Below are 62388 nucleotides of genomic sequence, written 5' to 3' on the forward strand. Positions count from 1 at the left end.
GGTATGTAGAACTGAACCGAACCGTGGAACCGAACCGTGGAACCGAACCTGGAACCGTGATTTTACAATATATTTTAGTTGTATATTTGACTCATGATTTATGGTTTATAATGCACCATTTGCTTGTTTTCATAAATGTATTTTTTCACACTATATACAATATCTAAACCATTCATCAAGTGGATCACAACACGAATGAACATGGGCTAAATTATAAAATAGAACGTGCAATTGGGCCGGATTATAAAAAGTCCAGAACCGTGGAATCGATCCGGAACTGAACTGGTTTTCACAGTCTGGTTCTGGTTCGGTTATAGGGTGCTAACGGTCAAGTTCCGGTTCTGAAAATCCTGAAACTGTAAGGAACGGTTCGGTTTTGGTTTCACCCCAGAATCGAACCGAACTGAACCGTGTGCACCCCTGGAATATATCTTATTGGTGAGAGAGGAGTCATCGGGTTGGTGGTGATTCCCTGGGCTGATGACCCTGGACTACTATCCAGTCAACGATTCTACTTAACTAGTTTTGCAGATTTGAGACTGAGTCGCATAGCAACTCTATCCAAGAGTTCAGTCTACCGAATTTATGGAGTCTTTGCATGAGTAGCTAGAGTCAAGGAAACTGATGTAGGACGTACATGGTTTCTTTCAGTGATTCATCTTATCTCCATTCTCCTAATGTGATCCCTCTCATAGACTTGAGCCTCCTTGATGGCCCTTCAAAACCTGCTACCGTTGCAAAAATGCGTAGGCCTGTTAGGACTATGGTTTCTTCCAGGTAAAACACGTGAGACATTTTTAACACGTGGATGGTCCGATGTAGGAAATTCCTTGGGCATGGTCCATCTATGTTAAAGCCCATCAGATCAATGGTCTAGATAGCTAAACCATGAGCCCCACTTTTGCAGATTCAAGGCTCAGGTTGTAACCACCCTAAATTTTTGTACCCTTAGAATTGAGGTTAGTACAGAAATAAGTCAATAGCTGAATAATAAGTTGTTTGTGGACCATCAATGGTGTTAAATCTAATCTGAACCATTTATACCTTAGATTCTACGATGGTGATTGGACAAATCAGAAATGATCCCAACCATTTATGCTTAATCCGGGATAGATTTAACTTTTTATCCGGGGAGTATGGATGGATCTGACCATTTGATGGCCATAAAGATGAAATTATAGAATCATACATATCATACTTGAATTACAGTTTGGAAGTATAGATGGACCAGATCTAAGTGATCTATTGACTCATTCATAAATTGGGGACTTTGTGTTGTCTATAGATGACTCAGATCTGTCCCATATGATCAATGGATCATTTAAAACAAGATGAATTAAGAAAAATAAGAAATTAAAAAGTTATAAATTTCAGATCATGTAGAAAATTCCAATAGGGTCGGTTCGATCGGTCGAGCGATCATTTTGACTGGTAAAAAACAATCCAATTAGTCTAGCAAGTAAATTCCACAAATTAGAATGTGTATAATAGGTCGATATGGCAATTTGACCGATCGAAGGGTATTTCGACCGATTGAAGTAGTTTCAACCGATTGAAAGGGACAAAAAGTGTGTTGTGATTTTTTATTTTTGGATTTAATTTAGCTAATCAAAGTAGGTTTCGATCAAACCTCGACTGATTGAAGGTAGTGTCGACTGATCGGTTTGACTGGTCGACAATACACTAGAATATTATGTTTGTTTAGAACTTTGACATTTTGTCATGCGATGTAAATTAGAAATGATCATTGATCATTTAGAGATTATGGGATGGTCAGAGCGCTTTGGTAAGTCAAGTGGACCCCACATGGAAAGATGACTAATATGTCGGTTGAATTCTCTGTGTGGGCAGCCCTTAGCTAATGAATATATTAACCAGAAGTGAACTAATCAAATAGGTTTAGGTAGATGCAAATAGTGAGCTAATTGAGCAATGTAATTAGGTAATTGCTAACCGATTGATCTCGAGGTAACATATTGGAATACATATTATCAGATTTTAGGTGAGTGATCACAACATGTTTCCTCTTCGTTGTGATTAATATAGTTGTTTGATTGACTGCTTTGTTAATTGTGTTTCTTTGTATTGAGTGATTTGTTGAATTTGCTTAGAATTAAAATGCTATATACTGCTATATATCTGACAATTGTTAATATGATGCATTAGTCATTCTCATGCATTCATGTCATGCATTGCATAACTGCATTGAATACCTGTGAGCACTCCCAGGATGATCTATAGGTACTAACAGTGCCGGGTGACCTACGGGGCCATCCTTAGATGCCCACAATATGTGAAAGCCTACCAAGATGGTGGAAGCCTACCCTAGAAGGGGAGATCGGGTTGATGGAATCCAATTCAAGCAAGTGGACCAATCAACCCACTTGATGCATCTATACATATCATGACATTCATGCATTCCTATTTTAATTATAATGTGTAGGAACCATGATGGGTTCACTCATTGGCCTGACCAGCTGACATTATATTGATAGAAAAACCATACAGATTTGGTAAACGATTAAACGGTTGGTCAATTTTAGGGCAATAAGGTGAACTAGTGGATGATTCATATGTGAAATGACCCCATCTTGATGAAGACAAGTTGAATGTGTTAAACATATCTAGTGAATTGTTCTTAATTATGTTTTTGAGCCAATTTTAGTTGAAAAGTTGAGAAGTTTTAAATATTTTACGATATTCTTAGTCAATGGTTTAATAAAACCCCCAATGGGTAGGATTTACAAGTTGCAGGAAAATAGTTTCTAGGATACGACGAGCCTGTGTATGGTTCTTTGTTCAGCAAGCATGAAGGAACCACTGATTGAATTATGTGAACACAATTTCTCTAGCAGATAAAAAGATAAAATCTAAATGGAAAGAGAGTAGAAGATTGGGTTTGCTGGATCAGATCACTAACATTGTAGTGCCAAACCAACAAATTTGCGACGGACTAAAACCTTCAAGAAATGCAATCAGAGACGGACTTGGTCCGTCGCAGTTTGTTGTAGCAAAACTTAAGCCAACGGATCTAATTCGTCGCTAATTTGCGACAAATCGTCCTTCCAAAAAACCGCGGATAAATTTACTCCAAAAAATATCTAAAATTATGCGACAGATATGGTCCGTCGCTATGCGAAGGAGAAGCGACCAACTTTACAATGTGAAATTTGGACTTATATGGAAATAAGCGACGGATTTGGTCCGTCGCTAAAATTTCAGAAAAAAAAAAAAAAACCCAAACACCGAGTTATAGTTGTCCTTTTTTAAATATTTTGCACCTGATAATTTTATCCAAATAAACAAAAAAATCACATGATTCTTTAATAAGAACCCCATTCACAAAATTCATAGGGTAAGCCTAAATATCAAATTTAACTAAATATGATATTCTACCAAGAATTGAACCCTGGATCACTCACACACCCGTTTCAACAAAACTGTTTCTTTTTAAGAGTTGAGTTTTTCTTGAATGCAATGATGATGAACTCATGGGAACAAAATAAGTGACATATAAATACTTTAATCAGAGGCACAATTCGAATCAAGGATGAGCTAGTTTTGAGTGCTCAAGCATGAACCAGTTCAAGTTTAATTTACTATTTATTTTTTGATAATGTGGTTAATTGGTTCTATTTTATAAATGCATCGGGAAGACAACATGGACCGTGAAATCAACTTTATAAGGTTTATTAGTTTCAGAAAAAAGAAGAAGAATGTGTACATTGCCACAGCGAAGGAAAAACTTGGATATGATCTTGATGGAATGTGATGGTATGCAGATAATATATAAGAAAATGCACGTGGCATATAGGTTAAACCATCTAAATCATGGGTCCCAATCTAGATGGCTCGTGCAGTGAAAATCACACTAATTTAATTTCCTAATTTGCTGATTGGTGGACATTTAATGGGTGGTCAAAATAAAAAGAGTCATTAATGGTCCACATTCAACAAAAGACAAATACCCATTAATCAAAGTTTCAAATCGCTCCATGGATTTAGAGAACTATCGGTTCATGAACTCGATCTTGACCTTTTGATAATAGCAGATTGCAGTGAGGCCCACAATTTGGATGGTTGAATTTGAGTTTTACGTATGCCACATGTAGGCTGTAAGTGCCTGCATATGAACCATCACTCTGTAAACGCACATGAGGTATACAGGCACTTTGAACCGTAAATCCGCCCTTGATCCCTTTAGAGTGGCCCATGCATAAATGGTCCCGACCACTGATGACATGGACCTTACCATGGATGGCATCATTATCGTCATCGTTATGGACTAGTTATTTGGGGTCGGCCCTAACGATCCATGTTTTTCCAATGGATGGTGCATGCACTAAGAAGCACCTAAGTTGAAAGATCCGAATGTATAAATTGTAGCCTTTCTCTTTGCTAAATGTGAACAGTTGTTGTATCTTTCTCTAAGAGCATCCATTGATGTGTTTGAAGGGTTAGGATTCCTCCAATTTAGATATAGGTTGTGTATACCATGCATCCATTTTGAACGCATGAAATATCAATGGTTTAAATCACTGCAAGGCCTATAATGATTGGTGCGTTGTTGAATTAAAAACGCATATAATCAGTGCAAGGAAAACAAGATCACAAAAAGCATGGGGATTTATAGCTGTCTGCTCTTATGGGCAATAACATGGATTTTTCTTCGTCACTAAAACAAAAGAACTAAGAATATAGTGTAATGTTTATCTCTCTTCAAATTTTCCATTGTACTAGGAACCTCACATTAAACTGATGTAGAATGGGTCGTGGACTCGTTCATGGCTAAGATGGACCGAAGAAAAGAAGCCAAGAAGGATCAAACACACTCAACATAGTTTGACCGGTCGAGGATTTGGTGGATAGGTCGGAATTTTGCTTGAAATTCTAGGTTGCCTGCTGGCTAATTTCTCCTAGTTTAGACAGGTCGACAAATCTTGTCGATAGGTTGAAATCTAGTTCGAAAGGTTGACAGATTGTGTCAATAGGTCAAAAATTATAGAATTTTGGGTCTAAATCTCTGTACACTTTTTAACTATTTCAACCTATTAACTCGATTGGTCGATGACAGGTCGATAGATGCGGGAAATTTGTGCGATTTTCTGAATTTATTTCCTAGTTTGATTAGAACTCTCTGATTATGTTTTTAGGGTTTGTTTAAGGTTATTTAAAGGTGTTAAACTCAATTTTATAATCATCTATTAATTAAAACTACTTAGAAAATCTATTTCATTTCTTGGATTCTAGATTTTTTCTTATGGATTCAAGGTATTTATTGATTGAGGAAGACCATGATCGACCTCATTATGTCCTTCCATGCATAAGTTGTATTAGAATGAGGCTTTCTCCTCAGATCTATTGCTTGTAACGATTGATGGGTTAGGCAACATTCCCATGGGTGGTGCTTCAAAGAATTTTCCTTTAACGGCAGTGGCTTTCAAAGCAGCGTAGTGAGAGAATCGACAAGTCATGCAACGGCTGCAAGCTACCATCGATTGCATAATGGATGCCCTAGGGAAACTCTGTGTTCATGGTGGTGATGGGCTCCCGGTAGCCTCTAAAATTTGTAATTGAGCCGATTGTATGGCAATGTTAGTAGTGAACTGCATGATCATGCCTAAGAAGGTGGGATCCAACGATGAGGAGATCGATGAAATGATCCTCAGTATCATGGGCGAGGTAGCAATCAGGTAGAACGGGTGGATCGAGAATTCAGGATTAAATTTGATCATCCTAACTTCAATGACCATGTTCACATAGATGATTTTCTCGATTAACTTTTTAAGTTGAGTGATTCTTTGACTACATAAAAATTCTTGAAGAAAAGAAGGTTAAAATTGTGGCTTACAATTTGAAGGGTGGAGCTTCAGCTTGGTGAGAGCGACTTTAACTCACATGGACAAAAAAGATGAAGGCACCGATCTGTACATGACAGCGGATGAAGTAGTTGTTGGGTGCATGATTTCTCCCCAACGACTACGATCATGTATTGTTCCAAAAATACCAAAATTGTCGGCAGGGTAATCGATTGGTGAGAGATTACACGGAAGAGTTTTACCTCTTGGCGACATGTAATGATTTGGTCGAAATTGAATTGCAGCAAGTCACCCAATTCAACAGTGGGTTGCGTGTTGCAATCTAGAATCGGGTTAAGATGTTGTCCGTATGGACGATGAATGAAGTAATCAAGTTGACTACCCAAGCGGAAGCACAGCTTGAGCATCACAATGCATAAACTTATCCTACCACTAAGGTCACCACGATGGGTTCATCCTAAGAAGCCTCATAGGCCAAAGGGAAAGAACTTGTAGGGGGTGCACTCAACCTCCTACACCCGCGAACTGAGATTAAGAAAGTGGGTAAGTTAAACTCTAAATGGGTGTGACCATTGCTGCCGATCTAACTTGGATGTCGAACTCTTATGGTTGAACAAGGCCTGAGCATTGCTATCATTATGGCTAACCGGGTCACCTATCAAACACTTGCCCCAAACAACAAGTGGCTACCCTCGTTATCAATGATGGTAGTGTTGAAAACGCTGATGGAGACCTAGATGTTGATGAATTGGAGCATGCTATAGAGGATGAAGCGGATGAGGCAAATTGGGTTCTGTAGGATCATGGTGAGTCGCTCATTGTGAGGCGACTATTGTATACACCGAAGGAGGTATACCCTACAACATCTTCCGAACTACATGTACAGTAAATCAAAACATTTGTTATGTGATTATCGACAATGGGAGCAGCGTAAACATCGTTTCCAAGGTCATGAGGGGAAATTATAACTGAAAACGGAGTGTCATCCCTCCCCATGCACAATCGACTAGATTAAGAAGGTTAGTGAGATGACAGTAACTGAATAATGCATGATATCCTTTTCAATTGGCAAACATTATAAAGACCAAGTTGTATGCGACGTTGTTGACATGGCGGCTTGACACATTCTACTTGTTCAATCGTGGCAATTCGATCGTGATGCCATTCATAGAGGACAAGCTAATGTGTACATTTTCATCGAGGACAATTGGAAAACCATACTAACCCCTATGGACCCATATGATCTACTTGAAACTTCTAAGGTGGAGGAGAGTTCTCTCCTAACCATGCAGGACTTTGTGGAGGAATCGAAAGAGACAGGACAAACATATACATTAATTGTAAAGGGAAAAGAACTGGAGGGCACCATCATTTCTGAGGAATTCAAACCCTTATTACATGAATTTAAAAAAATTTGGCCTGATGACCTTCCTAATGGATTGCTCCCCATACGAGATATGCATCACCATATAGACCTTGTCACGGGGTCTAATTTAATCAATCGTCCTCACTATCGGATGAGTTCAAAGGAAGGTGATATTCTACAAGGATAAGTGGAGGAGTTGATCCGTAAGGGTCTAATATGAGAAAACATGAGCCCAGGCGCCATTCTGGCCCATTAACTCATAAGAAAGATAAGAGTTTGTGCATGTGTGTTGATAGCCAGGCGATCAAAAAGATTACCACAATAAATGATATGTTGGACATGCTTGAGACAAAAAAATTAAGTTCTAGATTAGATTTAAGGAGTGGCTACCATCATATCTGAATATGACCGGGTGATGAATGGAAGATCACATTTAAGATTAAGGAGGGATTGTATGAATAGTTGATCATGCCCTTCGATCTTTTAAATGCACCTAGTACATTCATGAAGTTGATGAACCAAGTTATGAAACCATTCATTTGGCGGTTCGTAGTAGTCTACTTTGATGACGTTTTAATATATAATTGATACGAAGCAAGCCATATGGAACACCTCAAACATGTCCTTCAAGTGTTAAACAAGCATTTTTTTTTTTTTACTGATAGCCTACTATTTTTTTGGCTTTGTCTTGACATCCATGAGCATCTGGGTAGATGAAAAAAAATGTGAGAGTCATCGGGGAATGGCTGGCTCTGACAAACATCTATGAATTACGGAAAATTTTCAAGTTGACGACATTCTATCGTCGGTTCGTAAATAATTTCAACACCATTATGTCACTGAATACAGATTGTATGAAGAAGGGACCATTTCTGTAAACTGACGAAGCTCATAGCAACTTTGCTAAAATTAAGCATAAATTGTCCACCCCCAAATGTGATGCTTCATATGTTGGAATTTGGGGAGTTTTGTCACAAGAAGGTATGCTGATAGCATTCTATAATGAAAAGCTTAGTGATGCACATAAAAACTGATCGACGTATGAGCTCGAATTCTACGGACTGGTCCAGGCACAGCGACATTGGCAACATTACTTAATTCAGAGGGAATTCATTCATGAATCATGTGCTAGGTAGATTTTATTCTTGCAGGAATTCATATTTGTGTTAAAGAATAAGTTTGGGCAACAAAACAAAGTGGGTGATGTACTTAGCCAACGTGCAACTTTTTTAGTCACCATGAGCAATGAGGTTCTCGGGTTCGAATGCCTTAAAGACCTATATACTAACGACGACGACTTAAAAGATGAGTGGATTAGATGCTAGGAAGGTCATCCTAGCGACCTCCACATTTAAGATGAATTTCTCTTCAAAGAAAATCAGTTGTGCATTCCCCGAAGTTCGTTGTGAGACCATATCATCCAAGAGCTACATGTAAGTGGCCTCAACGGTCATCTAGGGCGAGACATGACAATAAATCTCCATGAAAAATGTTATTATTGGCCACAACTAAAATGTGATGTGGGAAGATCAGTGCAACGGTGTCACATGTATCAGGCATCCAATGGCCGATCACAAAACATTGGACTATGCACTCCACTGCCTGTCCTCAATCATTGGGAGGATTTATTTATAGACATGTTCCTAGGTCTCCCACGGACCCAACGTGGATTGGATTATGTCTTTATCATAGTCAACAAAATTTTTAAGATGGCCCATTTTATGCAATGCAAGAAAACACTTTACACACGTTGCAAATTTATTTTTTCAAGAAGATGTTCGGCTACATGGGGTTCCAAAATCCTTCACCTCAGATCTTGATACTAAGTTCCTTAGTCATTTTTGGAGTACATTGTGGCGATGATTTAAAACCCAGTTATAGTTCAATAGTGCGTATCATCCGCAAATTGATGGGCATACCAAGGTAGTGAATCGACACTTGGAAACCTCATACAATACATTTCGGGTGATAAGCTCAAACAATGAGATTTGGCCTTGGCTCAAGCAAAATTCGTGTTCAATAACATGCCGAACCATTCCACTGATAAGTCCCCATTTGAAATTGTGTCCAGGCAAGTACGTCGACACACTCTTGATTTGGTTCCTTCGCCCAAACTCGCGGGCATGAGCGTCGCTGCGGAACATATGAAGGACCGAATCATAAGAGTACACATTGATGTTCAGGCCCCATTAAAGGCATCTAATGACAAGTACATGGAGAGGGCTGACATGTATCAGCCTTTGAAAGTATTCAATGTGGGCGACAATATGATGGTTCATCTCCACAAAGAGAGATTTTCGACCGGGACATATGATAAGCTAAAGAACAAAAAGATTGGACCGGTACCCTGCATCCTCCGTATGATCAATAACAATGCTTATGTTGTTGATCTTCCCGAAGATATGGATATCTCACACATGTTCAACGTGGCAGACCTATACGAGTATCATGAATCGAATTTGACAAATAACTCGGGGATGAATTCTTTTGAAGTGGAGGAGACTGATGTAGAATAGGTTGAGTACTCGTTCATGACTAAGATGGACCAAACAAAAGAAGCCAGGAAGGATTGAGCATGCTCGACATAGTTCGACATATCTGGTCAACAGGTGAAAATTTTGTGTGAAATTTTAGGTTGCTTGCTGGCTGATTTTTACTAGTTTAGAGAGGTCGATATATCTTGTTGACAGGTTGAAATCCAATTTGACAAGTCAATAGATCGGGTCAACAAGTCAAAAATGGTAGAATTTTTGGTTTAAATCTTTGAACACATTTTTGTTGTTTCGACTTGTTAACAGGTAGACGAACGTGGAGAATTTGCACGATTTTCTGAATTTATTTTTTAGTTTGATTAAAACTCTTTGATTACTTTTTAATGATTTTTTTAGGATTATTTAAAGGTGTTAAATTTGTTTTATAATCATCTATCAATTAAAACTTCTTAGAAATTCTATTTCTTCTCATGGATTCAATATTCTCTTGTAGATTCAAGAGCACCTTATAGATTGAAGGTATTTATCGATCGAGGAAAAAGGTGATTGACGTCATCACGTCCTTCCCTATGTCATAAACTTAGAGAAAGATCATCATCTTCATACGTATGTTCCCTTTATATAGACAAAATCTACCAGTACCTAAATCCTAAGAAACTAGGTTTCAAACATACATACATATGTAAGAGGGGAACCTACGTTTCTAGTATTAAAAAGCATTCATGCATACAATTTCCCGCATACGTGTTCACTCCCCAAGTATAGGGTTGTGATGTAGTAATAAACTTGGTAAGACCGAGGTCGAATCCACAGGGACTGATACCTGTACGTTATCTGAAACCAAGTAGAACTAGATCTAGACTAAGATGCGATCTAAATCAAATAGAATTTAGGGAATAATTTGTGGAATAATTATCTAAAACTTAAGTAATTCAGAGGAAGGAAACTAGGGTTTCAGAGGATCCACTTGTTGAGATCAGGGGGATCTTATGCCTGCATCAAGAATTATGGAATTTAAACTAAACTTACTTGATCTGGTTTTCAAGAGATGAAAGGTATATGAATTAGAATGGATTCCATCACAAAACCATGCCCATGAGACAAAGCAAACAACAAAATCAAATCAATTCACAGCCAATCTGAGTGATGTATGAATGTCAGGAAAAGTTCCATCATCCAACCATGTCCAAGGGGCAATGGTGGACAACAGAGTTTCCCAACTGCATAGTCACAATAAGGGAATGGACATACTCAAAGCCATTGCAAATATATTGTAATTTAAGTCACAATAAATCATAAAAAAAACTTGAAAGCATTCCATTCAATCACACCAGAATCAACGTCAGTTCATCACATGCATCCAGGCCGTAGGATCACCCCATCACGCCACAAGCTTCACCCCTTATCCCTAGCTAAGGGGTTTAGCCACACATGAATAGGCTAAAATAAACAAATAAACAAAGGAGAAAGAAGAAAGGAAACATAGCAAGAAGTTTAAGTGAATAAGAAGAAACAAACTTCTCTTCCCTTTCTCTCTCTCTCTCTCTCTCTCTCTCTCCCGTTCAGCCTCCAGATCTTCCCTTTTTCTCCCTGCCGAACTGCTCCAGCACTCTCTTCGCTGCTAAACTTTTGCTCTGTTCATCTGTAGCCACGCCAAGCCAAACTCCACGTCCCTTTGCTTTCACGTCCAGCCGTAGCTGCTCCTCTACACGCTCCAGCCGTGGATACCCCCTCAATCCTTTCTCTTTTTCCTCATATAGAGCAGGAGGTCCGTGCAGAAGGCTGGAGTCCGCGGACGAGTTAGCTGCGGAAGCGTTCTTTACGCATAGCAGCCAAACTCGGAGCCTTCCCCTCTTCTTCTTCTTTACTTTCCTTCCAAAAGGACAACGTCCTTTGGGAGATTTTTGGCAGACCTACATGATGAACGGCTCGGATCAGCCGTCCGATCGCCCCCACGAGCGCGCAACTCGCCGTAAAAACCGGACGGCGTCGGTTGCGAAACAGAGTGCGTTACGCACTTACACTGGCTGATGGTGGGGCCCACATGGCTTTCGTTTTGGGAAATCCACACCGTCCACTGGTTTTCCCTCGAAATTTCAGTAAGGAAGGGTTGGTTCTTGTCGAGTTTTGGTGTGGTCCACCGATGTTTCTCTTCCACCGTCTATCGTCCGTTTTAATGATAAAAAATGGATCTCCAGAGTCTTTTTAATTTTTATCCACCTAGGCCTGAGTAAGATCGGCGGTGTGCATCTCATGAACGGCTCGGATCCTTCGAAGAACTGCTGTGTGGGGCCCACTAACGAAAAACGGACGGACTGCGTAAAGACGCTGTCTGTTTTTTCCGCAGAAGAGAGAGGGAGACGGGTCGCATTCGGTTTGACCAGACCAGCTGGTCCGGTGCAGCGCACGTGCTGGTACACTCTACGCACTTTCAACTCATTTGGGGCCCATGATGATGGATCCCGGAAATTCGCTCCGTTCATCCGTTTTGTCTCTTCAGATAATGGGTTGAGACCAAATTTTAGGCATATCCAGATCTCAGGTGGGCCCAAAATCAATGGTTTATGGGCTGATCTGAGCGTTGGGCCACTTGCAGAGGGATCCAATGGCTAAAATTTGACGTGTACGGTTATTTTTTGGTCCTCAGGCCACGTATGGAGTTTCGAACTGATCAGATGGTGGGAACCCTATGATCTTGCATTCTGGCTGACTTTCAGGCCGTTTGAGCTTCGGTTTCTCGATTTTTCTGGGTCCCTGATGTGTAATTCTGTCGATCTTGAGTCTCTGGAGTCCGTCCCATACTTTGGTGTCATTAGAGCGTTAAGTCCATGCTTTAAGCACCATTTTCGGTCCAGGCTCGTACATACACTCTACATTACAAACACGATTAATCAGGCCATTAAGCGGCATCATGTGTGTAAATCTATGCAACAACTGGGTCTGATATGCAATATTTGACCCTCAACAATACGCTCATCATGTATAACAAGAGATATGGTCATCATTTGTGGTAGGATAAAACTGATATTTAGATGTGGGCATGTTGGACCCGATTCGGTGGATTCGACCCAATCTTACCCGACTCGGTACCGTTCCGAACAGAACCGACGGCCTGGATCGGCCCTGATTGAGTTTGCCAATCCAAATCCGATTGTTTTTCGGGTCGGGTTCGGATAGAGGTGTATCCGGACAACCGATCCAAAAACTCGAACCGAAATGGTCCGAACCGACCCGACCCGACCTGACCCAGATGTAAATAAATCTCTAAACAAAAGTTTCATCGCATAGGCTTTTCGTTTGGCACCAAAAAGCCCCGCCCAACTCTATCTCTCTATATCTGTCTACCTCTTGCTATATCTGCCTCTCTATTTCTATTGAAGAAGAAGGTAAGAAGAAGGCTAGGTAGATGTCCTTTGATAGATCAAATCCTTCTTTTTTTGCGGTTAGGTTTTGTAGCTTCATGGCATTTCTCTGTTGTAAAGAAATATATACCGACAAATGGTATATAGTTTTATTCGAAAGAGAGAGAGAGTTGTACTTGTAACAGGTGCATACAGCTATTTACAGGCTATGTCTTGACGGTCACACTTGAAGTTGACAGAAGCAGATTGGCCGGATCGGCTGGTGTAACGGGTCTAATCACGAGGTATGTGTTATATCCAAACCATCCATCCATTTGGCCAGCTCATTTTAAGGCTTAAGACAAAAAATAAGACAGATCTAACCATCAACTGGACCACACTTCAAAAACTAGTGGGAGATTGAACGTATGCCATTGAAACCCTTTTTAAGGTCACATAAATTTTGGATCAATATCAAATTTGTTTTTCCTCTTCAGTCAGGTAGTCATGACCTTATGAAATTTATTTTTCCTATTTATTCAGTTACTTGTGACCTTATAAACAAATTGGATGTAAAATAAACATTATAGTGGGCCCTACAATTTTTTAACAGTGAAAATCATTATCTCTATTGCTATTTATGGTGTGGTTCGGATGATCTTTGGATATGATTCATTTTTTTGGATAATGCTCTAAAATCATCTCTAAAAATAGATGAACGGTGTAGATATAATAAATACATCACTGTGGGCCCACATAAGACGTAACTTTGATCTCCTTTGAATCATTCTCACGGCTCAGAGATCAAGGAGCGTCAATGCTGTCTTCGCACAACACGTACCGAGAGTAGCTATCGGCTAGGGAAGCGGATTGCGTACTGAGTAGCTCAGTATGGTAAGCGTACTGAGTAAACTCCGTGGGCCACTGTGTCATTCATGCATTGTATCCACTCCGTCTATTTCTTTTAACACATAATTTTAGGTCTCTATGCCAAAAATGGATTATATCCAAACCTCAAATGGACCACACCATCGGAAACTGTGTGAATTGAACATCTACCATTGAAAAAATTCTTGGGGACAACAGAGGTTTTAGATTAAGCTGATATTTGTGTTTTCCAATCATCCATTCCTTCTCATCTTATGAATAGGTTGGATGATAAATAAACATCACTGGGGGCCTTATAAAATTTTCAACGTTGAAATCAATAGTTCCACTTTTTCTAGTGGTATGGCCCACTTGAGCTTTGTATATGCATCAATTTTGGGTTGAACCCATAAAATGATCTAAAAAAATGAATGGATGGCGTGGATAAACTACGTGCATTCGCGGTGGGCCCAACTGAGTTTACTCACGATAAGAGCATACATGAATAACTTGGTACACAATCCGATTTCATAGGCTAGCTGGTGCTAGCTACAACAGTAATTATAAAGCCTCTCCAAGAAGCTATATCTCTGGTGTAAAGCTTCTTCAAGAAGCTACATAACTGTAGTTTTTATTCTACTGAGTAAATTATGTGGGGCCATCGTGAATTTTTTTGGTTTATCTACATTGTTCATCAGTTTTTTTAGATCATTTAAGGGGTTGATATTAAATTTTAAGTGAATTCAATAATCAAGTAGATTGCACCATATGAAACGCTGATTATAATGATTTCTACACCGTTGGAAAAAACGAACGATTCAAGCCTTGCCCAATTCGATCCGACTCGATTTTCCTAACTGAGTCGGACTCGGATCGATTCAGGCCAGCAGAAGTTCAAATCTGTTCGAGTTAGATAACCCAGACTCGGTCCCGGATCGGAACGAGTTTGGGTCAGGCTTTACAAATTTCAAACCTAGTTGAGTTGGACTGAATCCGATCCGACTCAGTCCGATGCCCACTTCTATTGATATTGGTGTTTATGAATAATTAGGATGGAAAATAAACATCTTGGTGGCCCTAGGAAGGTTTCAACAGGGGATGTCATTGTCCCCACTGTTTCCAATGTTGTAATGCAGTTGAGGTTTAGATCTGCTTCATTTATAAGCTCATGCCCTAAAATGAGCTGGCAAAATGGATGGATAGCGTTGATAAAATGAGCTTTGTATCCCTTCTAACCTTGAAGCAATACGCGTCCAATTTTAATGGCCCCAACTGTTCCATGGCATATATAATCCACCAGCATTCCAGATTGGCCTAATTTTTAGGCCTTCAACCAAACATAGAGTAGCACATGTGATGGACGGACAGGATCTAACATATCTAAAGTCATTCCTTCCATGATAGCGTAGGCCACGCTCCCGTAAGCCTAGGACAAATTAGGATAGTGTACTTTAAAGAACTGATTATCCATTTCTCATGAATTTCTCCCCACCGCGTGGCATTTGAAAGGATAATCCGTTTCCCATAATTTCTAAAGAACCCTTTTGTAGGGAAACCATCCCTTCCTTTGGCATGGGAAAAGGATGGCTATTGAAAATAATGCTGAATCAACGATGATTGAAGCAGCTGAGAAGTGTGATTTTTTGCATTGTAGCCTATGACATCTGTTCTGAACTTGAAGGACAGTTCGGATATATGGTTTGGACTGTCCAAGTCAACCAATGCAACTAAGAGCACTATAACTTCTAAGTGCTCTGCCAACACTTGGGCGCATTTCTCTTTTAATTAAGAGGAAAACATGTCCCTTTCTTGCTTTTGATGCTACATTAATTTTGTGTTTAGCCGGTCACGTCCTTCTCCAAGAAACTAACGAAATTAATGTGCAGCCGGCCATGACCATTTCGTGAGAAAAAGATTTAACAAAGTTACAGTTGAAAGATTCAACTGTGAAGAGGGTGTGGTCCATATACTGATGAATGGCTGTTGGCTGCCTTCCCACAAACGTCCACGCCACTAGAGGGTGACAATGGGTGGGGCCGGCTGTGGGTCAACTGTCCTGATCACTTCTAGGCATAATTAACAACTCCAAAACTTGACTCACTTGATATCTAGTTGGGCTGGATTGACAAGTATGCTTCCTAATTAATGCTGCCTCTAAACTCCCTCTATATATATATATATATATATATATATATATATAGATATATATATATATATATATATATATATATATAGGGAGATGCTCACACGCATCTAGTTGTATGCGTGTGCGACCAAATGGTCGTGAATGTATGCCATCCCACCCTAACACCATTGTACCCAACTATCAGGTTAATCAAATCATTAGATGGGACCAATATAAACATAGAGGTTTTTGTTAGATTGTTCATTATTTGCTATGGTATGGTCCACTTGATTGCTGGATCAACCTATTTTTTAGGGCATCCTCATTTTTCATGGTGGGACTATCTTGGCAGATGGATGTTTTATAAATACCATGGTGCAATTCACACACAATTAATTAGTTCGAGGTACTACTAGTTTTGCTTGAGTGTCTCTTTTATAAACATTTTAAAATGATTATACATGTATACAATCTAAAAGTGTTGGAAATGATAAGCAAAAGAAGGTGCTTGAGTTGTTGGTTAAGAGTGTTGCTATGGCCACTTGAAGTTGTTTTTTTTCTTAAACTTATTTGATGTAGGGTAGGTCACGGACAATTTCATGGCCAAGATGGACCAGAAAAGGCCTAATCGGAGGTAGAAGTGATCCAGACCATTAGAACCTTAAAACAGGCATATCTTGCAAACCGGAATGAGTTATTCCACATACCATATATGATTTTGGGGTACGAGAAGCTACTTTTAGCCAACCAACCCCACTATACTAGGTTGCCCATGCCAAGTTTGTGAGATTCAATCAGATCGACGGTCGAAAATCCATTTTATTTCCGTTTTTTACAATTTGAAATAAGTTTTAGTTCGTTCATAACTTTTGATCCATTGAGTTTTAGGAGTCATGCCCAACATGAAAAAGGGCTTAGAAAAATTAGGGGAATAATGTGGTTGGGCAAAATTGGACACTTACTATTTTTGGCCGAAAACCACGAAGTCTAGTAGAAATCATGACCGTCTATAAATGGTAAGTTTATTATTTATGGTAAGTCACGATTTTAGGGAGTTTGAGTTGGATTTTGATTTTGAAACTTCTTTCTAGGTTTGATATCACTCTTTAAAGGATTGTAAACTCGTTTTTATTATCAACCAATTTATTTTCAGAATTATTAGAAATTATTTTATATTTTCTTCCCTCGTAGATTCGAGGAATCTTTGTGAGGAGTCTAGAGAGACTCCGTGGATCCGAAGTAGTTATTCTTGAGGAAAACGGTGCTTGACCTCATCACGTCCATCCCTACATCATTATCTCTTACTCTTATTTATGTTAATAATGCTTCGCAAGTGAGTGAAATGCTTTGAGTCCAGTAGACCAAGTTAGTGGGTTGACCTGACGAGTCATGACATGTTGAGGCTGAATCAAGCTTACAACTGAGTTTCACAATGAATCGGCTCAAAATCTTGCAGAGTCAAGTTGGCCATGTTACTGACTTTGAGATCTATGCTTTGCGAGTAGGTTTGGGCCAAGCTAAATCATGAGTAGTGGGTCTGGCTTAGGTAAAAAATACAACTCATTTAGGTAAACGGGTCAAGCTAGATAGGGTTTCACACTAAGGAATTGGACCTCGGAAACAAATTCACATGCAATCAATACAGATACACACATTGTGTGTATATTTTTAATTATTCACTAATTTGGCAGAGCTAGATTTAGTCCCATATTTCATTCTTAAAACCAAGTAAAGTCATGTTGGTGTGGCCGTTGAACCCATCCCACTTAAATGGGTTGGGTTGGGCTTGGACTGAGAAATCTTGGTCCATTTGGTTTGGACTCATGTTGGCCTCAGCCATGAACTGATATAATGCCATCCCTACACAAGAGCATGAATAATTAATTGAAGGTACCTGAGTATCTGATTGTAACGTTCGTTGTTTGTAATTGTTTTCTAAAATAAGTAGCAATGTTCTCTAGACAATTGTTTAAGTAGCCCTGAGTGTGCAATGCTACTGGTGCACCCCAAGACGACAAGAACGTGGATAATCTAACCATGGATCTGGTTTGCCAATTATTCATGGGCCACCATCAAAAGCTTATGGAGATTGGATGCTGCTAACTTTCCAAACACCGGGGTCTTTTTCGTATAATGGGATGGTTATGATCAATTGATCACAATGGCTAGTGTCCAAAACCAAAATTCGAAGGTCAGAATGATGAATGAAGAGTGATTATATGACCGGGTCAGGATGATCAATGAAGAATGAGTATATAACTATCACTTATATATGTGGTAGTTAGGGCTGTACACAAACCGAGTTAGCTCAGTTATCTCGATTGACTCAGAAAAATTTCAAGCCGAGTACGAGCTACACCGAGCTCGACTCAACTCAGCTCGGATCGGATTCACTTAATATAAATATTTTGTAAATAATTATATATTTAAATAAATTATGTTATATATATACAGGAAAAGGTTCTATGCGGTCGAGCTCATGGGAACTTCCCATGACACTACAAGAAATATCATCATCTGCGGCGGATTCTTACTGGCGGCCCCAACGAAACGCCTGTGTAGATACAAAATATGCGGCGTTTTTACGTGGCCGCCCGTGTACGGATAAGCCACCGCCGCTGGAATTAAAACAGAAAAAAAAAGAGGGTCTTTTTGCCTCCCGAATTTCACCCCCAAATCGCGCGCGCCTTCTTCTCTCCAAAACCTGTTTTCCCTCCTCTCCCAAATCGCCGCATCTCCAAATCGCGCGCGCCAATGTTTCTCTCCCAAAAACCCTTCTTCCCTCTTCTCTCCCAAAAACCCTTCTTCCCTCTTCTCTCCCAAATCGCCCCATCCCCAAATCCCTCGCCCCATCCCCAAATCCCGAAAGTCTCTCTCTCTCCAACGTCCCTCCACTCCGGCCTCTCTTGAAAGAAGAGATAATTGAAGGTACTCTCTCTCGATCTCTCTCCCTTCATCTCTCTCTCTCTCTCTCTCTCTGTCTCTCTCTCTCTCACTTCCCCTTTCGATTATCAAGCAGCGGCAGCCATAGCCGCGGTTGTCCATGGCCGTTGACATCTGCTGGTTAGTTGTTTGAAGAAATGCTTCAACTAATAACATGTACCACTGTTGTACATTTAATCTCCCTGTTTCTTTCATACTTTTTTGGCCCATCCATGAGTGGACTAACCTGATATATGGGAGGGGAACAATCAACATAGATCCACCTCATTAGGAAGGGCTTTTGCAAACTCATCATCTCTTTCCTTGAGGTGGGAATTGAGTGGTTGTGAGAAGCTGGCATATTGGAAAGAGAGTGACAGTTCGGAAAGGTCTGAGTCCTCTTGGGAGTGGTTTTTGGTTTTGCAAAATGCAACAGGACTGGTAACAACAAATTAATCCTTTTGATGTCCATCTTTAATCATTTAATTTTTGATATGATTTTTCTTTGTTTTAATGAATGCAGTAGTTGGCTTCATTTGTAGTATTGTTACAAAGGTTTAGCCTCACGAGGATATTTACTGTGTTTAGGAACCTATAATGATGTTGTTGCCCTGTTCTCAAATTGTTTCACCTGGACCTGTGTAAAGCATTTCTCTAACCTGTAGGGAAAAACACCTGCTATTTCTCAACTACTGTTTGAAACTGATTTTTGGTGTAGCTGATTGGAAATTCAAAAGATTTTATTTTTGGGATTTTTTTTTTTTTAATTTTAAAGTTTGAGTACTGTTTCTGTGATGGGTTTGGCTGAATTCGTATGTTGTTGGATTTTTAGTAACAAAGTCTGATTTTTATTTTTATTTTTTTTTAAATTTTCCTGCATCATTTGATTTCCAACCTCCCCAGGGAGTAGATAGATCAGATAGAACGGGCTACTTCTTTTGCACTTCCGTTCTATTCCAAGAATTAAATCCAGGACACTCCTCTATTGTTGGTCTTTTAGATTCACTTGCCTGTGTGTCCTTTTTATTACTATTCCAGGATATGCTCCAAACCTCACATCCAGTAAATACCATGCAATATTCATTGATGAACGCTGTTTTCTTTACATGCGCACATCATGCATCCATGTATCTCTCTCTCTCTCTCATAACATAACATAACATGCATGTACAACTAGACAATATTCTATACTTTATATTAATTTGGTAATAGTTCCCATTAATATTTATGCACATGCGTACTTAGTATGTATATATTTTATGTATGGAAATTGGAAGTTGGAAGTTTCTATGGGCCAAATGAAACTAGGGTATGTTGAAGTGGACATAAGAAAATCAGCAGCAACCAATACCACCAATCTAACCAATTATTACATGCTTATGCTTGTGTCATTGTCCTCACCTTCTTAGCTGAATATGGTCCCTCCCACTTTTTATTTGGTTTCTTTTGCATTTCACATTGAGTACTTATTTATAAATATCACATGTATCATCACCAAAATAACAAAACGACACCTCCCCACATATCCATATTTGTATGAAGTAGCGGTGGTGGATGCCACTCTCAACAACCGCGTGACGATGCTCCCACATTATTATTATTATTATTATTTAAAAGCTTTTTTTAATTGCATAAATACTTGACCTATCCCCTGTTATGACTCCTCTCACTTCAGTTAAGGAGGTGCTTGTGATTGCCCTCGAGCATGGTATTTCCATATGGCCCATCTTCAAGAACTAACTGTATTTGCAACCCACGTGCCAATGTAGCATCTGTGTATCATCCATCATGCATATTCTAGATGACCCTTATAGTGAATGATCCTCAACTTAAATTTTTTATTTTTTATTTTTAATGGATGATTCAATTTTTAGGTGGGATACGTGCGTACCTAGATATGGACAGCTGGAAAGTTATATCCAATGGTTGATATTAAATATGCATTTGTTGCTCAGTTGATGAGTGGACTGGTCTGATTTTCATGATAGAAAGATATGCATTGAGAGGAAACCACCCTATGAATGTCTGGATCTTAAGCATTTTCAACCTTAGCACGTGTGTTGCATTCTTATTTGGTGATTGAAGAAGACATGGTATGTGTAACAAGCACTCCCCACTATCTAATATATGCATGTAGGTATCATTTTTGATTGAAGAAGACATGGTGTGTGTAAGTAGCACTCTCCACTATCTAATATATGCATGTACGTATCATTTTTAAAGAGGCAGACTAGTTTCTTTAAGGAGGGAAGCAATTTTGCTATATAACATTGATTTCTTTGTGACGTTCATGAGGAAGTAGGACTTATTTACATGAACAGATCAACTGAGTTGTTGAACATCTAATTATAATTTATAGTTGTTAATTGATCTTGCTTAATAATATTTTTATTGCTTTATTTATAGTTGGTTGGATGATGAATATACTTGCGATTGAGAATAGAAATAAACAATATATATATATATATATATATATATATATCTAGAGGATTTATTTTTTAGGGGGACATGTTATTATTGTAACTTGGCTTCCTTTGGTAAATGAACGGATGATAATGGGGCTTGTTTAAATTATATTAGGAAGCTTTGTCAGGCCCAAAATATATTTTCACTACCTCGTCTGAGTGGCTAAGGAAGATACTTATGGATAAGAGTTAGATTCATCTGCCAAGGTATCCATTTAGAAACTTCTCATTTTAGTTCTTGTGGCTTAGTGGTCAAGATGCGTTCTTTTGACATATCCTCTAATTTCATTGTTTGATTTAGGGTCAGCGACGCATACTTAAATGGAGCTGCGAAATTTATAGATTTTGCATTTGCAAATGCAAGTAATAGAGAGAGGATCCGATGTCCATGTAAGAACTGTAACAATAACTTCTGGATGTCTCGAGAAGTAGTATATGAACATATCGTGTGTGACGGATTTAATACAAGTTACACCTACTGGCGTTTCCATGGGGAGGTTACGTCTTCTTCCATGCCTACTACCACAAATGTCGTAGGCGATAATCCAGATCCACATGATGATATGCATGGATTGTTACATGATGTGTTTGGTATTTCAAATCTAAATGGTGAAGAGAGTGATGCGGGCCACACGTCATACGGACCTACACAGGGGCAGAATACTGAAGCACAACAATTTTTCAAATTGGTAGAAGATGCTGATCAGGAATTGTACCCAGGTTGTAAGAAATTCACTAAGCTTTCTTTCGTTGTGAAACTATATCACATAAAGTGCCTTGGTGGATGGAGTGATAAATCATTCACCATGTTACTTGAATTGTTGAAGGAGGCTCTTCCCGAGGGTGAAATGTTGCTAAAGTCTTTCTATGAAACCAAGAAGATTATTGGGGAGTTAGGCCTCAAATATAATAAAATTGATGCATGTCCTAATGATTGTATGTTGTACTAGAAGGAGGCCATCAATGAGCAATCATGTGCTATACGTGGTACTTCCAGATGAAAAGTGGCTGAACATCAGTCAGATGATGAGGGATCTTCTTCATCTGCAAAGGATCGAAAAATTCTAGCTAAGATATTGCGTCATTTTCCCTTGAAACCAAGGCTTCAAAGGTTGTTTATGTCATCAAAAACAGCTTCCTCTATGAAATGGCATGAAGTAGGACGCACCGACGATGGAATATTAAGGCATCCTGCTGATTCCCCGGCGTGGAAAACTTTTGACCACAACCACCCAAGCTTTTCTTCAGACGGTCGTAATGTTAGACTTGGGTTAGCAGCTGACGGTTTCAATCCATTCAGGACAATGAGTATCGCTCACAGCACATGGCCTGTTATTCTGATACCATATAACTTACCACCATGGATGTGTATGAAGCAACCTAATCTCATGTTGTCCTTATTCCTGGTCCTTATGGACCTGGTAATGACATTAACGTGTATATGCAACCTTTGATAGATGAATTAAAGGAATTGTGGGAGGTTGGCGCAGACACTTATGATGCCTCAAGCAATGAGACGTTTCGATTACGTGCGGCATTATTGTGGACTATCAATGACTTCCCTGCATATGCAAACTTGTCTGGATGGAGCACTAAAGGACGTCTCGCTTGTCCTTGTTGTAATAAGGACACTTCGTCTAAATGGTTAAAACATAGTCGAAAGTTTTGTTATATGGGTCATCGTCGATTTTTAGAACATGATCATAAGTTTAGAACCGATGGTAGATCCTTTGATGGCACGGAAGAATTTGGCGAGGCGCCAACTCCACTATTTGGTTCTGATGTGTTGGCCCAGTTGCAGGGAATGAATGTCACCTTTGGGAAGACTGTAGGCAGTCATGGGCATAAGAGAAGACGAGAAGACAATGAGAAAGAAAGATATAATTGGAAAAAGAAGAGCATTTTCTTTGATTTGCCGTATTGGGAGCATAATCTATTGCGTCATAATTTGGACGTGATGCATATTGAAAAGAACGTATGTGACAATGTGCTTGCGACGCTATTGAATATTGCAGGGAAAACAAAGGATAGTGTAAAGGCACGTCTTGACCTACAAGATATGGGTATAAGACAAACATTACACCCAAAACAACTTTCAGTTAACAAGACATATTTGCCACCCGCATGCTTTACTATGTCACCAAGTGAGAAGGATGATTTTTGTAAAATCTTAAAGCGGGTGAAAGTTCCAGATGGTTATGCAGCCAATATTTCACGTTGTGTGCATCTCAAAGAGCGCAAAATTTCAGGACTCAAGAGCCACGACTGTCATATTATGATGCAGCAACTACTTCCAATTGCGATACGAACAACATTACCTAAGAACGTAACCTCAGTCTTACTTGAATTGAGCGGATTCTTCAGAGAATTATGTTCCAAGGTTGGTCGAGTAAGAGAGTTAGACCGATTGGAATCTCGAATTGTGTTAACACTTTGCCATTTAGAAAAGATCTTTCCACTAGCTTTTTTTGATATTATGGTGCATTTGACCATTCATTTAGCGGGTGAGGCAAAAATAGCTGGACCGGTACAATATCGATGGATGTACCCCATTGAAAGGTGCGTGCTAATGTTTAGAAATTAAAATTATTTGTCATGCTATGCTAGTCATGCTAATCGACCATATATTTTTAAACTTTTTATTATTGGTGATTACAGATATCTACTCACATTAAAGTCGTATGTGCGTAATAGAAGTCGGCCCGAGGGATCAATTGCGGAAGGGTACTTAGCAGAAGAATGCTTAACATTCTGCTCGAGGTACCTGCATGGTACAGAGACAAGGTTCAATCGGCCAATACGGAATGATGACTATAGTAACACTGTTATAGAAGAACAATCCTCTATTTTCCCACTAGTAGGTCGTGCATTAGGGAAGTCTGAGGATTGTGTACTGGATAACGTTACATCTGCACAGGCACATCGATATGTCCTGTTTAACTGCCATGAACTCAGCCCGTTTCTTGAGTAAGCCAACTATAGGACTTAATTTATACATAGATAAATTTACTTCTCTTTTTTTTTTTTGCTAAAACTAATGACTTTTACAGAGAACATATGAATGTTGTTAAGCGGATGAATCGTCGCGCACGGCCAAGGGACATAGAACGCATTCATAATGATACATTTTATAAATAGTTTAGTGATCGTGTAAGTAGTCGATTTGATAAGTTTAAGGACATGTGCATGTTTTTTTTTTAAATTTTTTATTATTCAAACATGTGCTTTTGAATGAATATTTTTGGTATCTGAATAGGTTGAACAGTTGCGCCATAAAAGGAATGAGCAGGTTTCAGAAGACCTTAGATGGCTAGCTCGGGGTCCTAGTATGGCAAGAAGATATAAAGGTTTTATTGTAAAAGGCTTCAGATTTCACACCAAAGATCGTGAGAAAAAAAGAAAAACTCAACATAGTGGAGTTGTTGTGACTGCAAAGACATCAAGCTTTGCAAGTGCCAATGACAGAAATCCCATTGCAGGAGATGTAACATACTATGGTGTATTGACGGACATCATAGAACTGGAATATTGTGGTACTCGGAAGGTTGTATTATTTAGGTGTGATTGGGTTGATGTTTGATCTCAAGGCAGGGGTGTTAAGAAGGATGGGTTGGGGTTCACGCTTGTGAATTTGAAACGATTATGCCATACAGGTCAACATTTATCTGATGAACCATTTGTGTTCGCATCTCAAGCTGAGCAGGTGTTTTACGTACAAGACCTCATCGAGAAGGATTGGCATGTTGTAGTGAGGACAAAACCTAGAGACTTATTTGAGATGCATGGGCAAGAGTCTACAGATGATGTTGATACATTCTTAGGCATGTCGCCCTGCGATGATCAATGTTTGGAGGACCCGAGTGATGACGCTGTTAGCTGGGAAAGGACAGATGTTGATGGTACAACAGTTGTCACATATTTACCACCCACCCAGCCGATGGTAGAAGAACAAGTAGATGATACTGAGTTATCTGATCCCATTGGAGATGACATTTTGTACAATAATTGATTTCTTAAGTGCCATGTTTTCCTAATGTATGAAATAGAAATTAAAATGTCTTTTTTCATATGGTTCTGTTATTTATTTATTCAAAATTGAATCATCTTATCAACATGCATCTGTTCACTAATGTGACTCAGGTTCTTCTTAAGACATGAAACGTGCTCGTTCTAAACGCATGACTAGGCTACCGATAAGCCTTATGACTGGTGGCATCAATCAGCCTCAGCTACCCAAGACTAATGTGGGTCCCTCTCAACCTCAGTTGCCCCAGCCTATAGCGGGTCCCTCCCAGCATCAGCCTTCCCCAGCTACATCAAGTCCAGTCCAGCCTTTGTTGCTCGAGTCTACAGCAGGTCCTTCTCATCCCCAGCTTTCTTTGCCTACGGTGGGTCTCTCCCAGAGTTTGCCTTAGGATCCACACCAGACAATTGATTCATTAGAGGATACTTCTAATGGTATGTTATGCATTGGTTCTAATATCCTTAAAAATTTAATGTATTTTTTGCTAATGAACTATATAAGTCTGCATATTATTTATGTGCATTTTTTTCAATAGATTTGTTGTTCACGAAGAGAAGGAGTCGAGGCCCCACACGATGCCATCAAGTTTGGAACATGCGTGAAGGGCAACGCATTTTTATTACCACCAACAATCTAGGGCAGCCCGTTAATGAAAATGTTAGCAAGCTGACAAACTTTTTGGGGACAATAGCACGTAATGGGGATTACGCACCCCTTACATATTCTAATTGGAGGGTAGTACCAAACGAGAAGAAGGATGATATGTACGAACTTGTCATGGTAATGGTGATTTGTTTTATGTATTTTATTATTTTATTATTTATTCTTTGTTCAATATGTGATTGTCTACTTTGTTCATGTGATGCAGTCCAAGTTTCAGTTTGACAAAGAGATTAAATCTTGGGTGTTGATGTTGATTGGAAAAAAATGGAGGGACTGGAAGTGCGAACTGAAGAAATTCCACTACTCACCTCATGATAATGATGAGGCACGGCTAGCAGACCTCAATGAGCGTGTCCATATAGATCAGTGGAAGGCCCTCATTGAGTTTTGGAACTCTGAAGAGGGAAAGGTATGTGATGAGTAGCTACTAAAACCTTTACGTTATGAAATTACACAACTGTCTTAAGCTGAAATTTTATAAATTACTCTGTTGATGTGTCACATTTTAGGCCCGTAATAAGATAAATACGGAAAATCGGAGAAAACAACGCATTGGCCACGCTGCAGGCACGAAGAGCTTTGCGCGAATACGTGAAGAAGAGGTAATTTTTTTTATTAATCACCTAATAATTTGATGTCAATCTATTTCTCATATATAACTAATTTAAATAATGATAGAGAAATAAGAGGGCTAATGGGGAGGATTTGACCTGAGTAGATATGTTCTTATTGACTCATAGACGTAAGAATGGGATGCCTGTGGATGAGGCCTCAGCAAGAGCAATGGTATGTATATGTATCTTCTTATTTTGTTTAATCTTTTAGCAATATCAAATCTAAATTGGTGATTTTTAATTGTAGGAACAATTAAATGAACGAACTTTGTAGCAGCCAGAGGCTTCACATAACAGCACTGCGAGGAAAGATATATTCTCGGAAGTCATGGGTGACGAACGACATGGCCGTGTCCGCACTTACGGGTTAGGTCCCTCTCCTTCTGATATATGGGGCACAACATCCCACAGTGTCCAGTCCCAAGGGATGACCTCCAATGCTCAGAAGATAGATGAACAATATGAGGAATTGCATGCTGAAATATCTTCCCTAAGAGAAACTATGGCTGATAGAGATGCTCAAATATCTTCACTAAGAGAAACTATGGCTGATAGAGATGTTCAAATATCTTCACTAAGAGAAACTATGACAACATTGATGGCTGCCATAACGAATCCAAGCATTAATCTAGCTACATTATTAGGTGTTTCAGCTAATCCCAACTTGAACCAACCCTCCTCATCATCAAGCCACTTGGTTCCAACCCCTCAGGTAATTATAATATATACATGTATATTTTTATGTGTAATATGTTTTCAATTATACATAGTTCGAGCTATATACAAGAATTGACATTGATTTATCATTTGTAGAGAGACTTGGCGAATAAGGGGAATTCTACAAGCTGCACTAATGTGACTCAAGTTCTTCTTAAGAGTATTGTAAGGCATGGGGATACTGTAGCTAAAGGAACCATTTTGAGCACGGATCCATTGACAAAAGTAGGGGGGCAAAAACTTGGAGTTGGTTTCTGGGAAGTATCTGTTCAAGTGGCAATGGTACGTGATGAGGATTTGATAAGGCCCCATGGACGATATAAAACAATTGGGGATGCAATTGGAACGAGTATTGCTTGGCCCACTACTTTATGTATGGTAAGTTTTTATTTTTTATTTTTTATTTTATTATTATTATTTTTTAAGCAATAGAACTTATTGTATGAGATTGTGAATAGTAATTGATTTATTTTTGTTATTTTTTATAGGTTGCAAACAGAAATGGATGATGACTACATGAGAGAAGTTTTTATTAAGTATTTGGAACTGTAAACATCTTTTGTAAGTGGGGGTAGTAGGGATCTGTGGTTTCAAACTTTTGGATTGAGTTAGACACATCTAAACAGTTTATTTTTATCTTACTTTAATTATAGAGGGCACATCTAAACTTATCTAATCTCTTTAATTTAATCTTAATTTTATAACATTATGATTTGTGATTTGAATTTTGCATTTGCATGTCTTTAATTTAATCTCTTCTGTTTCTTTTCTTTTTCTTTTTCTTTTTCTTTTTTTTTTTTTTTTACATGTGGTCACTTAGTCATCATATTTGTAGGGTAAGAGTTCCTATCATACCTTTTAGTAAATTTGCATATAAGTCTTAGGCTCCATTTGGTCATCACATCAATCTTTATGAATATAATTTTTTCTCAAACCAAATGGAGCTTAAGCCCTTTTTTAACTCCGCCAATGCAACTTCTTGCATTGCCGGTCCCAAGCCCGGGTAAAGGAGGAGGGAAAAGGGCATCAAGGTGAGTTGTGTCATTTTCTTCCATTTGATGTCTTTTGTGATAGTATTCAATTAAGTTTAAGTTTAATACACTCATAAAATGTTTCTTCATGGCAGCCTTACGTTGACTTGGCGAATAGCTATGGCACTGGGAAAATGTCAGAATTAGAGAGTTTTCTTGAGACAAACATAGAGAAGTTCAAAACTGTGAGTTCTCTATGTTGAATTACTTTTCCTTACTTTTTGCCAAAGCTTGGTAATCAACATGTTGCTGAGCTTCTCTTTGTATAACCTGCCATAGTCATGTAAGATTTAGAGGGTTGCTTTCCGTTGCCAACATGTTAAGGCTTGTTTTCCTAAAGTTAATGTTTGCCACTTGCCTAGGGCATTGTGCACTCTTAGTATTGATGGAAAAATATCAATGCAAGCAGTGCCCCTTGGGGCCTGTTTGGTTGCCAGGGAATTCATTCCCTGGTTTTTATGTTTCCTGGGAATGGTAGAATTGGTATTTCTCTCCATTATTGTACACATTTAAGTTGTAAAATGAGGTCCTTGACATCTGATTTTATAATCCCCTTCAGTTTGCAGTATCCACTCTTTAGTTTGCCTTTACCTAGAAAACATGCCTATATGATCACTGCAAGGAGCTTATTTTAAGGCATAAGCCTAAAAATGAAGCAGATCCAAACCTGAAGTGGGCCACACCACAGGAAACAGTAGGGATTGAATGCATCCAAAACTCTAATGGGCCACAAAACAGTGGGGATGGAAAAACTCATCATTGACACTTCCTTGGGCCCACCATGATATTTATATGACATCCAAACTGTTCATACAGTTTCAATTATACCCGTAGGGATGAACAGAAAACACAAATATTTGTGCAGAATGCAACATTCCTATACATGCAACAAATTCCTGTCTAACAGGGCTCATAGTTGTGGCAGAATGCAATAAATTCCAGGTTAGTTTGAACATTATTGCTGGCCATTAAAATGGGCCTGTCATTTTTTATTTTCCCATTTATCAGTTGGTAAGTTGGCACAGAAAATGCTTCATTTAATTGTTCATTTGTCGTTGGTTTGATATTTGTGCAGTTGATGATAGCAGATATGAATTGATGGTAGCAGATATTTGTGTAGTTGATGATATCATATGATGAATTGATGGTTGTTTAGTACATTATAGCTGGTTCTGCGACCTGATAGTCATGTGATTTTAGAGCTTCAAATCTAGTACAAATGCCATAGTTGTTGTTGTTGTCTTTCTTGGCAAGCATAAAATTCCATCCAGTCATTTCTCAGTTTTTCCTCAGTGCTGTTTGATATGAATGTTCCTGCTGTTTGTAGAAGAACTGCAGGCATGGCAGCTGAGACCACTTCTCATCACATTATTGCTGAAGTGTGCAACATTCGCAGGAAGACAAATAAATCTTCTTAAAAAAAGGTGAAAGAGCGTGCTTCTTTCTCCCAAAGCAATTTATAACCTCTTGACAAGAGTGCAGGATCTCATCCATGCTCTGCTCGAGTACTTTCAAGCGCATCTTATCAAGGTGAATGTGGCCAACAAGGCCTGTATCCGCTTCTGAACTTTCAGGTATTTGTCGATGCCTTCGGTATTCAATGGAGAAGTCAAAAGCAACATCTTTTAAAGTGACTTTTTTCAAACGATTCTGAACTAAATATGTTGCATTCTCCTTGCAATGCATTTTCCCATAGAAGCACTCATTCAAATATAGAATAACTTTCCGATCAATAATATCATTCTTGAAGTTAACTTTGCACAAAAGTATTTCCTTCATCGATTCCCATGAAGAGTTATTGCTCTGAGAAGAATCAAGAACTGCTTTATATGCAGGATTTGATACTGCAGTAGCAGCTAATACACCAACCGGTTCACCAGCAAGAGACCTGCCAGGACTATTTTTGTCCACCTGTCCATACTCAAATTGAATTATAGAATTGCTGCAGAGGTTTCTCACTGTCCCATCATAACAGATAACGACATCTCTAAGTGTGGCCATTAGATTTTTAAACAAAGTTCCTGGAAGAACGTCTCCGGAAGAACGGATCAACACTTCCCTGGATGATATGGAATGGACCAACTCTTCATAGGGGGTCAGACCTTGAAAAAAGGAGCTCTTAACTAACCCAAATGCCTTAGAAGGAGAGTCAACACCATTAACAAAATACTTATTTTGGAAGTAGAAACTCGTATCCTTAACCAAACGCACCAGCTTTCATATTGGATTCTTCTTCTTCAAAAAAAAAAAAAAAAAAAACTCCAACTGCAGTTGCATTTCTTTTAGGCAATCTTGAAAATAATGTAGTTGCCATTTAGAGTCCAGACCCTCAATATCAAACAACCAAAACAATTGCACAAGAAGAAAATGTTTGGATTATTCTTTTTGTGCACCTAATAGCAAATTTTTCTCAGTCAGTGTTAGCTTGAAAACATTTCCATTATTGGAGTTTACATCCAAAAAGCATCCCTAGTAAATAATAATGTGGGCATCCATTTGTTTTTGCTGTGGTTTTATTCATGAACATGTATTGGAGAAAGCTGCACTTTCAGATGAGTATTTTCTGAAGAGGAAGCTTTTTATCTAAACTTGATTTTCTACTATGGCTTAATCTATCGGTATATTCAGGAATTTTTTTCTTTACTCTCCTACTTTTGTGGGTATTGCCACTGGTTTGTCTTAACGAGAGCAATGGGATTCCCTACAAAGTTCTTCCCTGTTTTGTTTGCAATCCCTCGCATGGCTAGCTACCTATCATGCTGGATCTGCAGTGTAGAGCATATGAGGAATTAAATGCACCTTTTTGTTGTAGCACCATGCATCTAAGCCTGAGCTAGGGTTGAACCTGATATGAGGAATTAAATTCAGCTTGTATTTCTAGCACACAAACACCCCCTCAGTATTTCTACTCATTTTAAAAATTTAACTCTTTACTTCTCTATTGTGCACCTCATTGATCAATTGTACGATTTCACAATGTATGTATTGTGGGGAGTTCTAGCATACTTCTTATTGATTGCATGACATTACGGTTTGATATCAAGGATAACCGAAGTGAGCTGATATGAGTGCCGAATACCCAGCATATGCTAAAAAGCTCCCTGAAATATACTGTAACTGTTGGCCTGGCTTCTTTCAATACAAGATTTATTGTTTAAGTACCTAGAATTCTCTCGCCTATTATTTTCTAAGAAAGATTCAGTGATGTTTCAGCAATAGGTACACCTGACATGGCATCCATTATTTTTTTAAAAATTATTTTATCTGCCTCACATTTGGGTTCTGTCCTATTTTTGAACTTCTAATGGATGGAGTGGATATCCTAGGGACATCAAGGTAGTTCTCTTCTATTTGTTTTCTTTTCTGATTTCTTTCCTTGAAAGTTTTTTCTTTGTCCAACTTCATACATAGTTTCATCTACAGACGGTTGGATTCACTTCTTTCAAAGACGAGAAACTTCTTTGAAAGTGGGGATTATGTTCTTCTACCAAACATGTATGCAAGTGCTGGCCAATGGAACAAAGTGACAAGAGTGAGAGAGGCAACGAGAAACAGAGGAGTTCAGAAACCAGAGCCAGGTAACAGCCTCATCGAGCTACATCCAACAATTTAGCTTGAATCAGAACCAACCAGAAAATGGAATGAAGCAGTTGGTACTACAAAAACATGAGTTATGCATGCATTTACTTCTTGAGTAAATTCAGAAAAAAAGTACTGCCATTTCTTTTGAGATCCAGAATCCTATAAATAACATCAGCTATGAGTAATTATCCAGTCCTGTCACCTGCAATAGTATAGTACCACGGGGCAAGGTACAGGGATCCAAATCACTATTTTGATGGGGCTCACCATGGATGGTGGAATACCTCATAAAGCTCCTAGATTTGAATTTCCCAACCCCTTTATTTACTGTCCTATTGATTTTTTGTACTTGGAAAATCTAGATAGCAATTGGAGTTCATGAACCTAAGTTAATACCCCCTTCAAACCCATATGTCAGGTGAATGCATTGCTCCGTCTGGTGACTCTTAACAGCTTACCTATGGGCAGTGGCAGTAACGTCATTTGCATTTCTTAGATATGATTAATATGTACATAGAGATTGTGTACTAGGCCAGGGTTTGGCCTAATAAGTTTTAAAGTAGGTTTGGACATAGAAAATCTGATCCATGTTAGCCCAGTGCAGGCCTTGTAATATGCATTGGGGAGTCTTCCGACTCAAGGCGCTTGCCTACCATAGGTGAGCTGACCTGGGCCCCACAGGATATTCATGGGTTAACGAGTTCCTAGAATGATGAAAACTTTGATAATCTGGCAGAGTGAGATGGATGACATACAGGCACTTGGCAATTACATAGGATTGTGTACAGGCCATTGATGAGTTTGAAAAACCATCATTTTTTTCCGTATATAATGTGGCCCACCTGATGACAGGCCTGACCTGATTTTTGCTAGAGTTAGACATATCTAAACAATTTATTTTTTATCTTAGTTTAATTATAGAGGGCACATCTAAACTCGTCTAATCTCTTTAATTTAATCTTAGTTTTATAAGATTATGATTGTGATTTGAATTTTGCATTTGCATGTCTTTAATTTATTCTCTTTTGTTTCTTTTCTTTTTACATGTGGTCACTTGGTCATTTCAAAATACAAAGGCACCCATTAGTGTTATAATGTTGCCAACCCACCTCCATTATTTGAAATTCACCAAATTCTCTCGATGTGTTGAAAACTTCGTTGAATGCTCCTTATGTTGAAACTGAGTGAGACATTAGAAGTTTGAAGTAGCTCCAGATGAATTGAATTACAAGGTTCCAATGCATCAGGTTGTGTGAATCTTTTCTTTTCCTTCTCTTTCTTTTTTTTCTCTTTTTCCCGGTTTCTTTTTAGTTCTAGGCATCACACAAAGCTGGATACTCCAACTGGTTAGAAGTATACTGGATATTAGATGCATCATAAACTTATTGTTTTGAAAATGCAGGCTGAAACTGACAGGGAAGCAGGAGGAAACAATGAATCATTAGTGAAGTTTAAGTCCAGCTAGTCCTTTAGCCATTGTCTACTTATAGAGACCAAGAAGCATTAGCGTAGAACAGATACAAGGCAATAATTTATTTATTTGTATGGGGTTTTGACAAATCTCTTGATGTGGATCAGGTGAAGTTCTATAAATCCTTTACCTTTATGAGTGTATGCAAGTGCTTGTAGTAGGTTTTGTACTTGGGAGTACTTCACTAGGGGTGTTAGACAACTTTATCTGAAGGAATGCTACTCTTGGACCTGCATCCATGGTCATTCACATGTGTAGAGTTGGCACACGTGCATGGTCCAAATTTCTTTTGTCCTTTTTGTCCTTTTTGTTTGTTGGTAATTTGTTTGGTATACCAAATCTTGCTAGTGACATTTTTGGTCACTGACCAATGAGCTCACTTGTACAAACTGAAAATCGAAATAGTATTCTGTAATCCTTCAGACAGAACAATGTATAATACATGTTGTACATCATGCATAACAACTGTTGGATGAATTACCTCAATAAAGAACGTTTTGTTTGGATCTCACTTGTGGGACCATCTTTTTCTATCGATGAATGGGCACACATGGATGTATGGTTGAAGACTATACCATTGATGCCCCTTTGGATAAAAGTAGAGCTAGTCTGACCATTTAAACTTTTCTTTCATCATTATGTGTTTTTACACCTTATAAATTTGATGAACTTTAACCATTTTTGCTTTTTAGCCCTGTTTGAGGGGATACCATTCCGATGATAAAAATGCAATTGCCAAAGTAATTTTTAGTCTGTCCAAATACATAAGGATCCATCAGAGGGATGGTTTAGATCATCAAAATATACAATCATGTGTGCTTGGCTTGTCCATAATTGCTTGAGCCAAGAAATGGGCCTCAACCACTAATTATCCTTATATCGAATGCTTGCACAGATGCATTGAGGTCAGAAAGCCTCGAGCTTGTGCAACCCAGCTCTCTTACAATCTAACACAGGCCTGGATAGAAGGTGTGTAATGTCCAAGCTTTCCATCAGGTGGTTCCCCACTTCTTGATGCCACGGTCCAAAAATCAGGCAAGTCCACTCCATGTAAGGATCACCCAAAGCAAGGGCCCCACACCCTTGGCTTATTATTATTATTATTATTTTTCTTACCAATCTTCATTGCTTTAAAATATAATGAAGGGTTTCCATAATGTTTGACTTGTATTATGTATTTATCTTTGGTTGTAAGATGCTTATTCAAAGTGGAAGTAACTATATAGAGTGTAGGCTCAGGGGTCCACAATGCTTACATGGATGCATGATCAAAGCTACTCATCAGGTACAAGCCACTATATGGCTTTCCTTGTGCTAAATTTTGGTCCATCCATATTGAGTTGCATGCTAGTTAATGCTTCTATAAAAAGGCTCATATTGAGTTGCATGCTATGATGTTTATGATGCAGTTTTATCCTTGAAGAAAGAAGGGGAGAAAAATCTATCCACATATTTATAAAAAAAATTCCATAGCTGTTCTCCTCCATCTGCTAGTTACAGGTATTTATTAGTTCCTTTTATTTTATATCAAATTTGTTTTTTGGTTGTTTTATTTTGTTTTGTAAACTTTTGTCTTTGCATTTTGGGTGGAGCATTGGTAATAGAGGGGGGCTTTGCTGCTTCATATGGGGATGGATATGGACTTCATTCGGTATGGTTGTTTTTGCAGGAAATATTTATGACTGAAAATTTAATTTTAGGTGTAACTCAGATTATGAGTGTACATACTGTTTTATTACCTGACCTCTATGCATGGCAGGGTGGTGCTGACAAAGGTCCTCTATATGGCATGAGTTCTCTTGTTCTTGGGGTGCATTTGAGAAGTCTCACCTCGGGCGTCGCTGAAGTCCGTTGATTTTTTTTTCCTTTTGCTTTTCCTTGTGTCTCAATCTGTAAATTTTCTGTGCATTATGTAAGCTTTCATTCTCAGGCCCCCTGTAATGAGGTTGGTTGTAAATGATTTATAAGTTGTGTTTGAATACTAATTTAAGCTTGTAAAGGTCTTTTGATTTAGAAGATTCAGTCTAGTATTTTTTCTTTCATACTATGAAGGATTATCGGCATTTAAAACAGATTTTATTGGCGTTTTTAAATCTCTCATTATCACTGTTACAGGCTTTAGCGGCGTTTCTTACAAAATTTACCTACACTCCTCATATCTTTTAGTGGCGTTTTAAAGTTTTTAGCGGCGTTTCTTAGAGTTTTTGTGGCACTTCAGATCATTTCTACCGGCGTTCGGCGCTTTTATAGTTTTTACCGGCAGTCAGCAGAGCCGCCAGTAAATGATTATAAGCGCCGCTATATGTTAGGTTTAGCGGCGGCCGCCAAAAACGCCGCTGAAGATTAACGAACGCCGGTAATTAATACAGCAACGCCCCGCTTCTGCGGCAGCAGCCCGACCGCTGGTAATTATTATACCGGCGGTGTTTTGGACTTTTAGGGGCGATTATGGCCGCCGGTAATACCTATTTTTCTTGTAGTGTGAGGTCGAGTTGTGTGGGCCCCCCATGATATATGTCGAACATCAACACTATGCATTTGATGGGTCCCATTTAAATTATGGGATATCCCAAAAATTAGCCGTATATAGAACTCAGGTGGGCCATACCATCTAAAATCATGTAAAGACATCCCTAAAACATATAAAAGCACTTGGTGGGGCCTATCTAAAATTTGGATGCATCTGAAGCTTGGTTTAACCCCTCATCCAAGTGGGACACACATAATGGATGGGCTGGACTTGTGAACCACATCTCAGTGGGCCAAAAAAATGATTATAAATGTTTTAATGTAGGGTTACCCTCTCAACTTTTGTATGTGGTGTGGCCCCCAAAAGTAACGGATTGACTTGATTTTTAAGCCCTAGGCCCACCATATGGATGGCACATCTGACTGATGGGGTAAATGTTTGACATGATATAAAAAAAATTAAAAAAAAATCACACCAAATGGATGGTTGTACAGCTGTCCTAACACTACGAGTTCCTTCATATATATATATATATATATATATATATATATATATATATATATATATATATATATATATATATATATATATATATATATATATATTGTTGATGACAAAATCTGGACCACCCTCCACTTTGCACGGCGTATCTCCAAGGAACCTTGGTTTTGCACAAAGGGGTTAGCAAAGGAGACCCTGGCTAAGCCGGGGGACCCTCCGATGCCTAAGTCAAGTCAAGGGAATCTCGGTCTAAGTTAATTGTAGAGAGAGAGGGTGTGAGATGTTGCGTACCTGTAGTAATGGAGTCTTACTGTATTTACACCTGACCACCGGATGGTCTGGGTCCGTTAATCTCGACATGATTTGCTCAATCAATGGGATTTTCAGATCGTGGAAATATTGCACGCAATTCAGGGATCGTGTAACGTATCTGTGGGCGAAGTTATCGGTCATGTCTGCTTAAGGCAGTTTGAGATGTGCACATTCCACCCCGGCCTTGGCTCGGGACATCTTTCTTTGGACGAAGAGGAGGACGAGGATGAGGCCCCGACTCGGATGTCCTTCTTCAGATGAAGGTGAGGACGAGGACGAGCCCCTGACTCGGATGTCCTTCTTCAGAAGAAGATGAGGACAAGGACAAGGCCCAGCTAGGCCGTTTCATTGGTGGAAGCTCACCTTGCCCGGCTTAGGGTCGTCGTTTAGAAATCCGTTCACGCCTGACGTGATGTTCTTTTTCTGATGCCTTACCGTTGATTTGTTAGACGTGTATTGTGTCATGAGTCCGAGCCGAGCTTCGGTCTGGACAGAGTGTGACTTAGATTCATTTATCTGTTAAGCATACTGGAGGTCTTCCTTCCGAGCTCCGAATCGAGCGGCGGACCCGTCCTGTCGAGGTGAATTTTCCCACAACTGATGCGAGCAGAGGATCAGCCTAGAGTATTCGGTCCGAGAGCTACATTATTTATTCTGGTCTCAGATTAATCCGAACCGATCACTAGTTCTGGAGTGGGAGCGCCACCATGAATCTTCCTTCTCCTCAGTAGCATTCATTATTTCGGATACTCTTGTGTGTCCAGATTAAAAAGATGTCGGTCCTCGGGATTGTAAGGGGCTCGGAAGCCCCCTACTCTTTGAGTTCGGATACGGGCTCGAAGAGTAAACATGTACGGAAGATCAATGGTTTCCGCTGTCACTCCCTTCACGCATACATTTATCATTATGACTCTTGTGTCAAAGAAACGCATCCTCGGGTCTTTCCATCTTTGGGTTAATCTCTGGTTGACGCGTGGTGACGATTAAGATTTCAAATAATTGCTTGGCCTATGGTTGATTGACACGTAGGCCCTGGGAGGCGTCCTAGTGACGCTTCCCTTGCTCGGGCACCGCTCTTGCTTGATGGAGCCCATCGCTCGATGTCAGAATTGTTCAGCCTGGCAGAGCTTGAACCAATAGTCAGCAACCACGTATGCTCCGAAGTCGGTTTGCAACGATTCGGCCATGGCCATCAATGCCTTGCCATTAATGCAGAGATTCAGTTCAGTCTATATAAGCCTTCTCCGAAAACTCTTTATATCTTCACCTTTTATTTTTGAGTGGATATCGGAGGAGGCGATTTCCTCTGAGGGCGATTCCAGCCAACTTGAAGTTTTCGGCAGGCAATTCCGACCGATCAAGGATTTCACAGTAGAGGCGATTCTCAGTGACTGTCCAGTGAGTCCATCTTTCTTCCAGCATTCCTTTTTCACAAGATGTCGTCTGATCTGGAGATGGTCTGAGGGGACTATGATGATTCCGAGCCAGGAAGCTCGGATGACAGAAGAGAGGCATCTGAAGGCCCCTTAGAAGTTGTGCCTCTCTACCTTCCACCTCGAAGAAACAAGGAGGCGGGGGCCCGGACTTGCGGAGTGGGCAAGAAGAAGGCTGCCCGAGCCCCCCAAGGCCTATCTATAGGGGCAATCGAGATGCCTATGAGTGGGCAGGCCTCGGAGGCCGTCCCTGGGGGTTCCATACTGACGGAGTCGCAGATGGGGTGGATCCATTCAGAGTTTGAGATCCCAAACTCTATTCAAATAAGGGCCCCTGAGCCCCTTGATACTGCTGGTGCACCTGCTGAAGGGGAAGTCGCTATTTTTCTCTGTGCATTGCAATGTGGGCTCCGACTCCCCATGCACCCTTTCGTCTGCGCCCTGACTGCTCATCTGGGATTAGCTCCCGGACAATTCACCCCCAATGCTTGGAGGGTTTTGATCTCTTCCTTCATCATCTGGGGTCAAGTCGAAAATCCAGAGCTAACACCAGAGGAGTTAACAAGTTTGTACCTGGTCAAGCACGACAGTCAAGAGCCATAGTACTACTTCACGACCCGAGGCAGCAAGGGGTCGGGTCTGGTCTTGAATCTTCCATCATCTAATAAGGACTTGAAGAATAAATAGTTCTCGGCTTCAAGTGAATGGGAGGCGCAGGCAGTGGAGCTTGGGAGCTTGACGACTTGGGTCCCCACCCTATTCACTACTCGAGGTCAGACCTCGCACGTTTTTTCCTGTATCCTTCACTCTTCTGTCATAACTGGACTAAGGTTTTCCTTTTATCTTTGTAGATTTTCCGAGAGGTTCGCCTCTCCTCATCTCAGACCAAACAAATCAAGTCGCCAAGGCTAGGGCGCGATCGGGAGAACTGCGCTCCTGGTCAGACCTAATCACAGCCGCTAATCTTCATTGGTCCGGGCTATGCAAATCCAAGCCACTCCCCACCTCCTTCAGTAAGTCTTTTCGTAACTCCTTTGGAAGGATTGAATTTCTTAGCTTGGTTGTTGATTCATTATTTTTTACGCAGGCATAACCGAGGCAGCTGGATTCCGGAGGAGGAAGGTCGCCCCGACTGTCGATGAGATGTTGAGGGCCGAGCCTCGAACAAAGACAACCGTTCGGAGGAAGCAGGCAGCTCCTCGCGGTGAGGGCCCCTCACCCCCAATTTCTGTCGCTGCAGCTCCAGCTGTAGCTTCAATTTTTGTTGCTGCAGCTCCAGTTATGGCTTCAATTTCTATTGTTGCAGCTCCGACTATAGCGCCTGTTGCGGTTGAGGCTGTGGGCGTCAATGTTCTAGCTTCAACCCTTTCTCCAGCCATTGCCCCTCCTACTGCTGAGGCTCCTCTCGTAGCCCCGAAGCCCTGCATTGCCGTCCCCTCTTCATCCAAACGGGAGGAGGCCGTTCGAATGGCTGACGCCATGATCTCCCCTCCCGAGGCAGGGAATGATCTCAGGGCTGAGGCTCAGGCCTCGGCGAGCAGTCGGACTGGGGCAGAGGGAGCGATGGGGTCAGCCCAAATGGGGACGAGCGGCGAGAGGTTTGAACCGGGCTACCACATGTCTTATCTGGTTCCTTGGGCTAGCAAACATGCACCGGAGGAGGAGATCGCCGGCCTCTTCGAGAAGGCAGATGAATCCTTTGTCAATGACTTGGCCTCCATCTTCTATCGGGTAATTTTCTTAGCTTTTCTTGCTTTCAATTTTTTTTGCATTTAACTAATCCTTTCTTTTTCGTGCAGTCCATCCCGAGGCTCCTTCTAACTTGAGAGAGATTGAAGGAAGTCGTCAAGAAGGATGCTGAGATGGAGGCCCTTAGGAGTGAGGCTGGGATTCTGCGAGATGAAGCCACCTTCCTCCGGATGGAGCAGGCGGAACTCCGGCGGCAAGTCGATGACGAGAAGTCCTGAGAGCTTCAGCTAAAAAGGGTCGTCAATGACTTTGAGGCCCGATGCGGTGTTGCGCTACTGAGCTGACTCGGGCACGGGCTCACGCGGACTCTCTTGCCAGGGAGAACGCTCGACTTAAGGAAGTGCTGGAGCGGACCAGAGTCGATGCAGCAGAAGAATAACACAAGGCGGTTTCCCAAACGAGGGATGTCTAGCGGGCTGAGGATGAGGCGTCTCTAGATTCGACCGTGGCCGCTGCAGTAGAGGCTTTTAAGGTTTTGAAAGAGAGGGCCACTGAAGCCACTCAGTTTTACAACTATGGTTTCGACACATGTATCGAAGTGGTCCAGGACTTGTATGCGGACCTTAACCTTGAGCCTCTACTGCCTGAAGATGAAGCAGAGAAGCCGGCTGAAGATATCCTCCCGGATCAGGCCCCTAGCCCCCAAGCTCCTCCCCTGCCTGCATAGTTTGAAATATTTTTCTTTTTATGGCTATTTGAACTCGTCCTTTTGATGAATGACTTGTGGATATTATTTTTTAACCCTCTGGAGAGGGCACATGGATGATAATGATTTTTTTTTGCGTTAATCTCTAGTTAGTTCTTGAGCGATGATGATTACTGAGATGATTTGTTGACAGGTTGATTTTCTTTAGGGCACTGCCGAGCCGACCCTCTGGCAGGTCAGCTCATTTTAGTGCCATTTTGTCGAACTGTGAACTTTTTGGTATTACCATTGTTTGGTCCGGACCCCTAAGGGATCAGCTTCTCCCACGATTGGCGAGCAACTTTTTAATTTATCCATCAGTTGGGCGACGAGCCAACTCCTTCGTCAAGGAGTCAGGTCATCTATTGGCTTTTCCCTCAAGTATGAGGAGATGCCCTGTAGAATTTTTGTGGGATAATGTGCTAACCCTTTTTTTAAGGGATCAGTTCGTTAAGTTTGTCCCTACATATGAGAGATAACTTTTTCTTAGTAGATAATCCGTTCATATAGATAGGAATATGTGAATTTTATTACGAGCTTTAAGGGCTGGTTACCCAGAGGTGTTTATTGAGAGCCTTAAAGGCCGACCGCTCGGAGGTGTACACTTATTGGGGGCCTGAAAGGCCATTACATTAAGGATAGTAAACTTTTAGGTGCTTGGCGTTCCAGGGGTGGGGGAGCTGGCGGCCCTCAAGATCTTCCAAGTGGTAGGAGTCCGATTTGGTCAATCGAACCACTTGGTAGGGCCCTAATCAGTTAGGCTCGAGTGCTCCAGCCCCCGGTTCTGCGGTGTTCTGGAAGACTCAGCGAAGGACTAAGTCCCCTGGACGGAATCGCCTCGTCTTAACTTTGGAATTGTAGAATCGCGCCACCTGTTGATGTCGAGCGGCGGCTCGGAGTTTAGAGACTTCCCTGACCTCTTCAAGTAGGTCAAGGTTGGCTACTATCTGCTCGGCATTCTGGTTCTCTTGGTAATTTATGACCCGATCCGTAGGAAGGCCGATTTCAACTGGCACCATTACCTCTGAGCCGTAGGATAGCGAAAATGAGATTTCCCTAGTGGATGACTGAGCCGTAGTCTTGTAAGCCCAAAGGATGAATGGGAGCTCCTCGGCCCAATTACCCTTTGCCTTCTCCAATTTTATTTTAAGATAGTGCTTAATGACCTTGTTAACTGCTTCTACCTGCTCGTTGGATTGTGGGTGCCGAGGCGAGGAATACGCATTTGTGATACCGAGCCCCCGACATATGCCTCAGAACTTGTCGTTATCAAACTGCTTGCCATTATCAGACATAATGGTGCGTGGAATCTCGAACCGACAGATGATATTTTTTTAAACAAAGTCGATCACCTTTTGCTTCGTGATCTTCGCAACTGGTTCGTCTTCGGCCCATTTGGTGAAGTAGTCGATTGTGACGATAGTAAACTTGACTTGGCCTTTTCCTGTCGGCAGGGGACCGATGATATCGATTCCTCACTGAGCGAACGGCCATGGACCGCTCATGGGAGTCAATTCCTCTGCAGGTTGCCTCGGTAAAGCCACATATCTTTGACACTTATCTCACCTTTAAACATAGTTCTTTGAATCCTCCTTAATGGTCAGCCAAAATTATCCCTGTCGAAGTATCTTCAGGGCCAGGGCTTGGCCGCCAGAGTGGTTTCCGCAGATTCCTTCATGAATTTCTCGAATCACATAATCTACTTCATCAGGTCGGAGGTACCTGAGGTAGGGCTGCGAATGTCCTTTCTTATACAATATCCCATTCAGAATTATGTACCTCGCTGCCATGACTCTCAGTCGCTTCGCTTCCAATTTATCTTAAGGAACCTCACCAGATGTGAGGTAACTATAAATCGGGTCCATCCAGCTCGAAGTATCACTCACTGAATTGACCGTTTTCTTCTCTATCTGATCAATGCTCGGGTGTTCTATGAACTCCACGGGGATGATTCATGGGATTTTTCCATCCGTGGCTGATGCTAACTTTGCCAGGGGGTCTGCCCATGAATTTTCTATTATGGGAATTTGATAGATAGTGCAGCTCCAAAATCTTTCAATTAATTTTCTCGCCTCATCTAAGTAAGCAATCATTCTTATTTCCTTGGCTTCGTACTCGGTGGAGATGTGGTTCGCTACCAGCTGCGAATCACATCGTAGCTGGATGGATTGAACCACTAGGCTTGCCACCAGTCTGAGTCCAGCGAGCAGAGCCTCATACTCCGCCTCATTGTTAGAGGCCTTAAAGCCGAGTCTCATCGCATACTGGATGAGTGTGGAATTAGGTGCTATCAAGATAATTCCCGCCCTGGCTCGTTTGGCATTAGACGACCCGTCAACTTAGAGAACTAACCCTGGTTCAGATTTCGTCTCTTGATTGCTTGGGGGAACAGGCGAGGGAGCCACTTCGACTTCGGTACTGATCCCTTCTTTGCTCGGAGTGGTGAATTCCGTAATGAAGTTGGCCATGGCTTGACCCTTAATTGTTGTCCTCAGATGAAACTGGATGTTGAATTTACTAAGTTTGATGGCCCATTTGGTTAGCCGACCCGAAACTTCGGGCATCTGGAGAACTTGTTTGAGAGGAGAATCCATCAACATGACGACAAAATGAGCTTGGAAGTACCGACGTAACCTCCGAGCTGAGACGATGAGACTGAGCGCTAGCTTTTCTAAAGCCAGATATCTTGTTTCGGCGGGCACCATGGCCTTACTCACATAGTATATGGGGTGTTGTTTGCCTCCTACATCTCCAATCAGGGCCGAGCTGATGGCCGAGGTCGAGACTGCCAGGTACAGGAACAGGGGCTCACCTTCTTCGGGCTTGGACAGCAGGGGTGATGAGGTTAAATACTGTTTCAATTGCTGGAAGGCTTGTCCACATTCCGTTGTTCATTCTGCCTTCTTATGACCCTTCAACTGTTCAAAGAAGGGGAGGCATTTATCTGTGGCTCAAGATATGAAACGTATGAGCGCAGATACTCGTCCTGTGAGGCACTGTATTTCCTTGATAGTCCGAGGCGAATTCATGTTGAGAAGTGCTTTGATCTTATCGGGTTTTTTTTCAATACCTCTCTGACTAACTTGAAACCTGAGGAATTTGCCGGATCCGACTCCAAAGATGAACTTCGCGGGATTTAGTTTCATCTAGTATTCTCGGAGGATGGTAAAAGTTTCTCTAAGGTCTGTTAGGTGGTTGGCCGCCCTGACATTTTTTACTAGCATGTCGTTGACGTACACTTCCATTATATGTCCGATCTGCTTGGCGAACATTTGATTCACCAGCCTTTGATACGTGACCCCAATGTTTTTCAAGCCAAATGGCATGACCCGGTAACAGTAAAGTCCCTTATCCGTGATGAAGATAGTCTTCTGCTTGTCTAGAGGGTGCATCGCGATCTAATTATACCCGGAGTAAGTGTCCAGGAAGGAAAGTAATTCGTACCCTACAGTGCTATCCACTAGCTGATCAATTTGAGGTAGTGAGAAGCTATCTTTCGAACACGCCTTATTTAGATCCGAGTAATCTATACAGACCCGCCATTTCTCATTAGCCTTCTTGACGAGGACCACGTTTGCAATCCACTAGGGGTAATGTACCTTCTTTATGAAACCAGCATCGAATAGAGTAGAGACTTCATCGGCTTTGTCTTTGTACCGCTCGGTGTCGAACGGTCTCCTCTTTTGCTTTACAAGTTTGTGATCCAGGTCCACATTCAACCTGTGGACCATGACATCTGGAGAGATTCCGGGCATATCTTTATGCAACCATGTGAAGATATCTCTGTGCTACCGTAGGAAGGCTAGCACTTCGGACCGCTGCTCAGGGTTCAATGATGTCCCGAGCTGAACAGTTCTACTCGAGTTTGCCTCGTCGGGCGGTAGTTCCTTCATGTCTTCTACGGACGAACCTTCCGCGGGTCCTCTGGGGTTTAGCATGTTGACGGTGAGTGCTTGCTTAACCGACCCCTTCTTGACTGCTATAGCATAGCATCTCCGAGCCTTGCACTAATCGCCTTGGATGTATCCTGTTCCGCCCTCGACGGGGAACTTCATCATCAAATGATAGGTGGAAACAACTACTCTCATTGCATTGAGGGAAGGTTTGCTCAGAATGACGTTATGTACGGACGGTACATTGACAACAGGGAATTTCACCATGAGGGTGGGTTGATGTTGTCCTTCTCCCACGGTCACAGGGAGGGAGATGGGTCCTTCGGAGATTACCCTTTCTTCGGCAAAGCCTTACAGGGGGTCTTCACAGGTCTAAGATGTGACCTCGAAATCCCCATTCTTTCAAAGGCTTCAGAATAGATTACGTCGATCGAGCTTCTGGTGTTGATCTAAGATGCGGTACACCTTGCGGTTCACTATGGTCATAGTAACTACTACGGCGTCATCGTGCGAGTGCTGGATTCTGCATGCATCTTCTTCCATGAAAGTCAGACTTCCGAGAGTAGGCTTTTCGAGCCCGGTTTGAATCTCCTCCACCGGATGAGCCCCCGAGATGGTGCGGATTTCAGCTGGCTCTTCCGTGGTGTTATTCAGCTGTTCTCGCTCTCGCTCTTCTTTCCGAGCAGCTCTTTCTCCCTTAGCATATCTACGCAGGTGTCCTTTACAGATAAGGGTCTTGATCTCATCCTTGAGGTCCACGCAATCGGCTATGTTATGGCCGTGATCCCGATGAAAACGACAATACTTGTGTTTGTCTCGATGCTCCGGGTTGGCCTTCATATAAATAGGCTAATTCAGTAGCTTTTCTTGTCGGATGTTGAGTAAAATCTGCTCGATTGATGTGTTAAGGGGGGTGTAGGAATAGAATTTTTCCTCTGATTTTTTGCTCGAGCGACGACCTTGAGGGGGCGCGATCATCTGGTCCCTTGCTGGTCGGCTGAGATTCTTCGTTCCTAGGCCTCTTCCCCTAGCCGGTCGGATTTGTCCCTTGAACATTTTTGCAGGCATTGGAGGATTCCTCGGTGATAGTATACTTTTGAGCTCTAGTGATGAGGTCGGCTAACGTTTTCCGCGGATTCTACCCAGTAGAGAAGGTGAACCTTCCCTCTTTCAGACCACCGAACATAGCAGAGAGTGTCATCATGTCATCGTAGTCCTCCACTTGCAAAGCTTCTTCATTGAAGTGAGCAATGTAGTCCTTCAACGACTCCTTAGGCTCTTGTTTGATGGTGAACAAGTGAGTGTTCGGCTTTCAAATCTTCTTACCACTTATGAACTGGATAAGGAATAGTCGACCGAGCTCTGCGAAGGAACCTATGAAATTAGGCTTGAGTTGACGGTACCAACTCCGAGCGGATCCTGTGAGTGTAATTGAGAACTCCCTGCACATCATCGCATCAGTTGCCGTCTGAATCTGCATCCATGAACGATAAGTTTCCACGTGCTCGGACGGGTCACCGGACTCGGAGTATTGGATGACAGGAGATATCCTAAACCTCTAGCATCACCTCATTCATGATTGCTAAGGTGAAAGGAGGCTCGGTCTCTTCCATCATTGCCTGAACGATGATAGGAACTGACGATGGCTGTTACTTCTTTTCCAGTGTCAGAATCTTGTCGTTGAGCTACGCAAACCGTGTTTCCCAAGGATCTTTGTTCTCAGCGACTATCTCATGGGTGTTTCCTATCTCGGGAGTCCTTCTTCCTCTCCTCTGATCCGTAGGTGTCAAGGCCGAGGTGACCGAGGCATTTGTCGGAGCTCGAGTAGCGGTGTTCCGAGCCGAGACTCAGATTTGGTTCGGGGGAGGATTCTGAATCGAAACTGGCACCTGGGGGTGTTGAGATCCCGCGTGCCTCATACTCCTCGGCGCGGAGTGAGCTTCCACGACCAGACCAATTGGCTTAGAAACAGGATTTTCCTAAGCAGGGCGTGGTTGTGGCTCCTGTCGCCGCTTCATCTGGTTAACCTCGTCCCGCAGGGCCTATATCTCACTTTACATGGCTCGATACTTACTCGCCTGATTGCGAGATTGCTGGGAGGGCCGTGGGCTGACTCGGCGTGTAGTGAAGAGGAACGAGTCTGTTCATTTTGCCCCGGTTCCGCAGCTACTACTTTCTTCTTTCCTCTTGCCATTATGCTTAAAAATAGGAACCTGATTTTTTGTATCAGTTTTCCACAGACGGCACTAAAAATGTTAATGATAAAATCTGGACCACCCTTCACTCTGCAAGGTGTATCTCCGAGGAACCTCGGTCTTGCACAAAGAGGTTAACAAAGGAGACCCTGGCTAAGCCGGGGGACCCTCCGATGCCTAAGTCAGGTCAAGGGAATCTGGGTCTAAGTTGATTGTAGAGAGAGAGGGTGTGAGATGTTGCGTACCTATAGCAATGGAGTCTTACTGTATTTATACTTGACCAACGGATGGTCTGGGTCCGTTAATCTCGGCTCGATTTGCTCAATCAATGGGATTTTCAGATCGTGGAAATATTGCATGCAATCCAGGGATCGTGTAACGTATCCGTGGGCAAAGTTATCGGTCACATTTGCTTAAGGCAGTTTCTTAGTTTAGCATTTGAGATGTTCATATTCTGCCCTGGCCTTAGCTCAAGTCATCTTTCTTTGGATGAAGATGAGGAAGAGGACGAGGATGAGGCCCCAGCTCGGATGTCCTTCTTCAGATGAAGACGAGGATGAGGACGAGCCCCCGACTCGGATGTCCTTCTTCAGAAGAAGATGAGGACGAGGACGAGGCCCCGACTAGGCCATTTCATCGGTGGAAGCTCACCCTGCTCGGCATAGGGTCGTTGTCTAGAAATCCGTTCACGTCTGATGTGATGTTCTTTTTCTGAAGCCTTACCATTAATTTGTTAGACGCGTATTGTGTCATGAGTCCGAGCCGAGCTTCGGTCTGGATGGAGTGTGACTTAGATTCATTTATCTGTTAAGCATACTGGAGGTCTTCCTTTTGAGCTCCGAATCGAGCAGCGGACCTGTCCAGTCGAGGTGAATTTTTCCGCAACTGATGCGAGCAGAGCATCGGCCTAGAGTATTCGGTCCGAGAGCTATACTATATGTTCTGGTCTCAGATCAATCCGAGCCGATCACTAGTTTCGGAGTGGGAGTGGCACCATGAATCTTCCTTTTCCTCAGTAGCGTTCATTATTTTGAATACTCTTGTGTGTCCGACCGGATTAAAAAGATGTCGATCCTCAGGATTGGCAGGAGATCGGATCTTCCCAAAACATATTATATATATATATATATATATATATATATATATATATATATATATATACACTCGAACTCAGCTTGTAGGCCCGAACTCAAACTCAGCTTAAAAGAACAAGCTCAAGTTTAGTTTGAATTCAGCTCGGGCTGACCCGAGCTGCTGACCGAGCCGTGCTGGCCAATCAAGCTCAAGGACCTAATCAAGCAGAGTTCGTGTTGGGATAGCCTGATGTCTGAGCGGAGTCAAGGTAGGCCGAGCTTCACTCGGTCCGGCTCGTGTAAAGTTATATAATTTGGTAGCAACGAGGTTCACATCAATCTATGGTAATCACCAAACTTGGAATCAGTAGTGACCCCTCCAGTACGGAGATCTTAGTACTGATCAGTGATGTGGCCCCACTATGACGTATGCATTTTATCCACTCCGTTCATCCATCTTACCAGGTCATTTTAGTGCATGAACCGAAAAATGAGTTTGATCCGAATCTCAGGTAGACCGCACAATAGGAAACAGTGGTGATTGAACGCCCACCATTAAAAACTAAAATAAACAGGGAAAATTGATGGACGGCTTGGATAAAATACATACATCATAATGAGTCCGAGGAGATTTTACAGCACTGACCAGTACGGACCTGAGTACTGGATGGATCACTACCGAATCCGAATCAGTAATAGGGGGTAAAAGCCGGCCACCATGCAGTAATGGACCCCATCGGAGCTACTGTATATAATACCCCTACGTTCTCTAACCATCCCAACCGCCCGTACCAATGGCTCTCCTCTCTCCAAAAGTCTTCTCATTTTCTACCTTCTTTTACTCCATCCTATTCTTCTGTTTTGTCTTTGCTGGTAACAATAACCAGGCATTCTCAACCCAACAATGCATACAAGAACACTTCTCTACCTTGCTCCACCCGAAGAATGGCTTTTACTTCTCTAATAAAGCCTTAACTAACCTGTCCTCATGGAATTCAAACAATACCGATTGCTGCTTCTGGGAAGGCATCACGTGCGACGGAGCCACTGGTCACGTGATCAGCCTTGACCTCAGCGAGCTCTCTATCTCAGGTCGGATTGAATTTGAAAGCCTCTTTCGTCTTCAGAGCCTACGGAGGCTCAACCTGTCTTTCAATGAATTTGATGCCTCTCCAATTCCTTCTGGGTTTGAGAAACTCACCAGTCTGACCCATCTCAACCTTGCTTCTTTGCATTTTTATGGTCAAATCCCTCTGGAAATCTCCAACTTGACCAGTTTGGTTTCTCTCGATCTATCTTACAATCATCATTCTGCCAATGATTCCAAAAATGTACCCCTGAAACTCCAAAACCCAAACATCAGAACTCTCGTCCAAAACCTGTCGAGTCTGAGAGAACTCCATCTGGACAATGAAAACATCTCAGCACAGGGAAGCGAGTGGGGCCAGCCATTATTCATGTCACTTCCTCGTCTCCGGCAGTTGACCTTACAATATTGTGGTCTTTCAGGCCCCATCCATTCTTCTCTTTCCCAACTCCGTTTCCTATCTCAACTCGACCTCAGTGCAAATGACCTGGCAGGATCATTACCATCCTTCCATGTGAATCTCAGCAAGCTAGAGTACTTGGATCTTTCATTCAATAGTTTCAGCGGCCCAATTCCTTCTTCGTATGGAAACGAGCTTCTTAATCTCAAAGAAATCAGGTTACTAGTTAATTTTCTCAATGGGACCATTCCAGCATCGTTGTTTTCAATCCCAACATTACAAATGCTGGATCTCAGAGAGAATGAGCTAGGTGGTCGGCTTGATGTGATCCACAATGTATCTTCTACACAGTTGGAGCACATTTATTTGGATAACAACAACTTGCAGGGAATGGTGCGGAGCTTTATCTTTAAACTTCTGAAGCTTAGAACCATTTCCCTTCCTTCCAACAATTTCAGTGGTGTTGTGGAGCTAGGCTCATGTCAAAATCTCAAGAACCTCTCACTTCTCGATCTTTCAAATAACAACCTGTCTATCAAAGACAGTGATGGTAATTCTACCATTTTCTCGTTTCCCCAGGTCAGATATCTATCCATGCGTTCTTGCAACGTTGGCAAATTTCCAAATTTCTTACCAAATCAAGAGCAGATGGTATATCTAGACCTTTCCAACAGTAAAATCAATGGTGGAATACCCAAATGGATATGGAAGGTCGGGAATAGGACTTTATACTATTTAAATCTTTCTCGCAATGCTCTACAAAGAATAGAACCACCATTTCTCCATGTTTCATTCGATGACTAGGTTGTTCTCGACCTTAGTTCCAATATGCTAGAAGGCTCACTTCCGATCCCGCCACCCATCACCTCTTTCTTCGATCTTTCCAACAATAGACTCAGTGGAGAAATCCCTATGTCAATTTGCAACACAACATCCCTTCAAATCCTCAATCTATCCAGAAACCAGTTAAGTGGTTCGGTTCCAGAATGTCTAAGTGAAATCGGTGATGGGCTCAATGTGTTAAATCTCCAATGAAATGCGTTTCACAGGACCTTGCTTCAAACATTTAAAGAGGGATGCAATTTGCAAACACTTGATCTTAGTGACAATCAATTAGAAGGCCTATTGCCAAGGTCTTTGGCTAATTGCACAATGTTGGAGGTATTAAACCTTGGAAACAATCAAATAAATGACACCTTCCCTTCATGGGTAGAAGCTTTGTCCCGATTGCGCATTCTTGTCTTGAAATCTAACAAATTTTATGGCCCCATTACACTTCCACAAACAAATCAGAGCTTTTCAATGTTGCAAATCATTGACCTTTCTTCTAATGGTTTCATAGGTGGCTTGCCATCAAATATGTTTCAGAGCTGGAAGGCAATGATGGAGGAGGACCAATCTCAATCTCAATTCCTTCGTAGAATCGTACCTTCATTTACGCAATACTACTATCAAGACACGGTGACAGTAACAATCAAAGGACTAGAAAGGGAGCTGACAAAGATCCTAAACATCTTCACAACAATTGATCTCTCAAACAATTGTTTTCAAGGGGATATTCCAGAATCTATAGGGATTCTTAAGTCACTCCATCTGCTCAATATGTCACACAATGGTTTCAAAGGCTAAATTCCAACATACTTGAGAACTTAACGATGCTTGAGTTTTTGGATCTCTCACAGAACAATCTCTCAGGACAGATTCCTTGGCAGCTGACAAAGCTAATATTTCTCTCAATTTTGAACCTTTCACAAAACCACCTAGTGGGTAGCATACCACAAATTGAACAGTTTCTTACATTCACAAATGAATCATTCCAAGGTAACGTGGGATTATGTGGACCTCTATTATCGAGGAAATGCATTGCATTACTCTCAGATACACCGACTTTTGAAGATGCCACTTCAGAACCGGATTGGGTATTTATGCGGATAGGATTTGGAGTCGGATATGGAGGAGGAATGGGAGTTCTTGTCTGGACTCTAATACTATGGACAAAAGGTAGAAGAGAAATCTATAAATTAATAGATGGGATGCTGTTGATAACTTTTCCCCCCACAATATTTGCTCTAAAGCGACCATGACAAGATGCTTGAAGTGTGTGAGGAAGAAGTGAAGAAATTGTTGTTCCCCATAGTTTCTTTTCTTTTGTTGTTGTTGTTTTTTTTTTTTTTTTTTTTTTTTTGGGTTTTTTTTCCCAGTGTGATTGTAGTATGTTCCCAGTGATGTTGTTCTGTTACGTGCTTTTTAATTTGGAAAGTTTAAGGTGTTGGCATCATCTATATTAATGCTTCTACTACTGGGGACGTGTATTGCATATTGACACAGTAGCTGGCTATTAGACGGTGCTCTGTGGGCCCCACGATGATGTAAGTGTTTTATCCACACTGTCTATCTATTTTGGATCATTAATTGGGCCATAAGCCCAAAAATGAGGCTGATGTAAATATCAGGTGGACCACACATCATGCGGGCTAGCTGTTTATATATATGGAAATTAAAGAAAATTTCCATTGAAGAAGGCTGTACAACAGGGACACATCAAATAAATAAATAAATTCGGCCCTGCCCGAGAAACCCAAAAATATACTCCCCTGGCTGGCCTATCTTATACTCCACCCAAGACGCAGCCTTAGAAGCCCTTTTTATGTTCCCCAGCTTCACTCTATTAAGGAAGAGGGTTTTCCTATAGGTAGCCAGGAGGCTAGCTAGTCATGTTAAGGAAGGTCATATTGACCTTTGACTCACCTCCGAAACGGACCAAAGCATCGGCAACCCCATCCACGTCTCCAGGAGAATACACTATACAAACTGAAGTGTTCTTTTTGAGGGAATCGATCGTTGCGGTCCAATATCTCATGCGGACGTGGATTACGTCCTACCCCCCTCCAGCTGGAACGGGCAAGAGCTTTGAGTGGCCACCGTGATGTATGGGTCTTATCCACACCGTCCATCCATTTTTTTCGTATCATTTTAGGTTATAAGCCCAAAAATGAGGCAGATCCAAGGATCAAGTGGACTATAAAACGGGGATTAAACTCTCACCGCTGAAAACTTCTTGGGGGCCATTGAAGTTTTGAATGTAGCTGATATTTGTGTTTTCTCTTCATCCCGGTCTATATAACTTTTTGAATAGGTTGGATGGCAAATAAACATCACGGTGGGCTTAAGAAAAGTTTCAACGGTGAAAATCATTATCACTGCTGCTTCCTGTGATGTGGTCCACTTGAGCCTTGGATCTCTTTTTTGGGCCTGTTTCCTATAACGATACCAAAAAATGGATGGATGGTGGATAAGACCCATACATCACAGGTGGCCACTCAAAGCTCCTGCCCGTTCCCAGCCCTAGACGGGCGTCCAAGAAACCTTGTCAAACACATCATCCATGGATTTGGAGTCACTTTTGAACGTAAATCGAGAGAACCCTCCGGAGATACAACAGTCAACAGGCCAGCCCCTCAGCCAAAGCTTTCACGTCCGTTGAGGAGAAAGCGAACTGGAAAATCCTTTTAGCATTCCTGCACACACCCCCTCCACGCACCCGAATGCCCTAAGTTACCCCTAGCCGAGCCATACGTTGAGGAGAAAGCAATCTCCCTTATTTATTAATTAACCACAAGAGGCAACACTTTGCAAACCCGCTTCCAACACAGAGAGCCAGACCCACCGCGGATGCCACCAGTTGAACCTAAACAAGCAGCTTTATGCTTCTCTCATGAACGAGCTCCATAAGGAAGGCCTATCCGAATATCTGACAGATCATGCCATCTTCATCCCAAGACTTTTCATCGCATCCGAAAGCTTTTTCACCCCAGACCTCCCTCCTCTTTCGGCAACAATATCTTCTTCCAGCTGGACCAATGCAACTTGTTACAACCTTCCCCATGGCCCCAGAAAAATCTGCAAAGCATTTCTCCAGAGAGGCGACAACTGACTTCGGCACATCAGCTGCTGCCAGGGAGTGGATAGGGATACTAGAAATTAAGGACGTGGTTTATAAGGGTCCTCCCTGCTTGCGACAAACATTTGCCAATCCACCCCTCAATTCTATTACGGACCATTTCGACTAAGGGTTGAAAGAACAGCCATATGTATATCTCAGGTGAGCCTATATTACGGAAAACATACCATGGATTGAGTGTGTAGACGGTCCAACGATCAATCTAGAGTGTCCATCTGGCTCATCTCACTGATCGAATGAGTGTAGGACCACTGATCCCCAGAAATTGGAGCACCCAAAATCCAGTGATAAAGTAGCACTCATTAGTCAATCTTGATGCCTTTCATCTGATCATCACATGCCCTCCACATCAACGCTTCTTATCACCGGACGTCAGAAGAAAGGGGATATGGCTCACTATGAGAAACATTTACCACTCGGGAGCATGCTTGCGTTTATAGATTCCATGGACTTGAGAGCTTGCATCAAAACGAGGGAGCAAAATGGGGATGATGGAGGATCACATGTACCTTAGAAGACTCGATATTGGTAGAAACACTCTATCAGTCACCGAGAACTACATCTTGCCCGTTGAAGAACGGCCAAGATCATCTGATCTCCATTCTCCTTCTGTGATCCCTCTCATAGACTTGAGCCTCCTTGATGGCCCTTCAAAATCTGCTACCATTGCAAAAACTGCGTAGGCCTGTTAGGACTATGGTTTCTTTCAGGTAAAACAGATGACACATTTTGTTGTAAGTACACGTGGATGGCCTGATGTAGGAGATTTCTTGGGCATGGTCCATCTATGGTAAAGCCCATCAGATCAATGGTCTAGATAGCTGAACCATGGTCCCTACTTTTTACAGATTCAAGGCTTAAGTCATCATGCGCGCATTGAAGGTAGAGGTGGACAGATGTGAATAGGAGGCTGGCGCCCTCGTAGGCCATTCATAAAGTCGGCACTGCAGATGGTCTGCATGTAATAGATCTCATCGGTGAGTGATGAGTCATCGGTTTGGTGGCGATTCCCTCGATGAGCCTGTACTAGTATCCACCTTGTCCAAGACGGATTCAGCATGGCAAGATGTCCCTTCATAATCCAGATCTTCTGCTTGCCACAACCATGGAAATTCTGCTTGTTATAATTTAATTGGGCCGCATCATCACACGTGGCATTTAATGCAGCAGTGCTAATGACGTCAATAATGACATGGACCAATCATAAAACACCAAAATAAGATGGCAAGCACAGGATCCAGATTGGTCCCTTTATCGACTTGAAGAGACTGGGGATGGAATCCAGGAAGTCATCAACACGACTTGATTTGGAATTTAATTTTTAAATTGTATTTAAAAAAGTCATAAACATGCAAATAATTACACACCCTTACAATAGAAAATGGAAAACTAATCGATACAGCCATTTTAAACTTTTATTAACCTATTAAATTGAGTAACTTGGTTCCAACTCACAATGGGTAGGTATGGATTGACTTGACCCAGTCAGCGATTCTACTTAACGAGTTTTGTAGATTTGAGACAGTCACATAGCAACTCTGTCCAAGAGTTCAGTCTACCGAATTTCTGGATTCTTTGCATGAGTAGCTTGAGTCAAGGAAACTCTCTGGGTCAGGATCTTTTGCTAGTCTACATTTTCCGTATTGTCTCATAAGTCATGTCTCAGGTGAGTCTAGCCGGCCGAAAAGTCAGTTGATTCACTTGATATGAAGGTAGGAACTTGTTTTGAACTTGTGAATGATCACACCCATGCATAATGATTTTTCCACGTGTGCAGCAGGTGTTGAGTAATGGACGCTTCAAGAGCCACAAAATAAGGTGGGTTGTTGTAGAAAATATAGACACAATCAATGCAATCAAAGTAAAACCACAAAATAATACATCAACGTGGTAGTGATGCAGAGTCTTGTTCTTTGCTAAAATAAGAGAAATAAGAGAATAAAGCTTAACTCTCTCCTACTCCTCCCACACACAGAATCTCACCAATGAACATTTATTAACATCGCCCACTCTTTAAATATATCCTTATATAGACAACATACTTTAAGAGAGTGATTAATTTCTTTTTTCCCTCCGTACACAAGAGGAGAGAAGATGTTTCCACCCGTACAGCATCTACAGCCTCAATATGTGTAACATCCAATGTGTTCCTCATTTTGCAATAGCATGTGATAGTAAATGATCTCAAAAATCAGGCCAACGAAGACTACAATGGGCCACCATGCGGATAGGCCTGCCAGATCTATAACCTTCTTGGGAAGTTTTGGATGGGGTTGAAAAATGTTTTTTTTTCCTTCATCCTATTGTGACTCACCGTCATATATTGGATAGCATATAAACATCAATGTCGATTTCAAGGAAGTTTTAATGGTGGGCACCCCGATCCATACTGTTCCCTTCATCCTATCATGACTTGCCTTCATATCTTGTAGGCATCAATGTGGATCTCAAGGAAGTTTTAATGGTGGGCACCCACCAATGTGGATCTAATTTTTGGGCTCATTTCTTGTTATGATCCTCTACAATTGATGGATGGATTGGATGCCATCGCACCCATTATGGAGGGCCCCACAGACCTTTTTGTCACACTCACACGCTTCCTGCATGGGGTCTAGTCTTCTTCAAAAAATGCATGGAAGGCCTCCTTATGTCATTCGTATGCCCATTAAAGGAGTGCCTTTGACAGCTGTGACTTTTGTTGATCCTAGTTCAAAACCTTAAAGATCCGGCTGAGTTTATTTGACTCGACTCCATTGCTTATAACCAAATTTAAAATAGTTAAGCCAAAAAGAAAAACTTAATTTTTTTTAAGGATCATGAAAGATTAAAATATTCAAAAAATAGTGGAATTCCCATTAATGCAGTGATGGTAGCAACCTAAGTGTGATACCTGGGAATGGTGTAAAATCAATCATATTGTGGGGCTCACACTTATATTGGTTGAACAAGACTTGTTCGTGATTTATGGAAACGTTTTTCTTTAGTTTAAACAAAGTACTTTTTTACTTATTTGGCTATGGATAAAAACACAGGCCGTGATTGAGTTTCATGCGCTGTGGTTGTAGCGAAAATGTTGTGGCTCTGAGCCAAATGGGGTTAAAGAATAGATGCTCACAATAATTTTCTATTTCCAAATGAATAAGGGAAAAATTTGAAGTCATAAATGTTTTCTTAATTTGAAGAATTTTCTGATGCCATGAGCCAATGCATCATATTGGTGCGAGTCCTTTGGCTATTAAAGAATCATGTGAAATTCTTTTGGATAACTCAGGTGTAACAGATTCAAAAAACAAAATATCACATTTATTTTTTTCAGAAATTTTAGTGACGGACCGAATCCGTCGCTAATTTATGAACGAGTCGAAAATCAATCCTCAGATCAGCGACGGACCGTATTCGTCGCTTCTCCTAAGAGCAGCCGCACCGGATTGTGAATTTTAACTGTCGCATATTTGCGACGGATCCCATCCGTCGTTTTAGACGCAGCAAACAGCGACGAGCCAAGTCCGTCGTTAATTGCATTTTGCGACGGATCTGGCTGTCTTAAATTTACAATTTTGGCATAGGTTTGGATATTTCTTTATTTTTAGGTGTAACAACCCTAAAATTTTTAGGTATGCACTTTACACATATACCCTCTACGCAAATAATTAAACATGTTCATGATGTAGAGCAGGTTGTAGACACTTCCATGGTAAAGATGGACCAGAGAAGGCCCGATTGAAGGACACCCAGATCCATAGCTCAACTAGTAGACTGAGTGGAGATACCTCGTTTCAACACTTGAGGTCTTGGTATTGATCTCTACTGGGGGTGGCTAACATGAGTGTGTGTACTGACATGGGTGTGTACTAACAATCTAATCCAAAAAAAAAGGCCCGATTGAAGGTGGAAATGATCAGGATCGTCAGAACCTTAAACAGTCAAATCTCGCAAACCAGAATGATTTTTTGGACATATTATATATGATTTTAAAATAGGAGAAGCTACTTTAGCTAACCAACCCTTCTACACCAAGTTGCCCACATCGGGTTAGCGAGATTCCATCCAATCGACGGTCAAAAGTCTATTTTATTTTTGTTTTCACTATAAATAGTAAGTTTTAACTAGTGTTTAACTTTTGATCCTTTGATTTATAGGAGTCATGCCCAACATGAAAAGGGCTTAGAAGGAGATCAACATGGTTAGGCTAAATTGGACACTATTTTTGGCCGAAACCATGCATGAAGTCTAGTAGGAATGTTGACTGTCTATAAATAGCAAGTTCACTATTTATAGCAAGTTACATTTTCAAGGAGTTTGAGTCTAAGAATTTGTCCTAGGTTTGAGCTCATTATTTAAAGGAGTGTAATTTCATTTTTATTCATCAGTTAATTTATTTCAAATTTAATAGAAATTATTCCTTTTTTTTTTCTTTTGTTCTTTTTTATCCCTCATGGATTTGAGGAATCTATGTGAGAAGTCCAAAGAGCTATGGGGATTCGGTGTTATTCCCTGAGGAAGACGGTGATCGACCTAATCACGTCCCTCCTCACATCAGTTTAAGAACTTAATTTTGTCTTTAAGAACAAAACTAGCCAACTAGCCAAGTGGTAATAACTCTTGTATGTGCATATTAGATTGAAGGAATATTCATACTTGCCATTGCAGAAAAGTAAGTTTTTTTTAAAAATAAAATCTTAATTAAATTCGAATTTTGAAACTCAAATTTGAAAGAAGAGTTGGGATAATCGGTTGTACACTCTCCCTTACCCTTATTTCTCTTTTCTCAAGGGAGGGATGGGAGGGTTTCTCCAGACCTCTATAATTTTATTTATTTGTTTATTTATTTATTTTATTTTATTTTTTTAAAAAAAAAAGAGAAACAAATAGAGAGAGTGAGAGGGAGAATTTTAGGAGAAGGAAAAGCACTAATCCAGGTTGGTGTATTTTTTTTTGGTTAATTATGAATTTCAATACGATTTACTTGATGGACGATTCAGATTAACTACAGGTCCATCAGATGTATGAATATATGTCATAAGTATATCTGTTTGGTGTACAAGAAAGCACCATATGCAGTAAACACGAAACTTTGCGTAGATATTCTTTTTTAGCTTTTAGCATGTGAAACTGTGTCGGGCCCATGCTGACGTGTGAGGTCTGATCCACACCGTCCATTAGATTTTTGAGGTCGAATCATGTTAGAACCCCAAAGATCAGGCCGATTTGACCATCCAGTGGAACGTACCAAACAAATAATGATCTTAAGGGTTAAATGACATTTAGAACTGTTTGGACCCACAGGAGAGCTAGATCAAATTAATATTTGATCCACATCTTTAACAATACATTATCAGGCCATAATCGGATCAAACTGATATTTGGTCCACATCTCTAACAATATATTATCATGCCATTAATTGGTTTGGATCTGACATGTGTACCTCATGTAGACCTAGATCTAAGCTAAAAGTGAAAAATTGAAAAACCTTTTGATTTGGTTTGTAAAACCAAAGTAATTTTAGACTTTATTTGCCTGACCCATAGTGTCGTTGGTGCGACTGAAAGAATATTTTGCTAAGAAAATTTTGACGGAACTAGACACTGTTGGTAGGGCTGTTCACGAGTCAAGCTAGCTCGAAAAATTCGTTCGACTCGGCTCGAGTCAGCTCGGATTGACTCATCTTGAATGGCCGATTTGGGCCGAGTCAAGCTAATTATTTGAAGCTCGAATTGAGTTCGAGCCGAGTTCAACCAGGGGCATTTCAACTCGACTCGACTTGAACTCGACTCGACTTGACTTGAAGCTCGAACTTGAGCTCGACTCGGCTCGATTAATAAATATATTAAAGTTGTGGGGAATGCGGAGAAAGTTGAAGTGAGATCTCTTTGCTTTCACCCCAACAGTGAAGAGCTTGATGTTGGTGTTGACGATCTCTTGAATCCAAAATGTTAGATTGTATGAAGCACTCACATGAATAGACATATCCTTCCTGAATATGTTGTGAGCTACTAGTCCTCAAATCATCTGCAAGGCAACGGAAACTGCATTTTTGTCTGAGCAGCAACAATACAAGTGTGTCTCACTTTTTTGTGGTCCCAGGTCTGTTCGAAATCCTATCCATTGGAAAGTATGGCCTTGATAATGGGTAATTCAGAACATACAATTGAGGATGCTTTTGGCCCATGGTTCTTCTATCATAGGGCTCACACAGATGAATTTTCTAGACTGCTGAAAGATGGACTACACCTTATTTCGGTTGCCGGGCCAAACCAAAAATAAATTTTGCTTGGTGGAGCGTCATGTAAAATGCATCTTTAAAATTTCTTTATTTAGCTTCTCTTCTGAATCAATGGAGGAGGATCAAGAATAGAATCCATTATTCTCTCACCCAACAAGCTCGAGCTCGACTCGAACCACTAGCTCGACTCGAACTCAACTCGACAGCTTTGGCAAACAAGCCAAACTTCAATGTTGAGCTCAAGGCCGAGCTCGAACTCGAGTACAGTATGGACGAGCCAAGCCGAGCTTGGCCCACCTCGACTCGACTCGGCTTAATGCCCACCCCTATCTGTTGATCGGACCAATAAATGGTAGAAAGGACGAAATTTGTCACTGTAAGGCCCTGTCCGTAAAAAGGGAAAAATTAGACGTTAAATTTTTCTAATTTTAGGATTAACACATTGAACTTGATTAGGACATTTACCACGTATTAGAGTTTAGGTGGAAGTTGTGCTCTCCATTAATGTATCTTTGATTTTTTATAATCTAGATCATTTATACAATTTCTTGAGTTTATAGGACTTTATTCATATGGTTTCGAAATACTTTCGAATGTTTTGCTCTGGATTAGCCAAATGTTACTTGGGGGGTGTGTGGAGACTCAAATATTGTATATTTATCCCCTCAATTATACTAGTTTTGACTACATTCAATTACTAAATTGATCTAATAAAATATGTTTCTACATGCAATGTGATTTTAGATTCAAAGATGAAATCGTGCTTAAATAGATGATTTGAAGCTCGAGAAGATATCAAGCTCAAAGGTATTGGAGATTTGGAGATCAATGTTGAAGAATTCAAATGTCAAATATCTAAGAAAATCAAGTATCAAAGATGATAAAATGACTTAATAACATAAATAATAGACTGTTAGGTCCCACCTAAGGTACGTTCAGTCTGATCGAAGGTGCAAAAAATAGTCTAGTAAGAAATAATGATTTTCAGACATAATTCGGCTGAAGCAATGCTACATTAGAGCTGTACACGAGTCGAGCCGAGCCGGGTATCGCCCAGCTCATGCTCGGCTCGCAATGCCTGAGTCCTACTCGTACTTGGCTCTGCTCGACCATCGAGCATGGATTCCCTGCTCGTGCTCTACTCGTCCGAGTACGAGCAGAAATTGAGTCGAGTCAAGTCCGAGTTTTTAAGACGAGTTCGAGTCTGAGTCTAAATTTGAGCCCAATTCGAGTAGGGTTTTCAAGCAACGAGTTTGAACTTTGAGCCAAGTTCGAGTTATAAATTGAGATTCATTTGAATTTCAATTCGATTGTCAATTGGAATTCGAAGTTGAATGAAGCAATAAAATATATAAAATGCACATAATTTATGATTAAAAAACTTCGATAATTACATTAACATATTTACATTATATTGTTCAAAATGATAATTTATAACTAATAACCTCCATAAGAGGAGTGCCTTCCTGTATTGTCATCTGATCCATCGGAACTACTATCTATTTTTTCATATACATATTGGTTTACTTTCTCTAAGTTAGAAGGCGAAGAGATATTTCCTTTGTACTCTTTTACACTTTGAACTAGCTTTTTCAAACTTTCTTTATGTGAAAAATTGTATGTAGTACCCAATGCCTTATAAAATTCACCGAGACGGGTCAAGAATTTGAACTTGTTACTCTTTTTCTTCTTGTTTGTTGTACTCAATCCTGCTTCAACATCGTGTTGTCTTTGACTCGAATATCGCTGAAGTCTAGAAACTTCTTTCATGCTGCATTTTAAAGCGAGTTGGAATTTTTCTTCCTTCAAAGCTTTTAATCTGGCTTCCTCCTCTGCATCTTTTATGGATATCATTCGTTTACCAGATCTAGAAGCAGAAGGTTTGGATGGAGTGGAAGATTTTCTATTCGAATCTAACAGGGCTTGAAAAAGAATTTGGACATCCTTAGGGGATTGAGGCATGGTTTTGTATCACTACCTTGACATGACAAGCGTAAGCGAAAGCAATTAGTATTGTTCACAAACTTTGCGCCACGCAAACCACACTTAATCTTTATTTTTCTAAACCTTGGTGGTGATTCAACTAGGGAAGCGTAGTCCGAAATGTTTGTCGATGGGTCAGATGATGACATATCTACACTCAATTTTTAATAAAAAAATCAGAATATTGATAAATAATTTGATCTTGATATAAGAACAAAATAAAGCAATATAAATGTATCAAAAATACAAGCAAATGAACAGACATATGTAAATAAATATCAAAGATTTAAAGTCTGCCAAACCACATTCCAACACTTTCATGTTTACAATTGCAGTGAAATAATATTAAAGATCAATCAACTTTCAACCACAAAGAATTGAAAAACTGAAAATAATTACTGATCTGCAGGTAGAGACTCATCACGAATCTCAATCTCCTCTTCATCATCATCATCTTTCATATCTCCTCCCCATATCGGGCACAACCAATCTTCCATGCAAATCAACGCTTCAACTGTATTTGGTGAAAGTGAGCTTTGATACTTGCTCACAACCCTGCTCCCTATGCTGAATACAGATTCTGACGTCACTGTTGAAATTGGTATTGATAATATGTCCCGTGTGCCAACACGAATAATGTAGGGTATTTTGATTCAATAACCCTCATTTCCACCATTCCAACACATCAAATTCGGATCGTACTACGATTGGCTCATTGAGGTACATTTCTAGCTCTGATTCCTTAATATCAACTCCCATTTGTGCTTGTGCCAAGTATGATATGTATTCATTTAGCACATCCGGATTACCAGGTACAGAAATATCCGCATCTCTACTTTCTTCAACACCCGCTGTAAGTAAAGTTCTAGCATACGATTTGTACAAATCTTCAAGAGCTTGACGAATCTTGGACGTCTTTGTTG

The 62388-nt window shown here is 40.9% G+C and overlaps 4 protein-coding genes and 1 long non-coding RNA gene across 8 annotated transcripts; 3 read left to right on the forward strand and 2 right to left on the reverse strand.

Annotated features, from left to right (window-relative positions):
• Positions 1-23913: 23913 nt before the first annotated feature.
• LOC131255702 (uncharacterized) lies at positions 23914-28048 on the forward strand. 4 transcript variants are annotated; one of them, XR_009176255.1, is made up of 8 exons: positions 23914-24364; positions 24448-25855; positions 25957-26201; positions 26290-26493; positions 26594-26686; positions 26763-26870; positions 26946-27410; positions 27512-28048. XR_009176255.1 is itself a non-coding variant. In XM_058256496.1 (8 exons), the coding sequence occupies exons 6-8, from the start codon at positions 27027-27029 to the stop codon at positions 27922-27924; spliced, it is 687 nt and encodes a 228-aa protein (XP_058112479.1). In that variant the 5' UTR covers positions 25741-25855; positions 25957-26201; positions 26290-26493; positions 26594-26686; positions 26763-26870; positions 26946-27026; the 3' UTR covers positions 27925-28011. The 4 variants fall into 4 exon arrangements, 2 of the variants coding, with proteins under 2 accessions (XP_058112480.1, XP_058112479.1); XM_058256496.1 differs by lacking the exon at positions 23914-24364 and having other exon boundaries at positions 25741-25855; positions 27512-27793; positions 27904-28011; XR_009176256.1 differs by lacking the exon at positions 23914-24364 and having other exon boundaries at positions 25740-25855; positions 25957-26185; positions 27512-28035.
• A 6350-nt stretch (positions 28049-34398) lies between these two features.
• LOC131256470 (uncharacterized) lies at positions 34399-35429 on the forward strand. Its single transcript, XR_009176831.1, has 5 exons — positions 34399-34549; positions 34695-34784; positions 34909-34999; positions 35106-35150; positions 35259-35429. It is a non-coding gene; the product is annotated as an uncharacterized LOC131256470 (long non-coding RNA).
• Positions 35430-43795: 8366 nt separating this feature from the next.
• LOC131255146 (uncharacterized) lies at positions 43796-44587 on the reverse strand. The gene is made up of 3 exons (XM_058255842.1): positions 44442-44587; positions 44249-44369; positions 43796-44047 (listed from the first exon to the last, which is right to left on the reverse strand). The coding sequence occupies exons 1-3, from the start codon at positions 44585-44587 to the stop codon at positions 43796-43798; spliced, it is 519 nt and encodes a 172-aa protein (XP_058111825.1).
• Positions 44588-44953: 366 nt separating this feature from the next.
• LOC131255147 (uncharacterized) lies at positions 44954-45382 on the reverse strand. Its single transcript, XM_058255843.1, has one exon. The coding sequence runs from the start codon at positions 45380-45382 to the stop codon at positions 44954-44956; it is 429 nt and encodes a 142-aa protein (XP_058111826.1).
• A 3222-nt stretch (positions 45383-48604) lies between these two features.
• LOC131255148 (receptor-like protein 50) lies at positions 48605-50101 on the forward strand. Its single transcript, XM_058255844.1, has one exon. The coding sequence runs from the start codon at positions 48605-48607 to the stop codon at positions 50099-50101; it is 1497 nt and encodes a 498-aa protein (XP_058111827.1).
• The last annotated feature ends 12287 nt before the right edge of the window (positions 50102-62388 follow it).

The sequence above is a fragment of the Magnolia sinica genome, chromosome 9, assembly GCF_029962835.1.
Source record: "Magnolia sinica isolate HGM2019 chromosome 9, MsV1, whole genome shotgun sequence".
NCBI lineage: Eukaryota > Viridiplantae > Streptophyta > Magnoliopsida > Magnoliales > Magnoliaceae > Magnolia > Magnolia sinica.

What these genes read in the sequence shown, in the direction of transcription:
- LOC131255147 (XM_058255843.1), bottom strand. Translation starts at nt 45,382, where the DNA reads ATGAAGGCCAACCCGGAGCATCGAGACAAACACAAGTATTGTCGTTTT.
- LOC131255148 (XM_058255844.1), top strand. Translation starts at nt 48,605, where the DNA reads ATGGCTCTCCTCTCTCCAAAAGTCTTCTCATTTTCTACCTTCTTTTAC.
- LOC131255146 (XM_058255842.1), bottom strand. Translation starts at nt 44,587, where the DNA reads ATGCTAAACCCCAGAGGACCCGCGGAAGGTTCGTCCGTAGAAGACATG. An exon ending in GAAGTGCTAGCCTTCCTACG is followed by an intron (nt 44,370 to 44,441) that starts GTAGCACAGAGA and finishes CATGGTCCACAG; the next exon opens with GTTGAATGTGGACCTGGATC. An exon ending in ATGCTGGTTTCATAAAGAAG is followed by an intron (nt 44,048 to 44,248) that starts GTACATTACCCC and finishes GGGTATAATTAG; the next exon opens with ATCGCGATGCACCCTCTAGA.
- LOC131255702 (XM_058256496.1), top strand. Translation starts at nt 27,027, where the DNA reads ATGGGTGACGAACGACATGGCCGTGTCCGCACTTACGGGTTAGGTCCC. An exon ending in ACTTGGTTCCAACCCCTCAG is followed by an intron (nt 27,411 to 27,511) that starts GTAATTATAATA and finishes TATCATTTGTAG; the next exon opens with AGAGACTTGGCGAATAAGGG. An exon ending in GGCCCACTACTTTATGTATG is followed by an intron (nt 27,794 to 27,903) that starts GTAAGTTTTTAT and finishes TATTTTTTATAG; the next exon opens with GTTGCAAACAGAAATGGATG.